We start from the raw sequence: 72,089 nt of genomic DNA, 5'->3' as shown, positions 1-72,089 counted from the left end.
CGAATTGTACTAGGGGAGGGGGCGACCGCCCTCTTTCCTTCTCCCTCTCTCTCCCTTTCCCTTTCCCTCTCCGATGGAAGGAAGGAGGGGACCGAATCCTACTTGGACTAGGAGTACAAGTAGGACTCCCCCATGGCGCGCCCCCTTTGGCCGGCCACCTCCTCCTCCCCCCCCCCTTTATATACGGAGGCGGGGGCACCCCAAAGGCACAACATACAATCTCTTAGCCGTGTGCGGTGCCCCCTCCATAGTTTAACACCTCGGTCATATCGTCGTAGTGCTTAGGTGAAGCCCTACGCTGGTAACTTCATCATCACCGTCGCCTCACCGTCGTGCTAACGGAACTCTCCCTCGTCCTCAACTGGATCAAGAGATCGAGGGACATCATCGTGCTGAACGTGTGCTGAACACGGAGGTGCCGTACGTTCGGTACTTGGATCGGTTGGATCATGAAGACGTTCGAATACATCAACCGTGTCACTAAACGCTTCCGCTTTTGGTCTACGAGGGTACGTGGACACACTCTCCCCTCTCGTTGCTATGCATCTCCTAGTTAGATTTTGCATGATCGTAGTAATTTTTTTTGAATTACTACGTTCCCCAACAATATTACCAATCGTGTATGCTTTATATGTCATTTTATATCATTTTTGTGGACTAACCTATTAACTTAGTGCTTAGTGCGAGATCTTTTTTTTGTCTATTTCTTTGTTTCGCAGAAAAACCATAGCAAAGGAGGTCCAAACACGATGAAACTTTACGGTGATTTTTTATGGACAAGAAGAGACCCTAGAAGCTTTGAGGAGAGACTAGAAGACATATGAGGGAGCGACAAGCTCACCCCGTGTGCCCTAGGGGGTGCGCCACCTGCACTTGTGGGCCCCACATGGCTTTGTTTGACCTAATCCTTGACCCATAGATTCCCTAAAATCCAGAAACCCCCCAAAGTGAGACCCAAAATAATTATTCCATCGCCGCAAGCCTCTGTTCTTCCATGAACCCATTTGGAGGCCTTCGTCGGTACTCTGCCGGAGGGGGGAACCACTGGGGATGCTATTTACATCAACCTTGCTACCTCCATGATGATATATGAGTAGTTTTGATGCGGATCATCCTTCAGTCATCCCCATGGACACCACACCAACTCATCAAGCACCAAGTGGACCCATGACAAGAGTTTCACGCAAGTGCCATCGAAAATGAGGTGAACTCACTCCCCTTCGAGTTTGAAAGATCGGGAAGAGGGGTCTAGAGGGGGGTGATTAGACCATTAACAAGCAAAAGTGGTCATTTTTACAATTCTTCATGTTAAGATTGAGTTTAGCACATGTTAATAGGCACACAAGACATTTTACACAAGCATGGCATGATTATAGGCAGCGGAAAGAGTAAAACATCATTTTTTTGGGACTAACATATTGACATAGTGCCCAGTGCCAGTTGATATTTTTGCTTATTTTTACTTCGCAGAATATCAGTACCAAACAGAGTCCAAATGCAGCGAAACTTTTTGGAGATTTTTTTGGACCAGAAGACACCTTGGGGCCAAGAAAGCACCAGAGGGGATCCCCATGGGGACCACAAGACATCGGGGCGCGCCAGGAGGCCCAGGCGTGCCCAAGTGGGTTGTGGGCCCCATGGAGGTCTCCTACACTGCTTATTCGCCCTATAAATTCCTAAATATTCCAGAAACCCTAGGGGAGTCGACGAAACACAATTCCAGCTACCGCAAGTTCCAGAACCACGAGATTCAATCTAACACCATCACTGAGGGGTTCATCATCCTCATTGGTGCCTCACCGATGATGCATGAGTATTCCACCATTGACCTAAGGGTCCGTAGGTAGTAGCTAGATGTCTTCTCTCTTTTTGATTCTCAATACAATGGTCTCTTGGAGATCTATTTGATGTAACTCTTTTTGCGGTGTGTTTGTTGGGATCCGATGAACTTTGAGCTTATGATCAGATCTATATCCATGAATATTATTTGAGTCTTCTTTTATCTCTTATATCCATGATTATTTATAGCCTCATATTTCTTCTTCAAACCTTTGGTTTAGTTAGCCCAACTAGATCGATTTTTCTTGCCATGGGAAGAGGTGCTTTGTGATGGGTTTGATCTTGTGGTGTCCTCTCCCAGTGATAGAAGGGGCAGCGAGGCACGCATGTATCGTTGATATTAAGGATAAAAAGATGGGGTCTATTCCTACAAGAATAGATCTTGTCTACATCATGTCATCATTCTTATTGCATTGCTCTATTTCTCCATGAACTTAATACACTAGATGCATGCTGGATAGCGGTCGATGTGTGGAGTAATAGTAGTAGATGCAGGCATGAGTTGGTCTACTAATCTTGGACGTGATGCCCATATATTGATCATTGCCTTGGATATCGTCATAATTATTCGATCTTCTATCAATTACCCAACAGTAGTTTGTTTACCCATCATATACTATTTTCTTGAGAGAAGCCACTAGTGAAATCTATGGGCCCCGGGTCTATCTTTTATCATATTGCTCTTGGATCTATTTTTATTCACATTTGTTTTCAGATCTATTATTCCAAAAACCCAAAAATAGCTTCACTACTACAAGATGCTGCTAACGCGACACTACAATCATAGACCCTTCAATGAAACTGTGTGTGATGCATTAATCGCAAACGCTGATGTAAAAAACCCATAAAAAGATGCAAAACGTTTGTGATGGCGGATACATCAAACACGGTTCATATTCTAATTCCGTGTGTGATGCGTGACATACGGTTAATCCATAAGTGTTTCAAAGTCTTCTACACAATCATCATCAAAAACAAATGTAACATCCTTTTGTAAAAGATTTGTAAGAGGCCTAGAAATTTTAGAGAATTCTTTAATGAACCTCCTATAGAAACCAGCATGACCAAGAAAACTATGAATACCTTTGATATCTTTAGGACATGGCATTTTCTCAATTGCATCAACTTTAGCTTTATCCACCTCAATACCACGTTCAGAAATTTTATGCCCTAAAACAATACCTCCATTAACCATAAAGTGGCACTTCTCCCAATTCAAGACAAGATTAGTTTGCTCACATCTTTGCAAAACTCGATCAAGGTTTCTTAAGAAATCATCAAACGAAGTCCCGTAAACGAAAAAATCATCCATAAAAATCTCAACAATCTTTTCACAAAAATCAGAGAATATAGCAGTCATACATCTTTGAAAGGTAGAAGGTGCATTGAACAAACCAAAAGGCATATATTTATAAGCATAAGTTCCAAAAGGGAAAGTGAAGGTGGTTTTCTCTTGATCAGGTTGTGAAACAGGTATTTGAGAAAAAACAGAATATCGATCAAGGAAACAAAAGTGTGTGTGCTTATATAGTCTTTCTAGCATTTGATCAATAAAAGGCAGAGGGTAATGATCTTTTCTAGTTGCTTTATTCAATTTTCTAAACTCAATTACCATACTATAGTCAGTAACAATTCTTTGTGGAATGAGTTCATTTTTATCTTTAGGAACAACGGTAATACCTCCCTTCTTTGGGACACAATGAACGGGACTAACCCATCTACTAGCAGCTATGGGATAGATTATACCTGCTTCAAGAAGCTTTAATATTCAGTTCTTACCACTTCTTTCATCTTAGGATTCAAACATCGTTGGTGATCAACAACGGGTTTAGCATCAGGTTCCATATTAATCTTGTGCTGACATAGAGTTGGACTAATGACCTTAAGATCATCAAGAGTATATCCAATAGCAGCTCGGTGCTTCTTCAGAATTTTCAATAATATTTCTTCTTCATGTTCTGAAAGGTTAGCACTAGTAATAACAGGATATATCTTTTTCTCATCAAGATAAGCATATTTCAAAGTGTCTGGCAATTGTTTTAATTCGAACACAATATCACCCTTAGGTGGAGGAGGACCTCCAAGAGTTTCAATAGGCAAATTGTGTTTAAGCAGAGGTCGCTATTCAAAGAATATTTTATCTATTTCATTTCTTTCATGCATATGTATATCATTTTCGTGGTCTAGCAAATATTGTTCTAGTGGATCGGTAGGATGCACGACAATAGAAGCAAGACCAATTATTTCATCCTTACTAGGTAATTCTTTCTTATGATGTTTTCTACTAAACTTAGAAAAATTAAACTCATGAGACTCATCACCAAAACTAACACCGACAGATCGTTTCTCACAATCTGTTTTAGCATTAACGGTAATCGTGAAAGGTCTACCAAAGATAATGGGACAAAAGTCATCTTCTGAGGAACCCGGAACAAGAAAATCAGTAGGATATTTTATTTTCCCACACAAGACTTCAACATCTCTAACAATCCCAAGTGGTGTAATGGTGTCCCTATTAGCAAGTTTAATAGTAACATCTATGTCTTCTATTTCAGCGGGTTCTATGGCATCCATAATTTTTTGATATAAGGTAAAAGGAATAGCACCCACACTAGCACCTAAATCACATAAACCATGATAACAGTGATCTCCTATTTTGACTGAGACAACAGGTATGCCAACAACAAGTCTATGTTTATCTTTCTCATCGGGTTTGGCAATTCTAGCAACTTCATCACAGAAGTAAATAACATGCCCATCAATATTTTCTACCAAGAGATCTTTGACCATAGAAACACTAGGTTCTACTTTGATTTCTTCAGCAGGTTTAGGTGCTCTAATATTACTTTTATTGACCACGATTAAAACCTTAGCATGTTCCTTTATCCTAACATGGAAAGGTGGTTTTTAAAAATAAGTAGTAGGAACAGCTGGATCAATATTAAAAATAAGTAGTAGGAACTACCGGTTCTTTAATTTCTTATTTGATAGGTGGATGATATTTAATCCACTTCTCCTTAGGGATATCAATATGAGTTGCAAATGATTCACAGAAAGAGGCTACTATCACAGAGTTAAGTCCATATTTAATGCTAAACTTGTGAAAAGCATCGGTGTTCAGAAAAGATTTAACACAATCAAACTCAAGCTTAATACCTCACTCTTTACCTTCGTCAAGTTCCCAATCTTCAGAGTTGTGTTTAATTCTTTCTAAAATATCCCACCTGAATTCAATAGTCTTCTTCATAAAAGAACCAGTACAAGAAGTATCGAGCATGGATTGATCATCACGAGAAAGTCGAGCATAAAAAATCTGAATGATAATTTATCTCGAGAGCTCATGATTGGGGCGTGAATATAACATGGACTTAAGCCTCCCCCAAGCTAGAGTGATACTTTCTCCTTCACGAGGCCAAAAAATATATATTTAATTCCGATCACGATGAACTAGATGCATAGGATAAAAAATTTGGTGAAATTCCAATTTCAATCGATTCTAATTCCAATATCCAATATCATCACATAGCCTATACCACGCCAATGCTTTTCCCTTCAAAGATAAAGGGAAAACATTCTTCTTAGCTTCATCTCCAGGTAAACCTGCAAGCTTAAATAATCCACAAATTTCATCTACATATATCAAGTGCATATCAGGATGCTCGGTTCCATCTCCTTCATAAGGATTAGCTAGCAGTTGTTCTATCATACCGAAGGAATTTCATAACCAATATTTTTAGTAGGTGCAGTAGGTTGTGGGGCAACTAATTGTGGTTCTGTTCAAGGTGAAGATAGCCCGAAAACCCCCTCAAAGGATTGTTCTCCATAGTAGCAAGTGGCAATAAATTTCAGCATGTAGTAATTATTTTTCCATACCAATTTCCACTTACCAAGAGTGCTTCACTCCTCGGAAACGGAGCCAGAAAAGAGCGCTGAACTATAGTCCTTTCGATAAGTAAGAGTGTCAAACACAATGAGGAGCAGAAGGAAATGACAAGTGGTTTTCAGCAAGGTAATTTCTGCAAGCGCTGAACTTGTTGGTAATAGATAGTTTGATAGCAAGATAATTTGTAACGAGCAAGTAACGGTAATGGTAAATAAAGTTCAGCAAGGTATCCCAATCCTTTTGTGGCAAAGGATAGGCCAAACCGGTTTCTTATAATAGGCAAATCATTCTTGAGGGTACACGGGAATTTCATCTAGTCACTTTCATCATGTTGATTCGATTCATGTTCGCTACTTTGATAATTTGATATGTGGGTGGACCAGAGCTTAGGTGTTGTTCTTACTTGAACAAACCTCCTACTTATGATTAACCCCCTCGCAAGCATCTGCAACTACGAGAAAAATATTAAGATAAAATCTAACCATAGCATTAAACTTTTGGACCCAAATTGGTCTGTTACGAAATAGCGCATAAACTAGGGTTTAAGAGCATCTCCAGTCGTTCGGCCCCCCAGAGCGCCAAAAAAGAGCCGCCTGGGGGCGAGCAGGCGCTAGATTGGCCCCTGGGGCGACCTAGCTCCCAGTCATCGGCCCACAGGTCGCCCCGGGTTCGGCGACGTCCGTACAAAATATGTGAAAACTCGGCGTTTTTTGCACGAACTCGGCGAAACTATATTGAAATTTATAAAAAAAAACACAAAACACATGTAAACTATGCCTTAACAACGCCTAAACAATGCCCAGCCACCACCGCCATCGCCGTCGCCGCCATCTACATGTCGAGGAGCCTGTAGAAGCGGGTGTAGTTGTCGCTGTTGTCATCATTGCGTGGCTGGCTTGGACCGGTATGGTCCCTGCTGCAGCCCTGACCCGGTTCGCCGAGGCGCGATGGTGTGCTGGACGGCCTGGCCTTTCCCTCCTCGTCGTTGTCGAGGACAACGACGCCGCCTTCCTCGTGACCGCAGCAACAGACCTGGAGCTGCTCGTATGCCCGGCGCTGGCGGCGTACCTACTCCCGGACGTAGTCCACCTTCACCCACTTGAGGGCGGACTCGTCGTTGGGGGCCGCCATCTCGACGTGCTCTGACTTCACAGGGAGCAGCCCTGGCTCCGACTTTGGCCAGACCAGGTGGTAGGATCCGCACAAGTGGATCGGGCGGCCTCATTGATGACGAGGGCGCCGCTGCGGGTGCGCCACCGGAGCGGCGTCTCCTCTGGCTCGGGTTTGATGGGGCGGAGCGGGGCCGGCGAGCCGGAGCCCGATGACGAGGACGACCCCAGCTCCATCCGCTGCGGCGTCCAGGAGCTACCACGGCAGCAAGAGAAGGACGGCCGCTCCGGGTACTCGAGGCACGACACATTGTCGGTCTCGATGTGGTCGAGGACGGCCTCGAGGGTGCATCCTAGAACACCCCACCACTCGTGCCGCCCGTCGGCGTTGTGGCAGCCCCGCGGGATGACGCTGTTGGTGGAGGCGATCTGCTCCTCACGGTGGCGCTCGAAGTACATCATCCATAGGGTGTGGCTGTCATCGGCGTAGCATGGCTCGTTCCGCTTTTTCTCCGTCAGGGAGGAGCTAATGCGGGCGATCTCGCCACGCCGCGCCGCCCCTTCGGGCACCGGTGGCACCGGGACGCTGCCGGCGCTCAGCCTCCACGTCCCCGGCACCCGCATGTCCAGGGGTGCCGAGTACTCCGCCTCGTACAGCAACCGTGCCTCCACCTCTTGGAGGTGGCGGCGGCCGAAGCCATTCGCCGCCGCGCCGTCGCCTAGTTACCTCTCGGCAATCTTTCTCGTCGGCGGGAAGAGGGGAGAGAGTGCAGCTTTCTACACCGGAGAGAGGGGAAAATGAGAGTTGTGGCGTCCACCGGCGGGGAGGTCGCCTTTTATAGCCGTAGCTGGGCAGCGTCGGGCTGCATGTCAGGCGCCGCATGGCTGGACGCGCATCGCGGTGTGGTCACTGCGCCGCCCGTGACGCATCAATGGAGGCTGACCGGCGCGGCAGCCTTTGCATTGATTCCCGCAGGAACCGAGGCGATGAGGGTGACGAAGCGGCGTGTCGCTGACTCGGCGTGCCCATCCCCTTTCACGCCAAATCGTCTCGCCTTGGCGCCCCCGGGTGCCCCCAGCGCGTCGGGTTCTGCCTGGGTCCGTCGGCGCCAATTTCGGCCCAAGCCGGCGAAAAATGGGCTCCTGGGGGCGCGACTGGGCCGGTTTTTACGCACCGGCGCGGGAAAAACGCCTTGGGAGGGCCTGTTGGGGGTGTCGGTGTCAAAACCGGTGGATCTCAGGTAGGGGTCCCGAACTGTGCGTCTAAGATCGATGGTAACAAGAGACGGGGGACACAATGTTTACCCAGGTTCGGGCCCTCTCTATGGAGGTAATACCCTACTTCCTGCTTGATTGATCTTGATGAATATGAATATTACCAGAGTTTATCTACCATATATCGTAATGGCTAAACCCTAGAAGCCTAGCATGTATGACTATGGTAATGAGTATATCCTTTCCGGACTAACCCGTCCGGTTTATATAGATACCGGGGGGATCTAGGGTAACATAGAGTCGGTTACATAAGAAGGAATCTTCATAGTCGGTCGCCAAGCTTGCCTTCCACGCCAAGGAGAGTCCAATCCGGACACAGGTACAGTCTTCGGCCTTCATGTCTTCACAGCCCATTAGTCCGGCCCATGGATAACAGGTCGGACGCCCGAGGACCCCTTAATCCAGGACTCCCTCAGGGGGCGTGGCCGGAGATGCTCTAAGCTTCTGTCACTCTAGAAACACATCATCTATTAACTACTCCACAATGCATTCCCTTAGGCACAAATATTGGAGTGCCATGTAGTCGACGTTCACATGACACCACTAAGGGAATCACAACATACATACATCAAAATATCAAACGCATATCAAATTCACATGATTGCTTGCAACAAGATTTCTCCCGTGACCTCAAGAACAAAAGTAACTACTCACAAATGATAAGCATGCTCAAGATCATAGGGGTATTAAATAGCATAATGGGTCTGAACACATAATCTTCCACCAAATAAACCATATAGTAATCAATTACAAGATGTAATCAACACTACTAGTCACCCACATGCACCAATCTTAGGTTCTGGTACAAAGATTGAACACAAGAGATCAACTAGGGTTTGAGAGGAGATGGTGTTGTTGAAGATGTTGATGGAGATTGCCCTCCCCCATATGGGAGAGTTATTGATGATGATGATGACGATGATTTCCACCTCCGGGGGGAGAGGGAAGTTCCCCCAGCGGAATTGCTCCGTCGGAGGGCAAAAGTGCTCCTGCCTAAGTTCTGCCTCGAGACGGCGGCGCTTCGTCCCGAAAGTCCTCCCTTTATTTCTTTTCTAGGTTAAAATGACTTATATACCAGAAGAGGGACACCGGAGGTGGGCCGAGGAGGGCACAACCCACTAGGGCGGCCCTGGGGTGCTGGCGAGCCCAGGTGGGTTGTGCCCACCTAGTGGCCTCCTCCGTTAGTTATTTGCTCCAGTATTTTTCTTTTATTCCAAAATAATTCTACGTAAAGTTTCGGCTCATTTCGAGACGTGCAGAATAGGTAACTCTGACGTAGCTTTTCCAGGTCCAGAATTCCAGCTGTCGGTATTCTCCCTCTTTGTGTAAACCATGGATGTTATGAGAGAAAAGGCATTAGAATTACTCCAAAAAGCATTATTATGCATAAAAACATAGTAAATAACAGTAGGTAAACATGATGCAAAATTGACGTATTAGGCTTCACCAAGAGTTTGCACAATTCAATGCAAATGTCGGGTTGACCGACTTCCTCGCAGATGATTGTGACCAATACCACCTCCTGACAAATTTCTTTGTACAAATTTTTTATTTCATGCGTAGGCTCGATATTCACATGGTACGTTTTGATTTGTATGGTGAACATTATGAGATAACACTTGTGGAATTTTGCGAGATATGTTTTATTCTTTCTGATGGGGAACTGAGGCAGCCTCAGCCAGAGGAGTTCGAGGTTCCTCCGTACTTTAAATGTGGGAGAATATAGGTGTGTGTCGAGAGCCCGAGCCACTAGCTTGCATTTTCTAGATGTGCACTACTTTGCTTTATTCATAGGAAAATGTTTGACTACTAGGGAGGAAGGTGGTACGCTGATGACCCACAAGTATAGGGGATCAATTGTAGCTCTTTTCGATAAGTAAGAGTGTCGAACTCAACGAGGATAAGAAGGAAATGGCAAGTAGTTTTCAGTAAGGTAATGTCTGCAAGTGCTGAAATTGTAAGTAGTGGAATAGTTTGATAGCAAGATAATTTGTAACGAGCAAGTAACGATAGTAGTAACAAAAGTGCAGCAAGGTAGCCCAATCCTTTTGAGGCAAAGGACATGCCTAAATGGTCACTTATGATAAGCAAAGCGTTCTTGAGGGTACACGGGAATTTCATCTAGTCACTTTCATCATGTTGGTTTAATTCGTGTTCGGTACTTTGATAATTTGATATGTGGGTGGACCGGTGCTTAGGTGTTGTTCTTACTTGAACAAACCTCCTACTTATGATTAACCCTCCCGCAAGCATCCGCAACTACGAGAAAAGTATTGAGAATAAATTCTAACCATAGCATTAAACTTTTGGATCCAATCGGTCCCTTATGGAATAGCGCATAAACTGGGGTTTAAGCTTCTGTCACTCTCGCAACCCATCATCTAATTGCTACTCCACAATGCATTCCCTTAGGCCCAAATATGGTGGAGTGTCATGTAGTCGACGTTCACATGACACCACTAAGGGAATCACAACATACATACTATCAAAATATCAAACACATATCAAGCTCACATGATTACTTGCAACATGATTTCTCCCATGACCTCAAGAACAAAAGTAACTACTCACAAATGATAAACATGCTCATGATCAGAGGAGTATTAAATAGCATATTGGATCCGAACATATAATCTTCCACCAAATAAACCATATAGTAATCAACTACAAGATGTAATCAACACTACTAGTCACCCACAAGCACCAATCTATAGTTCCGGTAACAAGATTGAACACAAGAGATGAACTAGGGTTTGAGATGAGATGGTGTTGTCGAAGATGTTGATGGATCTTGCCCTCCCCAAGATGGGAGAGTTGTTGGCGATGATGAGGACGATGATTTCCCCCTCCGGGAGGGAAGTTCCCCCGGCGGAATCGCTCCACCGGAGGGCAATAGTTCTCCTACCCAAGTTCCGCTTCAAGGCAGCGGCGCTTCGTCCCGAAAGTCCTCTCTTTATTTTTTCTAGGTCAAAACTGCATATATACCAGAAGATGGGCACCGGAGGTGAGCCTGGGTGAGCACAACCCACCAGGGTGCGCTTGGGCTCCCTGGCGCGCCCAGGTGGGTTGTGCCCACCTGGTGGGGCCCTCTGGTAGCTATTTGCTCCAATAATTCTTAAATATTCCATAAAAAATCTCCGTGAAGTTTCAGCCTGTTTGGAGTTGTGCAGAATAGGTAGCCTGACGTAGCCTGACGTAGCTTTTCCAGGTCCAGATTTCCAGCTGCCGGAATTCTCCCTCTTGGTGTGTACCTTGCAAATTATAAGAGAAAAGGCATTAGCATTACTCAAAAAAGCATTATTATGGATAGAAACATCATAAATAACAGTAAGAAAACGTGATGGAAAATGGACGTATCAAGTCCCCTAAGCTTAGACCCCGCTTGTCCTCAAGTGAAAACCGAAATCAAAAAACATGTCCACATGCTTTGAGAGAGAGGTGTCGATAAAAACAAAATACGGACATAGAAGCATCATGTTGATTATTATAACAGCAACAAAATTAAACATAGTACTTCTATCATAGAACTTTCATCATATACTTCTCATGAATAGGTAATAGTTCATCACACAATTGAATTACAAAGCAAAAACTCTATTAGAAACCAACAAACTATGTTCTCAGTCAACTTTGCAACTACAATTCATCATATTTTTAGGAAGGGTCACGTGTCGGAGCCTTTAGGCAATTCCACATACTCAACCATCATATAGTCTTCTATGATTGCTAACACTCACCGCGTACACATGAGCAAAACGTTTCGACCGGACACATAGAAAGTTAGGGGCTTATGGTTTCGCCTCCCAACGTACTCACCTCAAGGGTGATGTCAACAATAATAACTCATGCCACCCATATTCAACTGGACATATGTGCCTAGATCTTTCCTCACCACATGATGCTTGCCAAAGGAGAAAAATAAAAGGAATAGATAGAAAAACTTAGACTCTTGCATAAAAGTAAAAGATAGGCCCTTCGCAAAGGGAAGCAGAGGTTGCCATGCGCTTATTTGTTTGTATGCTCAATCCCTTAGTGCAAAAGAACGTCATGTTGCATTGCCCCTTGTGATAGCGACCTTTATTATGCAGTAATTCACTTTTATTCTTCACCATCACAAGTTCGTGCAATGCTCAATTTTCCTTTACACTAAATGATCTCACACTTTTAGAAGCAATTTTTATTGCCCTTTTGCATCGATGACAACTTACTTGAGGGATCTTGCTCAATCCCTAGGTAGGTATGGTGGACACTTGAAAATAAGATTTGGGTTTAAGGGTTTTTGGATGCACAAGTAGTATCTCTACTTAGTGCAGAATTTTTGGCTAGCAAAGATAGGGGCAATCATCACATGTTAAAGGATCTATGACAATGACTTCTATGTGAATATAAACAAACATTAATCATTAAGTTTTCTTCCTTGTCCAATGTCAACAATTTTGGCATATAATATTTTGATGAGGGCTCACAATCACAAAAGATTTCTAGGATAGTATATTTATATGTGAATCTTATCTTCCCTTATTAATTCTTTCATGAGTTGCATCATTGACTAATGCTATGTTTGTCAATCTCTAATAAAATTTTCTACTTATACTTTTCCTTATGTGGTGCATATCACCTACCATAGGATTAGTATATGGTCTTATTAATTTATTTCCATTGTTTTTATTTATTTCCTTTCTCCTTTTCCTTCTTTATTTCTTTTCCTTTATTTGCAACATGAGAATAAATAAAGAAAAAACTCACACTAAACTTTATTATATAACTTGCACACGATTACAAGGATAGATCACTAAGCAAACTCTCAAAGAAGAAAGGATCGAACTAAACTTTTATTCATCTAAAGAAAAAGATCGAACTAAAATAAGTAAAAGCAAAAAAGATAGTGGGATGATACGATACCGGGGCACCACCCCCAAGCTTGGCGGAATCCAAGGGGAGTGCCCGTACCGGATTCTCAGTTCTCTTTTGGTGGTGAAGAATGTGATGTTGGTGAAGAAGAAGAGATCTTGTCCTCGGATTTCCATGGTAGTGGTCCACCATCATAAGAGGAGGAGTGAGTCTCACGAGTCCTACAACTAGCCGCCAAACTCATACCTTTAAACCTCGCCTCATATTCAAAGACTTGGTTTTGAAGATCTTAGATCTGGCTTTGGAGAAAGTTGATTTGCTCGTTGAGGGTGAAGATGATGTCCTTCATGGGCTTGCCATCCACCTTGAGATCACGGGAAAGGTCCGCGATCATGAGGTGATTGGCATTGAGCCCATGCTCCACCATCCCCTTGCACCGGAAGACTTCCTGCTCCATGGCTTCAAGCCTGGACTCCACGGTTCTTGTGCCCTTGGGACCTTGTTCATCGTAGATGTACATCACCCCCTCATGCATCTAGATGGTTTGAGGGTGTTGCACCACCTCCCGCAGATATGGGTTGATGACGTTCTTGAAGAACTTGTCCTTGGAGGTACTTGAAGAGGCCATGGTAGATGGGATCTGACAGAAAACAACAAGAAAAAAGAACAGAGGATTTCTCCGTGATAGGGTGATCAATAGGTTCGGGAAGTATATATATAGATTTTTTATCTTGGAGGACAAGCATATGGGAGGAAAACGGAGTACGGAAGGTGTCCCAGGTGTGGCATGCCCTGGTGTCTTGTGCCCACCAGGGGACGCTTCCTGGAAGTTTCTTTATTTCCAAAAAAATAAATATTCCAAAATTGATAAAGAATATTTTTGCGGATTTTTCAGAGTTCGTTTACTTACCGTATCACGTACCTCCTTATTTTCACGATTCTGGAGTGTTCCAGAAGGACTCTTTTATGTGTTTTTCCGGTGTCAAAGTTTGGATAATATTACTTTCAACATTAATGGGCGTACCTAAGATATAATGTTTTATTCATTGCCTGTTTACAGCCTTCGGGTTAGTACCTTCGGAGTTATTTATATTGATGGCTCCAGACCGATAGACCTCCTCGATGACATTGGGCCTTCCCATTTTGAGAGTAGTTTTCCTGCAAAGAATCTAAAACGAGAGTTGTACAAAAGAACATATTCTCTGACTTTAAACTCACCCTTTTGGATTCTTTTGTCATGCCATCTTTTAAATTTTTCTTTGAATAATTTTGCATTTTCATAAGCTTGGGTTCTCCATTCATCTAGAGAGCTAATATCAAATAACCTCTTTTCACCAGCAAGTTTGAAATCATAGTTGAGTTCTTGAACTGCCCAAAATGCTTTATGTTCTAACTCAAGAGGCAAATGACAAGCTTTTCCATAAACCATTTTATAAGGAGCACTATAGGAATCAGGAACTTTGTCGCCAGCCATGGCGGACGGTAAAGGCACACATGGCTGATGGCAAAGAGCTTTGTCGTCAGCCAGCTGACGGCAACACGTCCGACTGAACAGGCTACGACAAAGGCTTCTTTGCCGTCTGCTGGCGGATAGCAAAGATACAAAGGTCTTTGCCATTCGCCAGCTGACGGCAAAGAGCCTGGACGGCACACATGTCAGCTTAGGTCCGTTAAGGGGTTAACGATGTGCATTGCTGTCGACTGGCGGACGACAAAGACCTTTGTATCTTTGTCGTCAGCCAGCGGGCGGCAAATAGCATTGAATCATTGCCGTCGGCTAGCGGACGGCCAAGTGTGCCACGTGGCAGCACCTAGGGGGCGGGCCTATTTGGTAGCTTTGTCGTCAGCTGGCTGACGACAAATATTAAACGTTCTTTGTCGTCCACTGGCGGACGGCAAAGCAACAGAATAGGCAGCCTATTGCCCCAGGTTGCACAGGTAGCTGACACGTGGCATATTTTTCGTCCGCTAGCTGATGGCAAAGCTCTTTGCCGTCCGCCAGCAGACGGCAAAGAGTCCATATAGCCCCTGTTTTTTTTCTGTTTTTTCTTGAAATCATTCGATTTGACAGAATTTCACATATATATACACACATATGAAAATACTTTCGACAAGCATACCAACACATATACATACCAAATCATATCCCTGCCATATGGATATGATCATCCAACACATATACATAGCAAATGGTTTCATCCAACACATATACATAGCCAACATATCCAACAACAAGCATACAATGGTTTCATCCATACATACATATATAGGTACCAAGTTTGACATTGTTCATCGTAGAAAATCAAAACAAGAAGGAAGCATAAAAGAGAAGAGTAGACTCCATCAATGCAAGCTTCCTCATCTAAAGCAAATCTACAAATTGGGAAAGAAGCAAGTTAGAAGAAGAAGGCTATCTAGAAAAAGAAGAAGAAGAAGAAGAAGAAGAAGAAGAAGAAGAAGAAGAAGAAGATTTTTCTTCTCTTTAATTTTCTCCTCTCCTCTATTTTATCTTATTCTTCTAACTAAGGTAGGTAAAAATGACATTTTATTACTAAGCTAGGTACAAATGCTATGTGTAGGTCATTTTAGAGCTAAGCTAGGTAAATAGGTCATTTTGGAGCTTACTAAGGTTATTATGTCATTTTCGAGGAAACTAAGGTAAGTCTATATCATTTTGGAGGTAATAAAGATTATCACGACATTTTTGAGGAAAGAAAGCTAAGTATAGCTCATTTTTTGTCTAACTTAGGTAGTTATGCCATTTAGGAGGAAAGTAAGCTAAATATGCATTTGTTAAGCAAAACACTAGAGAAAACTTACCCTCATCACAACAAATGCGATGAAGATCGCAAATAAGGTAAAGATTGATCCAATGGCATAATGATACCAAGCCTCATTATCAATGGCATATTTTCTAATCTTCTTAAGCTTCAGGCGCATTGCATCCATCTTCAAGCGCATTGCATTCATCTTCATCTTGTGATCATCGATGACATCAGCAACATACAACTCCAATGTCATCTTCTCTTCTTCAATTATTTTAATTTTTTCTTTCAAATACTCATTTTGTTTTTCAACTAAATTTAACTTCTCGACAAGAGGGTCGATTTCAAATTCCAGTTCACATACCTCCTAGATTAAAATATCTCTATGTCAACTTGATGGCCACAATTGTCATAAATGAGAAATGCAACAAATAGTTATGAAAGAGAATTTACCACATCTAAATCATAATGCGGGCGAGGGCCGATGGGGATGGACATCAAGACCATGGCACTATGTATAAGAAACAATCATACAAAGTAAGAAAAATATACAAGTAACTATATAAATCAAGTACAACATAAAAAATTGAATACCTAGTCATAATCTGGTCCAATAAATGCTTCAGGATCAATAAATGCATCATCATCATCATTATCAGTAATGACGTGCTCATCATCATCATTAATAAATGCATGATCATCATGTGGAAGGCCACCTCTACGTAATCTGTCAAGCATTGACAGGTCATCCGCAGCAGTAACCTCTTCTAGTTCAGGCTCTTCTTGTTCCGGCTGAGGGGTGAAGTCGGGTTCACTGTCGCTGTCTACTTCAATGTTCTGGGGTGAAGTAGAGAGGTTCTTGAAACATTTTTTAGAAAGACACGTTTCTTGGAAGAATTCTCCTTCATATGTGTCTGGGTTAATGTGAGGTGCATAATCATCTTCATTGGGGGGAGGTGGTCTAACACGTGGCGGCACTTCATAAACGAGCCTTTGAGATTAGGATCACTTTGATAGGCCCATGGTAGATAGAAAACTTGGGTTTCATGTTGAGCCATAATATAGACATCGGGAACATCCAAATGGGTGCTTTGATTGATTTCCACTAGCCCTATATGTTCATGAGTCCTTCTAGTCTCCTTCGGTTGGAACCAATAACATTTGAAGACTACGACGTTTGGTGGGTTTGCACCATAGAATTGAAGTTCATAAATTGCTTCAACTCTTCCATAATACTCGGTATCTCCTTCGCCGATAGCAGAGACACAACAATTTGTAGACTTTCGGTCGGCCATAGATAGCTCTTTGCCATAGGTACGAAAGTGATACCCGTGGATGTCGTATTTGTCAAATGAACGGACCTAATAGTCAAAATCATTAGCAACTTGTCTCAATTCGACGTCCATAAGCTCTGAATTAGCCTACAAGTTTAATACGAAAGGGATTATTGCATTAGCCACAAATTAGATGAAGAAATGAAATTGTCTAATGGAAATTACCGTTTGTTTGAACCAAGAGATGAAACCGGGATAGCCGCGTCCATGCTTTGCGAGAAGCTCATACTCTTCGACGAAATCCTTTTGGATCATCGCTCCATGTGAGAATATGGCGACGTATGGACTGTATCAAATTGATCTGGGAATAAGAGTAGTTCAAAGGAATTAGAAGTTGCGAAACAATGTACCGAGAACTTACTCGATATACGGCCGCACTTTTGTTAGGTTAGTGAAGATATACAACGAAATGATCTTCTATTCTTTGAAATCCAATGTTAAGGAATTAGAAGCACCGGTTGGTGCGAAATCCCCTTTGAATAGGATGAGGTTGGATCCACCCTTTTTAGGTTCGTCAGCATTGTACCGAGGCTTCGGATTATGCAAATGACGATTTTTGGCTTCGTAGTGTGCTGTCACGAAGTTTGCCGCCTCCTCAGTAATGAATGCCTCAGCCATCGATGCTTCAATTCTATGTTTATTTTTACATTTTGCTCGTAGCATCTTCTGCATCCTCTCAGTGGTGTAGCACCAATGATTTTGCATAGCCCCCCCCCAATCTTGCCTCGGTTGGGAGATGCAAAATCAAGTGCTGCATTGGATTAAAGAAGACCGGCGGAAAGATCTTCTCTAACTTGCAGATCAACTCTGGCGCCAACTCTTCCATTTCTTGTAGCAGGCCAGGCGATAGTTCTTTCGCACAGAGAACACGGAAGAAATAGCTCAGCTCTACCGGTACTAGCCATTCACCTCAGGGATGAAGCCACACAACATCACCGGCATTACCCACTCAATCCATATGTGCCAATCATGACTCTTGAGACCAAATATCTTCAATTTATCAAGACTCGCTCCCCTCTTTAGATTCACTGCATACCCATCGGGGAACATCAACTGCTGTTGCACCCACAAGATAATTTCCCTCATAGCTGGCCTTCCAAGATTGAACCATGCCTTTGGTTTCGTCCAGTTCTGCTTTCCTTTCGGTTCTTTCATGTTTTGTAACGACCTATCACATAGCGCCTCCATATCGACTCTAGCCTTAGTATTATCCTTTGACTTCCCATCTATGCCGAACAATGTACCAAAAAGTGCCTCGGCGATATTCTTCTCAGTGTGCATCACGTCGATGTTGTGTGGGAAAAAGAGGTCTTTGAAGTAAGGCAGATCCCACAAGCATGTCTTGTGAGTCCAGGCGTGTTTCGAATTATACCCCTTGAAATACCTTGGACGCTCTGGATCTGGCTCGGGAGCGTTTAACTGATCTAGTGTCTCTTGGCCTCTCAACGCAGGTGGTGCAGAGTTTTTGACAACTCTACCTCTGATGAAGTTCTTCTTGTCTTTCCTGAACTTATGGCTAGGATCCAGGAACTGTCTATGCATGTCGAAGCAAGAAAACTTGCGACCGGCCTGAAGCCAACGAAACTCAAGAGCTCCCTTGCATGTGGGGCACGGGAACCTTCCATGCACACACCAGCCAACGAATAGCGCATACGCCGGCAAGTCATGCGTCGAGTACATGTACTAGACACGCATTATGAAGTTCCGTTTGCTAAAGGCGTCATATGTCTTGAACCCATTATCCCAGGCTTCTTGCAATTCGTTCTTCAGCGGCTGCATGTACACATTCATATTCTTCTCCGGATAGTTGGACCCTGGAATTATCAATGTCGGGAAAATGTTCTTTCTTTGCATAATCTGTCTGGGGGGATATTGAGTGGAAAGACAAATACGGGCCAACAACTGTATTGGACTGCCGTCAGACCAAACACACTGAACCCATCCGTGCTGATGCCGACTCGAGGATGCCTCGAATCTGCCGCTTTGTCATCATGTAATGCATCGAAGCTCTTCCATGCTTCACCGTCCGGTGTGTGCACCATCATCGGCTTCCCATCTGCATCTAGTTGGGTTCTTTTGCTCGTTTTGTGCCATGTCATCTGTCTTGCCGTCTCTTTGACCATAAAAGACGTTGAAGTCTTGGTACGATTGGCATATACCGAAGAATATTAACGGGTATTTTGGTCTGCGTCTTCTCACTCATACCATTGTCTACCACAACATACCTGGATGACTTGCAAATGGGACAATAGTTCAAGTCCGCATACTGAAGCCTAAATAAGACACATCCTTTCTCACAGGTATGTATCTTCTCATAGGGCATCTTAAGAGCATGGAGAATTTTGTCTGACTGGTACAGGTTTGCAGGTAGTACATGGCATTTGGGTAGAAAACGTCCAAATATTGTCATAATTGCGTCATAGCATTCTTTGCCCAAATTGAATTGAGCCTTTAGAGCCATTATTTGTGAGATGACATCCAGCTGACAAAGCACGATGTGCTCGTGGAAAGGACGTTTTGAAGACTCCAACATTTCATTGAAGGCCTTTGCAGATTCCTCCATCTCATCGTCCGAGTCCCGAGCATCATCAAAGTCTTGCACCATGTCTTGCATCCCGGTACCATGCTCGTTGGTGCAACGACGAAGCACCTCAGCTCTGGCACGTTGGGCAAACTCGCCATGAAATGTCCACACCGTATAATCTGGTGTAAAACCCCACTTCTGCAGGTGTTTGCCCATTTCATCATCTGTCCTCTTGTGCCAATTGTTGCACCTGGCGCAGGGACACCATGTTGTCCTCTGGCCATTTGCAAATGCGGCTTTCAGAAACCCCTTGGTTTTTGTTAACCACTCAGTGGTCATGTCTTTCTGACTTGTGTGACCGGTGTACATCCACGCACGACCAATCATCTTACCTAGCTAATGGACACATAATATATATATATATATATATATATATATATATATATATATATGATGGGTCTATTATGATAACATCTTTGAAACCTTATTCTGATAACACCTACTACCTGCACCGGTAGCTACAGACTAACTACGACAGAACTGCACTGAACAAAAATCCCTACACCCACCTAATCCTATCGCCCCTCCCCATTCCCCTCTTCTCTGCTCCTCAACCCACGGCCGCCGCCCCACCTCCCGCGAAACCTCTCTCTCTCCCCCTCGACCTCCTGGTTCCAGCGCCGCGCCGCCGCCCCACCTGCCTACCTCGCGCCACCGCCCCTTCCCCCGCGCCGCCGCCATCTGCCTACCCCGCGCCGCCCACTTCCCCCCGCGCGGCCGCCCCACCTGCCTATGTCGCGCCGCCGAGCCGCCTCGTTTCCCTGCGCCGCCGCCCACGAGCTTCCCCCAACCCCGCTACCTTCCTCCGGCGAAGCCCACCGGGCCACTACACCGCCACCACCTTCCTCCCTGGTTCTTTATTCCCCGCCGGATCGGCCCACCGCGGCTCCCCTCGCGGCTTCCCCCACCACTGGATCCGATGCACGCCGACAAGAAATCACCGGATCCCGTGCCGCGTCGTCTTCCCGACGACGGATGCGCCTAGCGGGGCCGGTGAGCTCGGGGGTCGCCCCACCACGCGTCGCCTGATCCCGCCCTACCACGCGCCGGCGCCGCCCCGCACCACCACGCACAACCGCCGCCCATGTACAGCGCCGCTACACGCCGGATCCAGAGGGATCCGTCGATCCCCGCCTTGAACGCCCACGTCGAGGGCCGCCCCACCTCCACCATCCCGTGCCACCAGCCGAGCACATCCGCATCAGGGAGGACGCGCGCGCGAGGTTCACCTTCCTCTCTTCGGCGGGTCGTCCTCCAGTAGGCGCCCATGTCGATGATTTGCGCGTTGCACAGCCCCTGTGGTCGCCGGATCCGGCCGCCTCCATCTTCCCCTGGTCACCTGCCTTGCCCCTTCCTCCCGCTCGTTGCCGGATACGGGTTTCCCCTAGCCCCATGCGCACCGATGGCCCCAGCGGGCAGATGCGAGGCTCTCGCCTCTGATCTGCATCTCCCCCCGAGCAGTACAGTCAGACAATGTCCGTCCGGATTGGTGTCACAATCGTCTTCAGTGCAGTGCCGCAGTGCACGGCAGTGCAGTTTAGGTTTCAGAGTCCCATCGAAGGCCTCGTGGTGCTATCCTCACTTAATATTTGGTGTGCATTGTTGTTCAATCATTTTTGTTGCTGGTGGATGCGCATCCTTGGCTGCTTGCAGTTGGCTAGGGCCATTGAGGAACTTATCTGGTGTCTTCAGGCAGCACATGTTTTCTTAAAATGGAGGCAACACATGTTTACTAGAGGTGCAGCCCCAAATCAGTTCTCTCAAATAAGCAGAGAGAAAAAAGTTTCACTTTTTTTAAGTTCCCTTTGTTTTTGAACCTGGCAGGAGGATAAGTTGATGCAGTTCGCCCGACCGAGGCTTGTGGTTCGCGAGTCCATTTTTAGTCAAACAAAGTCAACTTTTTGTGTGATTTTTTTTGCCGTTCACTTCTCGTATGGGAAAAAGTTCACTTTCACTTGATGTGGTCCCACAAGAGGTTCACTTCTTTTATTAATGCACTTTGTTTTGTTTGTAAGACGATTAGAAAAAAGGTGTCAAAGTTCACTAGCAAAAGGAGTTTACTTTGTAAAAAATTGTACAGAGGAGTTCACTTTTTATTACTTTTGGAGGAATTGTTTTTTTGTAAATTTGTAAGGACATTGTGTATAATTTGTTAAAAATTGTTGCAGCTCATTAAGGAAACCTTTGCGGTGCACTTTGCAAAACAATAAAAACAATGAAGTTCATGGTTGCTCTAATGCATTATACACCTGCGGTTCAGTTAACCATATTTTGCAGGAGAAGACAAACTCATGCGTTTCACTTTCGGTAGTGCTCGCGGTCTGTTTACGGTAGTCTTGAAGTTCACTTTTTGTACTATTGTAGTTCACCAACGCTTGACATGAAGTGCACTCCACCTCGTTTGGGAAACTTTACGTCCCACAAAAAAAGCATGCAGTGCACTTGTCCGTCTGATGAAGTGCGGGTTAATCTCGAGGTTCATTTTTCATAGTATTGTGGTTTATCAACGCTTGACATGAAATGCACTCCACCTTGTTTCGGAAAATTTACGTCTCACAAAAAAAATCATGCAGTGCACTTTTCGTGTGATGGCATGCGGTTTTTAGTCTAAAGCAGTGTGGTTTGTACCTCGTTTGGGAAAACTTACGTCCCACAATAAAAAAATCACGCAGTGCACTTGACCGTCTGATGTAGTGCGTTTTCAGTCTAAAAGCAGTGCGGTTTTCTTCCTCGTCTTCAAAAATTTACGCTCCACAAAAAAGAAATCATGCAGTCCGTTAGTTCGTCTGATGCAGTGCGGTTTTCAGTCTAAAAGTAGTGCGGTTTTCTGTCTGATGCGGTACATACGACGATTTGGTGTCGCGAAAAAATAGTCTCCGCATTTTGTTAAATCAAAATGGCTCTTAAATCGCAAAGAATTGGAGAGTGTTCTACATGAAAAAGTTGCATCTCATCGATATCTTTCCAATGGCATATAATTTGAATTATTTTGACAAGCGGTTTGTAAAAATTTCATGAAAAACGGCAACTGCCTCTCGTTGTCGGTCACACGATTTTTAAAATTAACTAAAAACCCTAAGGAATCTCAAAACCATTTCAACATATGAAAGTTGCGCCTCGTCTGTAGCTTTCCAATGGCGTATCACACATCTCGTTTCGACAAACAGTTCAAAAACTGGAGCGAAAACGGTATAAAAATTGCAAAAAAATTGAAAAAACAGAATTCCGTGATTTATTAAATTTAAAATTGCTCTTAAACCGTAACGAATTAGAGAAAATAATAGATATGAAAAAGATGCGCTTTGACGATATCTTTCCAACGGTGTATCATTTGCTTCATTCCGACAAGGGGTTTTGAAAAAATCACAAAAATACGCTCGCTGCCACTCGTCGTCCGCCGCACCGTTTTTAAAACTGCTCTTAAACCGTGAGGAATCTCGAAAAGTGTTCAACATGGCGAAGTTGCCTAATCCATAGCTTTCCAACGGTATATCATACGCGTCGTTCCGATAAACGGTTAAAAAACTAGAGCAAAAACAGTACAGAAAAAACACTGCGTACAGTTTTTTACGACACGAAGTTCACTAGTCTCTGTAATGTAGTGCTCTTACTGAAGAAAGTGCAGTGCCCTTGCGTTGAGCATGCAGTGCGGAAGTGCAGTGCCCTCGCGTTTACGACCGGCTGTATATATATATATATATATATATATATATATATATATATATATATATATATATATATATAGAGTAACACTATTCTAATCCCAGGATTAGAATAGTTATTCTGATCATGTTCGGGCCTATATAGGAGCTGCGGAGGTGTTCCCGAACTTCTCTGCACGCGGAGAAAAAGCCCACGACCGTCCACCCCCCACCTCCCCACGCCTACACTCTCCCCCGATCCCCATCTTCGTCGCCGTCAACTGCCCCAGGGCGCCGCCGCCTCCATCTACCCCAGGGCCCCGCCGCTGCTACCTGCCCCAGCGCCCCGCCACCCACCCCTGACCTGATGCACCTCCGTTGCCACCCACCCCGTCCCCGCCGCGCTTCCATCCGCCGTCCCCCGATCCCTGTCCGCGACGGCGCCTCCCTCCACTCGATCCACGGCTGTGCCGGCGGCCTCTCCAACTGGAACTACGGCTGCGGCGGCGGCTCCGTCCCCCTGGATCCACGACGGCTCCATCCCCTGGATCCATGGCGGCGGCGGCCTCCCGTCCCCTGGATACACGTCGGAGGCAACCTCCTCTGCTTCCAAACGTAGCGACGCCCTCCCTCCCACATCCTGCTGGCAAAGTACCGGCCGTCAACCTCACGCACGCCGGCGTCCAGCCATCATTGTTGCCGTCCCAGCTGCAGAGCGCCCACATCCCACTCTTCCCCTACTCGACGGGCCAAGCCGTCACCTGCCGGGATAGGAACCCCTGCCGCTGCTTCTCACCTTCCAGCGAAGGTGCCGCACCAGGCCATGTAGGCTACTGAAGGTGCAGCAACATCTGCATTCCTTCTCGCGGCTATTTTCTCTGACTTTTTGCTACTACGAACACCCACAGAGGAAGAGAAGTAACTCTAAATCTGAAGTTCTGCTTGAAACTGAACTTCTACCTCTTCGCTACGTCGGAGTCCTTCATCGCTTGCACTACTTGCTTCTAGCATCTTGTCCATGGAGTCAAAGCGCTGCCTGGAGTGCCATCTTGCTTTTGGATGGGGCTCCGTCGCGACCCAGCTTCTCCCTGTACTCTGCATCTTGTTCACCACCGCGGCTGCCCTGCGTCCTCACAACTTCTGCGGCTAGTCCACCAACGCGCTGCCAGTGCGCCCTGAGCAAAGCATGGGGTTTGTGCTAATGCATCTATTCGTGCATGGGTGTGTGCGTGCGTGCTAGCATTTGTGTGTGCGCTGGGTTTGTTGCTTGCATGCTGTGATGTATATGTATAGATTTTGTCTGAAGTTCATGTTGTGAACCCAACTAAGTTTGAACAAAAAAGATCACATCATTGCTGCTTCGAATTTGCTCCTGTACCAGAAATATCGCTTCCATGTTGTTATACTATGTCCACTTATGTATTGTTTCTAAATGGCTTTTTGTCTGAAGTTCAGTAGTACCTTTGGGTGCAAAAAAGTTGATTCGGTTTCATGGGTCCTTTAAAAAAGAATGGGAAAAGGAAGTTTCCTTCTCCAGAATTCATCACCGCTCTGAAGTGTTAATTCTTCTTGTGTGCTTCTAATGAGGCTTGTGTTTCATGGATAGAGAGATAGAGACATCAAGGAAATTGTTCATGTTTCCTTTCTGTCTATGTACTTCAGAAACATTTTGTGAGAGAAAAAAGGTGAGTGACGTACTCTTTTGAGAGATACAAAGTGCTTTGGGCTCCAATCTTTTTCTACACAAAATTATACGTTTGTGTCTCACCAATGTAGCCGGCAACAGATGCTTTGTACAAAACAACCTTGGTTTCATGTGAGAAGTTCGACTATAAAATAAACACATTCACATATAGTAAAATTAGTGCAAATAAAAAATTTAGTGAGCCATGTATTGTTGATATTTTTTAAAACAAAAATTAAAATAACAGAGATGTTTGATGTTGTAACAATATATTTTTCTAAATTCCTAAAAAAAACCAAGAAGGTCAAAATGAAATAACTGAGTCGTTCAACTTTTTTAATAAGAAAACAAAATTTCCTCATTTCTAAAAAACAATAAGTTCAACTTTTAGTAATAGAGCGCTTCAAACTTTCATAAAAAAGATTTAAGAAATAAAACCAGGAAGTCCATATTAAAAAGGTGAAGAAGTTCGATGATTATAGAAAACTCAGATTTTCATCGTAATTAAAGAATGGAAACAAGAAGTTCAAAAATAAAAAACAAGAAGTTCAACTTTTAAAAATATAATGCTTCAAAATTTCATTAAAAAGGATTAAGAAATAAACCACGAAGTCCATATTAAAAAGATGGAGAAGTTCGATGATTATAGAAAACTCAGATTTTCCTCGTAATTAAAGAATGGAAACAAGAAGTTCAAAAATAAAAAACTAGAAGTTCAACTTTTAAAAATATAATGCTTCAAATTTCATTAAAAATATTAAGAAATAAAACCAAGAAGTCCGAATTAAAAATATGGAGAAGTTCGATGATTATAGAAAACTCAGATTTTCCTCGTTATTAAAGAATGGAAACAAGAAGTTAAAAAATTAAATAACAAGAAGTTCAACTTTTAAAAATAGAGCGCCTCAAAATTTCATAAAAAAGAATAAGAAATTCAGATTAATATTCATAAAGAACTCAGATATTTTCACGTACCCGAGAGAAGTTCAGCTTGATATCTGCTAGAAGTTCACGTACTACATAGTGTGCATTTTGTATTAAAAAGAATAAAAAAAGCAAAGACTAAAAGTTTGTTGATATAAGTTGAAGTCCTCCGTCGGAGAAAGTTAAAAAAAATATTATGAGAGAAGTTTATACAAAAGAAATACCATTTGTGTAACACTTGACGAATGGATGAGGAAATTACAAATGAAAAAATACGTCATAGAAGTTCAACGTGAAAACAGCAAGAAGTTCACCTACTACACTGAATGAATATTAGATGAAAAACTTCTAAAATCGTCGCGAGTATGAAAAAATGATCAACACGGGAAAGTTGCGTGTCTACAACAGCTTTCCATCGGTATATCACTTGCTCAATTTCGGTGAGTGGATGAAGAGCTGCGAGCAGTGGATGGAGATCTACGAGCAAAAAAAGCACGTGAAAAACAGAGTGAAGTTCAGGTACACGCGCCGAGAAGTTCAGGTTCTTCACGCGGTGCATTTTCTAAGAATCTGTTTCGCGATAAAGGCAGAACGAATGATCTCGCCATTTTCGTAATTACTTGAAAACGGCTAGGAATCAGAGAAACCCATCCACATGAAAAAGTTTCGAATTTTCCGTAGCTTTTCAGCGGTATATTATTTGCCCCATTCCGATAAAGTTTGTATAAATTACGGCAAAAATACGTTTTTAGCCATTTTCAAAACTGACATAAAACCGTAATGAATTAGGAGAAACAATATATACAAAAAAGTTTCGCATTTCTTCAAGATTTCCAACGCCATATCATTTGCTGCATTTGGACGTACGGTTAAAAAATTAGCTCAAAAATACGAACTCGATGGAAGTTGTACCATTTTCTAAATTACTTTTAAACTGTTCAAAATTAGAAAAAACTTTTAACATGAAAAAGTAGCGCATTTTCATAAGCTTTCCAACGTTATATTATTTGCCTCAATTGGATTATCCGTTTAGAAATGGCATCGAAAAAACGAACTCGGCTGTTCGGTTTGCGAAATTCTACGATTTTCCGAATTACTCTTTAACCGTAGGGAATTAGAGAAAACTTTCAACATATGGACGGAGCGGTTTTGCCGCAGCTTTCCAACGCCATATTATTTGCCTCATTCCGATAAACGGTTTAAAAATGCGATCGAAAATACGATTCACGTTTTTTATACGAAGGAAAAACGGTTTTCAAAACTGCTCTTAAACCGCTTACATTTTGCCAAAAATTTAACTTGGGTCATGATACTGATGTCCATAGCTTTCCAACGGTATATCGCAAGCCCCATTTGAACACCTTTTAGCTGAAGTTCAACCTAGTACTCGGGGAAGGTCAGGTGCGTTACTCGGGAAGTTCATGTTATGATCAGAATATTATTCTGACCCCGTGATCAGAATAGTGTTTATATATATATAGGGAGGGTGGGTCTATTCTAATAACACCCTTAAGACCTTATTATGATAACACCCCGTCGTTATTCTGATAACACCCTAACCACAACCCACCCACCCGCCCGCCAGGCCACGACACTCCCCATCTCCTCGTGCCCACCCACCCGCCTTCGTCTCTCTCCCTCACCCACGACCGCACCACCTCTCTTCCCCCACGAACGCACCACCTCTCTCCCCGCGGCCTTCCTCTCCTCGTCGGCGAACCACCCCTCCCCCATCCACCTCCCAGCACAAGCCACCACGGGATCAAGGCCATGACGGCACCCCGCGACGTCGAGCCGCCGAATCCAGGCCGCGTTGCGCCCCCCTTTCCCCACCCCCTGGCGACTCCCAGCCGCCGGATCCAGGCGACGCCGGTCCTCCCGCGACGCCCTGCCGTTGATCCAGGTCGCGCCAGCCCTCATGCGCCGCCCTGCCGCCGGATTCAGGCCGTGTCGCGCCCCCCTTCCCCCACCCCTTGGCGATTCCCCACCGCCGGATCCAGGCGACGCCGGTCCTCCCGCGACTCCCAGCCGCTGATCCAGGCCGCGCCGGCCCTCCCGTGCCATCCTGCCACCGGATCCAGGCTGCGCCGGTCCTTCCGTGACGCCCCGCCGCCGGATCCAGGTCGGGCGGCCCCCTGCACCGCCCTACCGTCCCGCCGGAGTACCCACCGACCCGGCGAACGCAGTCCCCCCGCCTCAATCTCTACCCCTCCCCTCACTGGCGAGCCCCCCCTGCCCCAGCCACCTGCCACCACTTGCGGTAACAATTATGCAGTTCGGTGGGGGTGTCGTGCGGTTCGGTGGGTCATGCCGTGCAGTATGGTGTGGCTGCAGCTCTTGGGCGCGCGTGTAGTGCACTTTCGTCGGTGTGCAGTTCGCCAGTGAAATGAGTGCAACTCGGCCGAGCGGCATCAGCTGCGCGGGCATGCGCCTCGGCCAGTTACTTCGTGAAGTTTGTTTGATGCTTTTTTCCATGTTTTCTACCTATTCGGATTTGACTGCTCTGCTCTATGTCTCGCCGTTCAATTTCTTGTCGAGCGCCCCCTCCTCCTACACCCTCATCAATACAGGATCTCCGACAAGTTGCTCGCTTCCTGCGTGTGCACCGTCGCTGCAGTTTGGCAACGAGCCTCCAGAAGCAGCTCTCTCCTCAACTCGTTGCGGTTCCCGGGCGGCGGGAGAGAAGTGCGCAGCACTAGGGTGGCCGGCGTCATTTCTTTTTTTTTAAATCATTTCATCTTGTTGTATGTTCCAGTCTCGCCATGTTATGTCGCTCACTTGAGGTATCCTACTATTCGCATTGGCAGCGCATGTAGTTCTTTTAAAAAGAATGTAGAGATAAAAAATGCTGGTAAAAACATTGTACAAATTCATTTTGCTCATCCCTTGGACCCGTTACACTCCCCTGCAGTTCACTATACAACAAAAATGAAAAAAAAACTAAACCTATTGCATCTCGCTTTCTAAACTCATGCTCTCGAATGGTGCAGCTCGCTTTGTAATATTTTTATAAAAGAACAGTGTACAATGATGCAGTCCGGCTGGTACCGCCAAGTGGTTCAGTGTGATATCTTCTAAATTCGGTTTCATTGTTTTGTTGGAGTTTTATTATTGTTAAATAAATCCAGTTTAGTTCTCCCGTGTCTACATATCCGTCCCTGTAGTCCACTCACCACGTCTTTGCAGTACATACTCATTGATAAAAATAGTAGTTTTAGAAAATGAAAGAGTAACAAAGAATCGATGCAGCCCCCTCTGATGACATTGCAGTGCGGTTGCCCTCGCCTCTGCGGTTCATTTACGCCTCGAGATGAATCGTATTCCACTTCTTCGTGTGGGAAATATTACGTCTCACAAAAAAAGAAATCATGAAGTTCGCTTGACCATCTGATGCAGTGCGGTTTTCAGTCTCAAGAAGTGCAGTCGGCTGTATGATGTTGTTCATCTCGTAAGTGCAAAAAAATTGTTACGAGAGCGAAGAAAAGTAATGTGGTTCACTTCTTGATAGTGATGTGGTTCATTTACACCCGATGTGAATTGCACTCTACTTTCTCATCCTTGAAAAAATTACGTTTGAATAAAAGAAACCATGCAGTTCTCTTACCCGTCTGATGCAGTGTGGATTTTCGTCCGATGCAATGCGGTTTTCAGTCGGATGAAGTACCCACGTCGATTTGGGTGTTGCGAAAAACAGAGTGTCCGCATTTCAGTAAATTTAAAACTGCTCCTAAACCGTAAGGAATTAGAGAGAGTGTTCTACATGAAAAAGTTGCGTCTCATCGATATCTTTCCAACAGCTTATCATTTGAATCGTTTCGACAACCGGTTTGTAAAAATTTCGCAAAAAACGATCGCTGCCTCTCGTCGTCCGCTGCACGCTTTTCAAAATCAACTTAAAACTATAAGGAATATCAAAACCATTTCTACATATGAAAGTTGCGCCTTGTCCATAGCTTTCCAACGACGTATTACACGCCTCGTTTCGACAAACGGTTCAAAAACTAGAGCGAAAACAGTACCGAAAATTGCAAAAAATTTAAAAAACAGAATTCCGTGATTTAGTAAATTTGAAACTGCTATTAAACCGTAACGAACTAGAGAAAACAATAGTTATGAAAAAGATGTGCCTCGACGATATCTATCCAACGGTGTATTATTTGCCTCATTCCGATGAGCGGTTTAGAAAAAAAAAGCGAAAAAACGCTCGCTGTCACTCTTTGTGGGCCGCACCGTTTTTGAAACTGCTCTTAAACCGCGGGGAATCTCGAAAATTGTTCAACATGGGGAAGTTGTGCCTAATCCGTAGCTTCCCAACGGTATATTACATGCCTCGTTCCGATAAACAGTTAAAAAATTAGAGCAAAAATAGTACCAAAAAAACATTACGCGCAGTTTTTTCCGACGCGAAGTTCACTAGTCTCTGTAGTGCAGTGCTCTTGCTAAAGAAAGTGCAGTGCCCTCGCGTTGAGCATGCAGTGCGGAAGTGTTATCAGAATAACTATTCTGATAATATTATCAGAATAGACGGGCTATATATATAGTGTTACTATTCATCACCTAGGGTGCAGAATAAGTTATTCTTCACCCGAGGTAATCTTATGATCATTTCATAATTAAATTACGTTTGGAATTCAAATAGTTACATTCCTATTGATTCACTACGTAAAATTTGACATAAAAAAAAAAATATAGGCCATAAGACAAGAAAATTTACAGTTTATGTGTATTTTACATTATGTTTTTATGTTTGTAATTTTACTTAACCTAAAATATTTTTTACAACGATTATATATTTTCTTACGGTCTCTTTTTACGTCGGAAATAAGATAAAACTTACGGAACATAAAATTACGAGGCATTGATGTAAAATAGAGGGGGGTGAAGAATAACTATTCCTCACCCAGGGTGATGAATAGCATGACCCTATATATATATACATATATATATATATGTGTATATATATATCAGCATGTATATATTCATCAGTTAATGGAGTTTGTCACTTTTATTACGTCCATGCAATCTAGACGCTAATAGGTAAAGATAGGTCCTAATCCCACCCGAGTATGTGTAGATTAGGTTCGTTTTCCCATGCTCTGCTCCGGATCCGACGCAAAATTTTGGCAGCACCTCCCCGCTGTTCTCCTGATACACGTCTCGGCAATAAGCAAAGAGGATGTGTACCCGAAGAACAACAGGGAGGCACTGACGAAATTCTGCATCGGATCCGGAGCAGAGCATATGGGAAAACGAACCCAATCTACACATACTCGGGTTGTCCATGGATAACGTTGGACAATTCGAAAGAATCACAGTTATAAATATGCAAATGCATGCATATTTATAGATATAACCCTTTCGAACGGGAGACACATAGTGGTCACACATACTGATGATTGAAGACACCTATAGCTAGCAAGTTTTATTGGCACGAAGACCAGAACAGAGAAAATCAAGGGGGCAAGAGATGTCATTTGTGCTAACCCACGAACGCAGGGGCAGAGCTCATCGAACACTAGACCCTCGCAGCAATGAAAAAACTGCACATTTAAATCGAAAGATGAGTTTCATAACAATATTGTTTTTTCCGTCAACCTAACTAAATATTTACAACGGGACGAGCGGGTTAGGGGTTCCTCGGCGTCGATAGAACCCTAAATAGCAACTACCATCGGTGCAAGATAAATGAGGCGCTCGGCGTTGAACACTAGATCCACATCCCACAAGTGACACCGGTGGCCGGCGTCCCGCAACAATAGTTCTAGTGGCCAATGACGATCGAACACCTTGGCAAATTTGTCTGGCAGCCTCTACGATGAGGATTAAAGCCAAGTTTTGAAATTTCAAACAACCAAACCGACTTGAGTCAGTTTGGGTGTTTCAAGTTTCAACACTTAGCTTTCACTCGTCATCTCTGAGGCTGCCAGACAAATTCGCAATGGTGTTCGACCTCCATCGATGCTGAGAACTGTTGCCGCGGGACGCATGACCCCTGTGTCACTTGTGGGACGTGGATGTAGTATTTGACACCGACGGTCACACGTATCTTGCACTAACGATACTTGCTATTTAGGGTACCATCGACACCGAGGAACCCCCTAACCCGCTCGTCCCCGGGTAAACTAAATTAGCATGCATTCAATAAGCAAAACTACATCACCTCTTGCGTCCGTACATCGTCGAATATTATCACTAATACATCTTGAATAGTATCATACATATAGCATCGCTAATACAGCTAGAACCATAGCGAACGACGGGTATCGGCCCGGTCGGTGGACACCCAAAGAGAAGGAACCATCACAGGATCATAGCTCCAATGAGATCCCTGAAGAACCTGCCAGGTATTGTCCAACCTGCCCTCCAACGCAACCATGTAGCGACGGACGTGCTTGTCCTCCTTGCTGACACGGTGACGTACCACCTCCGCGGTGTCCGAAAGCCTCGGCACCGTCACAGGCCCATGCGACCGCCACCAAACAAGGTTCGGGTCAACGACGGGATGATCCTCACTAACCTGCGCCCCCCGTAAGGTAGAACCTCCAGGTACTAGCCCGGCGGAGTCCAGACTCGTACATGGCCTCTCTGATTAAGCAGGCCTCCTCCGCCGAGTCAACGACGAGGATGCGGGATAGGCATCGTCGACGTCGAAGCGGGAATAAATGCTTGAACTAAAAAAATAACAACAAATTTCACATGTTCAAAATAAACCAGAAACTTAACCTAAAGTAAACTAAACTAAACTAACTAAACTAAACTAACTAAAGTAAACTAACTAAAGTAAACTAGAAACTTGACCTAAACTAAACCTAAAGTAAACTAACTAAACTAAACAAAACCTAAAATAAATTATACTAAACCTAATTAAAGTAAATCTAAAAAACAGAAGAAAAAAAAAGAAAATGTCTCACCTTGGAGCGGCCGGGGCGGCGAGGCGCCGCGACGGGGCGGGCCGGCGCGGAGGGGCGGGGCGGCCGGGGCGGGGCCGGCGTGGCCTATCGAGGCGGCCGGGGCAGGGCGGAGCAGCGCCGCGGGGCGGGGTGGGGCCGCTGGGGCGGCAACGCGGCCGGGGCGGGGCAGCGGCGAGGGGGCGGCCGGGGTGGGGCGGCTGTCGGTGTCAAAACCAGCGGATCTCGGGTAGGGGGTCTCGAACTGTGTGTCTAAGGCGGATGGTAACAGGAGGCGGGGGACACAATGTTTACCCAGGTTCGGGCCCTCGCGATGGAGGTAATACCCTACTTCCTGCTTGATTGATCTCGATGAGATGAGTATTACAAGAGTTGATCTACCACGAGATCGGAGAGGCTAAACCCTAGAAGCTAGCTTATGGTATGATTGTTGTTGTCCTACGAACTAAAACCCTTCGGTTTATATAGACACCGGAGGGGCTAGGGTTACACAGAGTCGGTTACAAGGGAGGAGATCTACATATCCGAATCGCCAAGCTTGCCTTCCACGCAAAGGAGAGTCCCATCCGGACACGGGACGAAGTCTTCAATCTTGTATCTTCATAGTCCAACAGTCCGGCCAAAGTATATAGTCCGGCTGTCTGAGGACCCCCTAATCCGGGACTCCCTCAGCAGCGGCACGGGGTTGGGATGAGGGGAGAGGGAGAGAGAGAGGGGCAGGGCGCGAGGGAGTTTTGATACATATAGGGCTAGGCTCTTGGTCGTCCGCTAGCTGACGGCAAAGAGCCTAGCTAACGGACGTTAGAACGGCCATTTTCTTTGCCGTCTCCTAGCGGACGGCAAAGTTTCTGTGCTATCAGCTAACGGGCGGCAAAGAAAGTTGGCGTTGGCTTCCCCTCACTATCGGCCCACCCTGCCTCTTTTCCGTTTGCTAGCGGACGGCAAAGATGGAGCTGATGGCAAACACTTTCTTTGCCTTCAGCTGCTTCTTTGCCGTCAGGTTTTTTCAAGCTGATGGCAAAGATCCTCTTTGCCATCAGCTAGCTGACGGCAAAGAAACGGCTGACGGCAAAATTCCTGATTCCAGTAGTGGACACATACCCATAGGATTTTTATATGTTGTTCTATAAGCCCAAAGTGCATCATCTAGTTTCTTAGACCAATTCTTCCTGGACCTATTGACAGTCTTTTGCAAAATTAATTATATTTCTCTATTGCTAAGTTCAACTTGACCACTAGACTGAGGGTGATATGGTGATGCAATTCTATGGTTAACATCATACTTGGCAAGCATTTTACGGAAAGCACCATGAATAAAGTGTGAACCACCATCAGTCATTAAATATCTAGGGACTCCAAACCTTGGGAAAATAACTTCCTTAAGCATTTTAATAGAGGTGTTGTGATCAACACTACTGGTTGGAATAACTTATGCCCATTTAGTAACATAATCAACAGCAACCAAAATATGTGTATACCCATTAGAGGAAGGAAAAGGTCTCATGTAATCAAATCCCAAACATCAAATGGTTCAACAGCAAGTGAATAATTCATAGGCATTTCTTGACGCTTACCGATATTACCTATTCTTTAACATTCATCACAAGATAAGACGAACTTATGGGCGGCCTTGAAAAGAGTAGGCCAATAAAATCCAGACTACAATACCTTATGAGCAGTTCTATCTCCAGCATGATGCCCTCCATAAGCTTCGGAGTGACATTTCCGTAGGATCTGTCCCTATTCATGCTCAGGTACACAATGTCTAATAATACCATCTACTCCTTGTTTATAAAGATGTGGGTAATCCCAAAAGTAATGTATTAAATCACAGAAGAATTTTTTTCTTTTGTTGGTATGTAAAGCTAGGTGGTAAATATTTAGCAACAATGTAATTAGCATAGTCAGCATACCAAGGAGTACTATGAGAAACATTTATTGCAGCTAACTGCTCATCAGGAAAACTATCATCAATAGGTAGTGGGTCATCAAGCACATTTTCAAGCCTAGATAAATTATCAGCTACTGGGTTCTCAGCTTCTTTTCTAGCAATGATATACAAATCAAATTCTTTTAGCAAGAGAAACCATCAAATAAGTCTAGATTTAGTATCTTTTTTTCAATAAGATATTTAATAGCGGCATGATCTATGTGAACAGTTACTTTGGAATCAACAATTTAAGGTCTAAATTTATCACAAGCAAACGCCACTGCTAAGAATTCTTTTTCAGTGGTAGCATAGTTTCTTTGAGCACTGTCTAGAGTTTTACTAGCATAATGAATAACATTCAGTTTCTTATCAACTCTTTGTCCTAGAACAGCACCAACAGCATAATCACTAGCATCACACGTAATTTCAAAAGGCAAGTTCCAATCAAGTGGTTGAACAATAAGTGCAGATATTAAGGCTTTCTTGAGTGTTTCAAAGGCTTCTAAACAATCATCATCAAAAACAAAGGGAATACCCTTTTGCAAGAGACTAGTGAGAGGCCTAGTAATTTTAGAGAAGTCTTTGATAAATCTCCTATAAAAACCAGCATGACCTAGGAAACTATGAATACCTTTTATATCTTTAGGATATGGCATTTTCTCAATTGCATCAACCTTAGCTTGGTCCACTTTAATACTTCTTTCAGAAATTTTATGACCCAAGACAATGCTTTCATTAACCATAAAGTGGCACTTCTACCAATTCAAGACAAGATTTGTTTGTTCACACCTCTGCAAAACTCGATCAATATTGCTTAAACAATCATCAAAAGACTTCCCATAAATAGAAAAGTCATCCATGAAAACCTAATAATCTTTTCACAAAAGTCAGAGAATATAGCAGTCATACATCTTTGAAAGGTAGCAGGTGCATTACATAAATCAAAAGGCATACGTCTATAAGCATAGGTTCCAAAAGGACAAGTAAAAATGGCCTTTTCTTGATCAAGTTGAGAAACAGGTATTTGTGAAAATCCAAAATATCCATCAAGGAAGCAAAAGTGTGTGTGCTTAGATAGTCTTTCAAGTATTTGATCAATAAAAGGCAAAGGGTAATGATCTTTTCTAGTTGCTTTCTTTATTTTTTAAAAATCTATTACCATTCTATAGTCTGTAACAATTCTTTGTGGAATAAGTTCATTCTTATCATTAGGAACAACAGTTATACCTCCTTTCTTAGGAACACAATGAAATGACTTACCCATCTACTATCAGCTATAGGATAGATTATACCTGCTTCCATAAGTTTTAATATTTCCGTTCTTACCACTTTTTTCATCTTTGGATTTAACCGATGTTGGTGATCAACAACAGGTTTAGCATCAGGTTCCATATTAATTTTGTGCTGACATAAAGTGAGACTAATGCCCTTCAAATCATCAAGAGTATATCCAATAGCAGCTTGATGCTTCCTTAAAACTTTCAATAATCTTTCTTCTTCATGTTCTGAAAGGTTGGCACTAATAATAACAGGATATTCTACTTTTGTATTGGGGTTAGGAAAGATGCTAGATTTTTCAACACTCACCATCTGCCCCGAGGCGGCACAATAAGAGTCCAAGACTGATTTCAAGGCCTCCGCATTTCATGGTATTGGCTCGCATAAGAATCAAAGAATCATCAGCAAAGAGGATATTCAAAATCGATGGGGCATCTCTGCTAATCTTTACTCCAGACATATTTGCATTCTCCTCCACATGAGCTAAGAGAGCAGTCAGCCCCTCTATACATAACAAGAATAAGTAGGGAATAGAGGATCTCCTTGCCTCAAATCTCTAGTTGTTTGCGGACTTAAAAAAAGAGCGAACATTTGATGGATAAGATTTGATAGCCCGCTCCCATATCTGTGCACAGACCGATATTGAATTCAATTTAGGGGCGGATAGTGATTCCGATTTGGGGATGGCGTTGTAGATTCCCTTACCCAAAACTGATTCACGCACGATCGTTTAACCCGGTGTTTTTTTTAATCATCAAAATAACCAAACTACAGTGGAGTACGAACGGAGAAAAAGCAATAGTCGCGACATATTGGATTCTGACAAAATCTACAACATGTAAGGCCTCCTTTGGTTCATAGAATAGGAGTATTATAGAAATAAGAGCATCTTCAGCCGTTGGCCCCCCAGGGGGCGCGTAAAAGCGCCGCCTGGGGACGAACTAGCGCTAAAATCGACTTGGGGCTTACGGGTTCCTAGCCGCCGGACCCAGGGTCGCCCCCAAAAGGGTTTTTTTAAAGGAATTCAGCTAAAGTTCGGAAAACGGGACAAATATTCGGCTAAAATTCGGCGAACATGACATTACTTAGGCGACCTCATAGATTTTTACATAGCAAAGTGAAGTACTTTTAAAAAAAGGCCACAGCTACAACTATGGGCCGAAGAACGCGCTGAGCACGGCGAAGTCGCCGACGTCGCTGCCATCATCGTCGTCGTCCTTGTCGTCCTTCTCCTCCTTCACGCGGCCGCCCTTGCTGGACCCCTACCCGGCGTCACCCTGGCGGACCGGTGGCGGCGGCGCATCGTCGTCGAGGACGACGACGCCTCCCTCGTCGCGGTCGCGTTGCCGAGCGGCGAACTGCTCGTAGGCGCGACACTGGCGCTCCAGCTCCGTCTGTGCCCAGTCTTCGCGCGCCCACTTCAAGGCCACCGCGTCGTCAAGCTCCTCCTTCACGCCGCCGGCGAGCCCCGGCTCCGTCTTCGGCTTGACGCAGCGGGGAGGAGCCGAGGAGGAGGCGCGCACGCCGCCCTCGTTGATGACGATGCCGGCGCTGCGGGTGCATCGGCCGAGCGGCGTCTCCGCTGCGGGCTCGACCTTGACGCCGAACACCGCCGGCGAGCCGGAGGAGTGGGAAGAGGAGTGGGAGGAGGAGCGGCAGGAGGATGACGAGGAGGAGCCGAACCTCCTGGGCATCCATTGCCCCGCGCTCCGGCGGGGGACCGGGGCGGCGGCCGCGGCAGGGTATGTCAGCAGCGGGTCGTTGCTGCCCTCGAGGTGCCGGAGAACCTCGTGGAGCGTGCAGCCAAGGGCGCCTCACCACAGGCGGCGCCCCTCGCTGTTCTTGGTGCCCCCACCACCGGCGCCCCGTTGGTGGAGGCCAGCCGCTGCGCCTGCCGGTGCTGGAAGTACGCCGCCCACGCCTCGTGGTTGTCGGCGGCGTACTGCGGGAGGGCGCACTGCTCCTTCGTCAGCGACGCCCGCATGCGGTCGACCTCATCGGCGAAGTAGTCGGCGCGCGCGTTGACGTCGGGCAGCGGGGGAATGGGACGCCACTAGCGCTGAGCCTCCACCCGCCCGGCCCTGCGCGCATGTCAGGAGGCACCGGGATGTTGGCCTCGAAGAGCAAATACGCCTCCCACCCGTGTAGCGAGCGGCGGCCGAAGCCGTTGGCCGCTACCGCATCGTAGGGGAATCGCTCGCCCATCGTCGCGGCTGGGCTTGGGTGAGAGAGGGGAGGATCGTCGGCGGCGGCTGTGCACGGGAAGAGAGAGGCAGAGCACGTCGGGGTGTGGCCAGAGGTGAGGGGGAGGCGTTGATTTTATAGCCGCCCGGCGCCGTGTGTACGCGTGGCGGGAGGGAGGGCGTCGCCGCGCCGCCCATGAGGAAGCGCCGCCCATGAGGAATCAATGGAAGGTTGACTGGCGGCAGCCTTGGCATTGATTCCCCGTAGGAAACCGAGGCGTTATGAAGACGACGAGGCGAGTGTCGCTGACTCGGCAGGCCCACGGTTAGTTCGTGCCAAAATCGCTCGCCCAGCGCCCCCTAGCAGGCCGGGTTCGGCCTGGGTCTGTCGGTGCCAATTTCGGCCCAAACCGGCGAAAAACAGGTTCCTGGAGGCGCGACTGGGCCGATTTTTGAGCGCCGGCGCAAAAAAATCACCTGGAGGGGGAGGGAGGGGGCGAGGCTGGAGATGCTCTAAGAAACTTGTAGAAAATGAAAGGGGAGGGAGGGGGCGTGTTGGGGACGAGGCTGGAGATGCTCTAAGAAACTTGTAGAAAATGAGATTTCATGTATCTCAAATCCTATGAATAGAAATAGAAAAAGAGAAATCCTTTGGTTCATATCATAGGAATTTTTCCATCAAGTCTTAAATATTTGAAATATGAAGGGTAGGGAGAATTTCTCCGTAGAAATAGGAATTCATTCCTACAAACCAAAGGATTCCAAAGGAATTTTTTCTATAATATTCATCCAAACCAATGGAGGTCTGAGACGTCGTGAACACATCCTTGGTGAACTGGTTGAAATATTCAGGCCACTAGGCATGTTCAACGGTAGAGTACTCCACTCAAACATCTGCGTATGAACTCTCTCCAACTGATGAAATCATTTGCTCGCATTTTGGCATTTCTTCCGCTAAAGATTCGTCGTTTAATTGCTGTACACATCACAGCAGATAAACATATGGATGCTGCTCATCCAAGAAGCTTGATCGAATAAAGTTGACCCCACCATCTAGGTAAACAGAAAGATTCCTGCCCAGCTAAATAATTGGTAACCACTCTTTTTCTCGTTCAAACCAAACTGACATCAATTCCAACCTAAAAGCAAATAGGGGGAAAGGAGAGCTCAATTGTATATGCTATAGATTAACCACGCTGTAGACAAGTTTACTGAACAAGGCAACCTTAAAAGCGTATTTAAAGAGCATTTTTATACCCCATAAAAGCCAATTGACGTATAATATGATAATCTAATAACAAGGCTAAATTTGAAACAACTGAATATGTAATTAAGTAGTGATGTCATTTGATGTATTCTGCTTTGAGCTAAATCACTACACCATAATTCTTCTTGACAGTAAAACAAAATTACTGCTCGTCGGAATGTACAGAAAAACGAAGTTGCGAATGGCTAAAAATAGATTCTGGCACATAAATAATTTTCAAATTATATCTACTAGTGTCATGATGAACACTTACTGTCGTACAATGGTTGGCAGGACAGAACAATCTTCATGGTCATATGCACCTATCAGTTGATGAAGGATAAAGAGCATCTCATGTAACTTAGTTGATCTTGTTGCACCCTGAATCGCTGCCTAAGCTTGTCAACATGTGGCATTAACCTTTAACTGGTCGTGAACTTCCAAAAAAATTGGTATTCCACAGCTCCTGGATTGAAGCGAATTTGCAAGAGTTCTTTACCCCGCACTTTCCATCATTGTCGCTCCTCCTAAAGTATTCAGCCTCGGAAGACAATATGAAGTTAAGGTATTGCTCACTCAGATATGATCTAAAGCACAGCAGCAAATGCTCAGTTTGCATAGCAGCAAAATAACAAAAGCAAACCCAGCAGTTCTGTAGTAATGCTCAAACAGGCTGTCAAAATTCTAATATAGCCATGACCTTAGCACTATATATCAGACCCAAATATAAGTCTGGAACAGCCTCTCTCTAGGTCATGACTTCAAACAGCAATACTAACTTGGAATTTCAACTTTTCTTATACGTTCCAAAAAATCCCCAGTTAATTTCCTCAATTCCGTCCGAAAGAGCCTTGAACTATCAAGAAGGGTGCTTTCAGTCGGTGACACTCTGGCAACAAGAACAAAATTTTCACCATTACCAACATCTATTTCGTGTAACTCAGAGAAAACCTGGTGAAGAACATCAATCAGCCCTTTGTAGAAGGATGCATCAGCAGCAGGAGGGATTACATTCAGTACCAGCACTCCATGATGATGTAGAATTCTGCGTGCAGCAAGAAGGATGCTTCTATGGGTCATCTCCAATGGCGGCGCACTGACACCACACATAGCATCAGGGGAGTCAAGATCCACCATAATTGCACTGAATTTCGAATCAGGCTCATCTCCATGTGCAAAATCCTGAACCATTTGAATAGCATCGCCAACACGTACATGAAGGAACTCATCCTCCACCAGTCCAAAATAGTTCCTTGCGACGTCTAGGACAACACAATCAGCCTCAACGCCCAGTACATCGAAGCCAAGTCCCACTCTGATGGACATTGGAAGAGCTCCACCACCAACGCCAGCGCAAAGGCACCTCGGCCTTGCACCTGACCGAGCATTCTCCTCCACCGATGAATCAATGAGTGCAAGGCCAGCAACCATGGCCTGGAGGTAAGGCTGGACTAATGGTCCACCCACCTCAGGCTGTAACGAACTAGCAGGCCCCTCCTCCAATGCCTCCAACAACGAAGAAGAAGCAGCGGCAGCAGCAGCAGACATTGGCCGGGCAAGGCGCACCTGGGTCTGTATAAGGCACGGCATGCGCTTGAAACGCAGCCTCCGGCGCAACTCGGCCGGGCCAGGAGCGCAGTCCACGGCCACATCCTCGACAAGCATCTCGCCGACGACAGGACCGGCGACAACCTGGACAGGAACAAGCCGAAGGAGGTCATCGTGGAAGGAGAGCAGCGGGACGTCAGGGATGGCACCGTTGCCAAACGCAGCCCTGGGGCAGAGGGCCAGGAGGAGCGGGAGGAGCCGCGCGCGAGCAGGATCCGGGTCCGGGCGAGCGGCGGCGCAGCGAACGACCCGAGGAGAGGGAGCGGGGATCTCTGGGCCGACGAGTATAAGACGAGAGATTGTGCACTGGGATCGGGAGGAGAGGAGGAGGTGGAGCTGCCCGGCGCGGGTGGAGAAGATCCAGTCGCAGTGCCGGCCGGCCGGGACGAGCATCGCCGCCGTCCGCGGGGAGGGCGGGGATGGCGCCGCGGGGGCAGGGGAGTCGATGACGGCCACCCGGAGGAGCTCCGCGTGGTCGTCGGCGTTGCCGTAAGGGTTGGAGGCATCGTGGAGGAGAGGGTTGGGGAAGGAGAAGGAGATGAAGCGGGAGGGCTCGATGTGCTGCAGCTGGCTCAGCTCCGCGCACACCGCCATTGAGCCGCGAGGGCTTTCCGGCGGCGCGAGGTGAGGGAGACGGCGAGACGTCGAGCGCTCGCAAATGGTGGGGATTTTCCTCTCTCAATGCTCGCGGGACCAACAGCAACAGCCAACAGAGGACGAGACGTCAAGACGGTAAGAAGTGAAGGCTATACCTACAAATAATGCCCTATAATTTTTTATAGATTCTCTCTAATGTTCTGATTTCATTCTTGTGTTGTTTTAATCTGAATTTTTCTTCTTGTGTTGTGTTGATATGATTTTTTCTTTTCGTGTGTTGTTTCGATGACCTGCTTAGTTTTTTTTTTTGAATCCAAGGCAAAAGATTTGCCTCATATATTAATTAAGAGAGGATCAAAGAGTTATAGAGTTAGAATAAACCCCATATTACAAAAGGATTACTCTCCCGGCATGATCAAACGCAACTTCTTGACCCCTGCGGTAGACCAAAGCGCCGCTTCGCATTTAGTGTTGGCTAGAATTACGAAGGGTGGAACACTTTTGTGACGGAAGACATGTGCATTTCGCAGGTTCTAGATGGTCCAAGAGGTAAGCAATACAAGAGACGTCATCGCCTTCCTGTTGGGAATGAAAGAGTCCGAGAGGCCAATTCGGATTTGGTGCCGGACGGAGGTGTCGATGCTTACGAACTGAAGCCATTCCTTGATCATGCCTCAAAGCCGAAATGGTGAACCAACATTTGAATTAAAGGTGGTCAATCATTTCTTGCTCACGTTGCACAAGGGACATAGTCCACAATTTGCCCACTGACAGTGTGTACCCACACAATCTCGTCCTCAATATCCTGCTGCAGATGGAAGTCGTGAATGGTAGACCAAAGTTGCAGAAATTGGAGGAAATGAGCTAGTCAGAAGGAGTTGGTCAATTTGATTTTAGATATCCAAGAACCGTCCTTCAGAGCCTCCCGGATTTTACAATTCTTTCTTGCAGAAGCATCATAAATTAGAGCAATGTCCCTGGGTTTAGGTCTTGCACCCATGGCGCGTCCAAGAAAGGTGTGCGGGCACCATTCCCAACATTGATGGTCGTGAAGTCGTAGAAGAGATCGTAATCCTTGCCATCACAGGGGTTTCCCAGACCGACCCACATTTTTGACGGCTCCTTCCACTCAAACCAAGGCCATCTTAGCCCGAGAGCCCTCGCGGATTTGTCCGTGTTGAGCACTCAAAGCTAACTCATACCCCATGTTCTTAGCTCTTGTATTGAATTAATCAAACATTACCAGAATTTTTTGGAGAAAAAACGCAGATCAATCACAGACCACAGAGTTCATGAACAAGGGGAGAATACGATTTCTTCATTTAGAATCTGTAGCAAGTTACAGTAGTTGACATCTGAGTATGTGGCAAACTGTTACATCAGGCAACAATGACATATACTACATGGCAGCAGAAAATATGGGTTGGCTATGTAGATTGCAAGGCCAACAGAACATGAGGACTACAAGACTACAACAGAGACAAAAAGTATGAATTGTTCCTTATATTCATGTTCGCTCGACCTCGGAATTTCGGAGCCTAAATTATCGTCAACTGCCATCCTCAGCATCTGTATTCATAAGACTGACCGAGAGGAGAAAAATGTCGGTCCCACAGCACCAGAAACTACATTGGTCATTCATACATGTGATCTCAGTTACCAAGGTTGACCCCCATCTGAGCTGCTGCAGGCCTGGTTGGGTAGAAAGCCGTCTCCGAAGTCACCAACCAATCTCATTTGCATTTCTTCCTGTGGAGAAAGAATCCTGATGCACCGTACGCAGTTCAGAAAATCCCTACACACACAATGCTTTGTTTATCAGAGTGGCTCAATAGCCAGACTAAAGAGAGTAAATGAATGGCCATTAAAATTGAAGCCAAACTGCAGCAGAATGTGTTAAATTGATTTTAGGGTTTCTTTGCTTTTTCTTTTACAGGTACATATTCAGTTGAAGTTATAAACTGTCACAGGCCTTTCATTGTACTCGACAAGCTAATTTAGCAACCAGTGAATGAACCGTTAGTTGATAGCTACCCATTCCCCAAGGTCATGTCCACACAAATTGCCTAAAGCCACCCATCAGCTTTATCTTTTAGTAGTTTTGCACATTTCCAGAAAGTCATGCTAGTAAGTTTCGTATGCAAAAATTAGAAACAAGCTCATAGAGTTTTACTTACTCCCATGGGTCATCACCAACTAGTAGAACATCCTTCTCATGATCTTCATATACTAGTTTCCAGCCAACTCTACTTTGGTCACCAAGCTGCCCCTCGATACCAAACATCCGCGCAATGTCATGCTTCAGTTCATCATACCCTGAATAACGGTTCATGTCGATAGATCTCCCTACAGCACCACGTTTGTGCACCTGCATATAGTACTTTGGTCAGGAATGATCTTACTGCAAGAGTGAGACAGTGCACTCGTATGTAAATATAAACAATGCTAGAAAGTAGAAACACAGAAAGAAATATGATAAGAGCCTAAGGATAAACTCTTCTAACGTTAACGACTTTGAACATTGACTTTTTGAGCACAGTAAAGTGAGCATATAAAATCTCAGGTTATCATTTTGCAAGAAAATTAGTCAGGGAAAATTCTATATAGGTAGGAAGATCTAGAGATAAATACTCCCTCCGTTCCAAAATAGATGACCCAACTTTATACTAACTTTAGTACAAAGTTGGGTCATCTATTTTGGAACAGAGGGAGTATGTAATTAGTTACATTCTACAAGGTGAAATAGTTCGTTTCTTATCTATAACGAAGTATTCTTGTGGTGTGCAAGAGCCTATGACTACGGGCGCCATGAGGCTGGAGTTGATAGCCAGGGGATTTATGACCAATTTGGGTGGCTATTGTGTAACAGACTATGTGACTTTTTTAATCTCTTGTTTCTCTATGTGGCTTGCCATTCATCTGTTGGCTTCCATTATCTCGGAAAAATCCTGATGTGAACTGTAAAATGACACACTGGAGCAAAAATAACAAACCTTGGTGTAAGTTCGCATGCGTTGATGTGCAGGAGCCGGTGCCCTGGAATTTCTATTTAAGAATGGGGGATCATTGATTGCAGAATCTATAGAATTGAATCTCATGTCAGCAACTCCAAGTGAATGTGAAATCATTGAAGATGATAACTCTTGTTGAGAATCCTTAGATGAAATGTAGTTAGAAATGCCATTTCCAGCCATCTCATCCATGAATTTATCATTTTCAATGCTATTTGCAAGCAAGGCATCTGCATTAAGTGGTAAGCCCAGTTGACCATCAATGTTCACCCCAAATAGAAGGTTATTTGTTGGATCTGAAATCTCAAACTCACTATCTGGAGCTGTGTCCCTCAACAGCTGATGCTGATCGAAGGATGAAGATGGAAAGTTTTGTTGCAATGATCCATCAGCCTGAGAAAGGCAAACCGAAGTAGCTGAGGAGGACGTATCCAAGTAATCCATGTGGGGGTTGGTTATGTAGTCTCGTTCAGTAGCTGGCCCTTGTTCAATCATCTTGGGAATCATTATTGTTGGCTTCACACTCTGGTAAGACTTCATTTCCTGTTCAATTGTAGGGCCCAAGACAACAGATGATTGAGATGTTTTTGCTGCAGTTGGTAAACTCTGGTTCTTGGAGCTACTTGGGATGGACTGCAAAAGAACATGATTAGTGGTAGTGGATGGTGATGTTGACGAAGACCGAACATTATCTGTCCTCACTGACTGCATTCGGCCAGCCACATTCAAAGAGCTAGCACCCATGGAGGTAACAATATCTGATTTTGCAACAGGAATGGTACCCCTAGGCGAATCTTCAATCGGTTGGTGAGACTGGGCCTTTTGCTGCGCTGCATACTGGATGGTGTTGCTGTTGTGAAAGCCAACAGTTTGGGTAGCTCCTTGCACACATTGCTGAGGATCTGACTGAGAATTTACCACTTGTTGCTGCAAATCAAAAAGCATTTTCTGCTGCTCCATGGTCAGATGTTGCTGTGAATGTAGAGCCTTTAATAATTGAAGTTTCATTTGATGATCAGATAGTTGTGTATTCATGTTCGCATCACTGGACACGTGAACAGGTTGTATCTTCATTTGTTGCTGCTCCTGTACTGAGTGCTGAACCTGCTGATGATGTTGAGGTTGTTGCTGCAAATGTGGTTGCTGTTGCTGCAGGACCTGGATTTGCTGAAGGCCTCCCTGAAAGACGGTATGACTCTGGACCAGAGGTTGCTGTTGCTGGAGTTGAGCCTGGAGAATAACTCGAGGTTGCTGGAACTGAGCTTGGGCAACATGTTCAGGCTGTGTGATGTTCAAGTTTGCCTGGCTGCCTTGCACTGATTGAGTAACTGTATGCTGCTTCTGGCCAGAATTGCAATTTTGATCTACCTTCTGTAGTACCATAATACTTCCCAGTTCGTTTGGTGTAGCTATAGCTTTCGCTAACTGTTCAGCCTGTTGGTTTTGCTGAGGTAGTAACGAGGTGTTGAACTGGATGTTATTTTGTTGCAGGAATTGGGGCTGAAAGCTGATTTGCCTTGATATATCAGCTGCGGACAAATTTTGCACATGTTTGCCAGCTAATGAGTTTAGCAACTCTGGTTGCATAACTGTGCCAGCTAGTGACAAGTTCTGCTGCATATTCATCCACTGAAGTGACTGAGCTAAGTTTAGACCAGGCACTATGCTGTTCTGAGTATTCATATCTTTCTTGCATATCTCCTCACCAAGCCATGGCATGGTTCTCTTAAAAAGATTATCCATTCCAGAGCTATCATCATCTGTGGATATAGTTTTTTTTATCAAAAAACCTGAGTTGCGCATCAAAGGACTTATTATCTAGTTATTTGCTAGAAGGATACATGGTCGGGAGTTTTCAGTGATACAATGAAGATACATGCATTATTCATGAAGAAAGCAGAACTGTAGTTCCGTGGTTACCTATCATCCCAGGTTCCCTCGCACGCTTTGCAGTGAATAATGGTGTGGGATAGATGAAGAAAGGAGCGATGACAGGCTCAATGTCCCAAAGGGAAACCCTGGTGCGTCTTTCACTTGGTGCTGCTTCATCCCATGCAACCTGCTCATACATACTACTAATCTCAGCAAAAATAAAGGGGATGTCTTGTCAGTTTGGCAGGTTTAATTTGTATGGATTAGACCAAACCTGAATATTGCGCCACTGAGAGTTTTTCCACCTTACAGGATCCAGATCACTTATGCCAGTTATTGTACCCATGTACCTGCATGCAGATATCACAACTTAATAGTAGTTTTTACAAAAAATTATTTTTTGTATAAAACTTCAAACACATAAAAACATGAGCATGCACACAGCAAACTGACAGTAAATAGAACAAACTCCAAGGATATTTTAAAAGTGATCTCAAAGTAAGAAGGACGACTACTCAATCTACAAATTAGGTAATTTGGAATCTATACCTTCTTGTTCCAGATTCTTCGGTTTCAAACATCATTCTAAACCGCATGCCAAGAGATAATTGGTTGCCATAAACTGCCTTCTGGTACTTGGCAAAAGGAATCACAAATTCTGAAGGACTAGCCCTGAAGAAACAAAAGGCAGTCCAATTGAAACTCTAGTATATCCTATTCACCTGTGAAAACTCACAAAGGATGGTATTTACCTTGGGTTATAGAATATTGTAAATTGGCTGTTATTTGCTGCTGCATGAGCTGCAGCAGCAAGAACTCCGATATGCATGCTATCACTAGACAAGACGGATGATGAGAGGTTAGTAGGTTGCCTATTTGCTCGCCTGATCCCCAAGAGGAGTTGCTGTTTTGCATCCCTACAATCACAAGGGAAGAATTTTAGTGGCACTGATTACCTTTACAGATAAGTTTATTTGTTACATCAATTCTTGAGCAGTACAAAATCAGCAAAAGCTGACTGTCCAACAAATAAATAGAGACCTCGGCATCAACATTTTACCTAATAAATAAGACTGAGTCCCCAGCAAGAAGTCTCTTTCCACTAATAAATAGGCTCCAGCCAGTAGTCAGAAGATGCCTTTTAGGCTGGCCTGGTGAAGAGGAAGAGAAGCAATCATAAAATTAGTGCATTATTCCTTTCAAAGGAAAACACTAAAATGGATCAAATCATGAAGGAAAAGAACTGTAGGCCAAAACAGATACATGGTATTAAAATATGGGCTTGGCTAACTTCCACCAGCTTTCATTCATGCGTCGTGAGGAACTAAAAAACATTTGACTTGCCTCTAAATATATGACGGAATGTCCAAATGGTATCATGTAAATCCCTGGCCTGGAGTTCCTGAGCAGGAGGTTGCAATGAGAAGTCCTACATGTAGTACAGCTTGAACAAATCAGAACAAACCAGAAAACACTCAACACATCTTTTTACATCAGAAGTAAACTATCCTTACAAGACGAGGGAAAATCCTCTCTGCAGCACGCCGTGGCACGGAGAATCCTCCATGAGTGCTCGTATCACTCGCGGTCAATGTTTTGCAGAAGAATTCTGTTTGTGGCTTGTTTTGTTTCAGGGCAAGCTCTGATGCCAGCAATATCTCCTTGTCACACTGTGTAACCTAGCAGTTACAATTCCCAAACCATTTTTAGGCAGGAACTATAAAACCATGGCAGTACAAGTACGTCATGTGATAAAACGATTTCACTGAACTTTAGGAAGTGACACTTACATTGCTAACTGGCTGGAGAGTCATCCGAGCATAAACTTCATCCGTGTCAGGATCAGACTGTCAAGTTTTGTCGAGAGAAGCATCACGCTAAAAGGTTAGATCATCCTCATAGAAGAGCACAGAATGCGAATCTGGTGTCCACTTAGTGGTGTCTGTTCAAAGTGATAGTGGTTACCTCCATAGTGACGCTGTGGAGGATGCATATCAGCTTTGATGGAAGATTTGGATAGCTTGGAATCTGCGCGTCTGCATCCTTTCGCATAGATGCTGCGACCTGAAATTGGGTATCAAGGAATAAGGACTTCTTTTTGCCCTGGAACTCCAGGCCACTTGCATACAACTTGCAAATTTGCAAGTGGTTTTGGTAATAATGTGATTTTAGTGGACTCTCAACTGAACTTGTACACAAAAAACAGGAACTACTCCTATGAAACTTCGCGCTAAATCAGAAGCATCCATCTCTAATTCTTTCATCATAGTTCTGGTCCAACATGACAGTGACACAGTGACAACCGGGGTATCATGTGAGTGCCCATCAGAGATAGCATTAGCACGGATATGATCAAGTATGAACCAAGCCCAAAAAAGGTTGCATGTCCACAGAGTTGAGTTAGAACAGGTTAAGACCAAAGCTCTAGGTAGAAATCCAGCTCCCAAATTTCTCATCTTATATCAGAAAAAAAAATCCAAGATTATCTGACACTACTGACGAAAAGAAAAGGTCACTGGAAAAAGAATTAGATTTCCGTCTCAATCAATTAAGAACTGAAACTAAAGCAGTTGTCTGTCTGCAAGACGAAGCCGAGAGGCTCAAGAACCATGAGTTGACTATGGTTGTCTTGTCTGCTGCCGGCCGCCGGACACGGAGACGAAGCGACCATGAGGCCGCCTCGTGCTCGCGGAAGCGCTGATGATTCCTCCCTCCCCGCGATAGCCGCCAGCACGAAGCGGCCAGAAAGGGACAAGAGCAAGACGCCCAAAAAAAGGGAGCGTTTTTTCCTCGTCCAGAGAGGGGGAGGAAAGCAACAGCTTTGATCAGCAAGAGTCATCGGAAGCGCCGTACCTGCTCGCTGTGTCCCTGCGGGAAGTAGACGACGAGGCTCCCCGGCGGCGGCAGCGCCACCAGCGGCCCCGCGCACGCGTACCACAGCTCCTGGTTCACCCTGCTCCCCCTCGCCCCCTCCCCGCCGCCGGCGCCAGAGCCCTCCGGCGCCGCCATCGTCCGCGCCGCGCACCGCCGCGGCCCGGTCAGTCACTGGTGCCCCCGCCTCCGCCGCCGCCGCCCGGGGGGCATCGGCGGGTCGCCGGCGAGGGTGGGAGGGAGGGAGGGAGGAGGAACGGAGCAGCTCCCGAGGCGAGGAGAAAATACTCGGGCGGAGCGACGGAAAGAGCAATATAATACTCCGCGAGAGCGCCGTGCTGTGGGCTGTGGCCAGTGGGCAGTGGCGGAGCGCGCTGGCCGCCGTACTGCTTGGCTTTGTTAAATTGCCTGCAGGCTTCGATGATTAGTTCATTGATTGGTTGGCCTCGCACGGGCGCGGGATAATTGTTTCTCCGGGAATCAGGCGTGCGTACAAGCTTTCGAGGGGGGCAGGGCACACGGCGCAGGAATCAGGGGGGAATGTGTGAAACGAAATGAAAATCTGCGGAGCAATAGAAAATTTTGCAGGGACGGAACCTAGGGAAAATGATTCGATTCTGCAGTCCGAAAGCCGCGTTAACTTTTTCCCAGAAATACAGAGGGCGTGCCGCGGCGATGCAAGTTTCCAATCGTACGGTGGACCTGACCTGGGTGACTCACTAAGGCCAATTCCAAACGGACGTCCGTTTTGTCAGCATTCTGTCTATTTCGATAGGGCAATGGGATCGTGTCCGGACTTGTCCTGTCCTGGGATGCAGTGGCCGTGTGCCCAGCGCGGACGTATCTTTTGGCCCCATCCTATCCGCCACGATAAAAAAATGCCCATATATTCATATTTCAATGTTCAAAACAAGTTTGCATGTCCAAATATTAATTGTCTGAAAATAAAAATAGTTTTACAACTCAATCAAAATAGTCTCTAATAAAATAGTTTTACAACCAAATCGAAATTACCTTGAATTAACATAATGAATCAATACACCTATTGTTTGCCAATGTGAGTCCACACGTGCTCAACCAAGTCATTTTGAAGATCCAAATGAGTGTGTCAATCACGCATTTCATGATGAAATTGGGCAAACTGTTTAAATGTGGCCGGTTCTTAGTGTAGGGGTTCAACACAAGCGATCATCACCTTCCAAAAACTTCTCTTCATCCCATGTCAGTGCAGGGTTTCGAACGATACTCCATCTGGATTGAAGCACACCAAAAGCACGTTCTACATCCTTTCTATCTCTTGCATTTGGGCAAATCTCTTTCTCTTCTCACCTTGAAGGTTCAAGATTCTCTTCACAAAAGTTGACCACTGAGGATATATACCATCAGCTAGGTAGTATCCCTTGTTGTACTGGTGGCCATTGATCTCAAAGTTGACAGGTGGGGAGTGGCCTTCTGCAAGCCTTGCGAAGACTGGAGAACGATGCAGCACGTTGATATCATTGTGAGAACTTGTCATGCCGAAGAAAGAATGTCATATCCAAAGATCCTGCGAAGCCATCGCTTCTAATATGACAGTGCACGCTTTAACATGCCCTTGTATTGGCCCCGCCAAGCAAATGGACAGTTCTTCCACTCCCAGTGCATACAATCTATGCTGCTAAGCATGTCTGGAAAGCCTATAGCTGCGTTGGTCGCAAACAATCTCTCTGTATCAGCAGCATTTGGTTGCCTCAAGTACTCAGGGCCAAACACTGCCACCACGGCCTTGCAGAACTTGTACAGTGACAGCAGACATGTGGACTCACTCATACACACATACTCATCCACTAGATCGTCTGGAATTCCATATGCAAGCATGCGGATGGCTGCGGTGCATTTCTGGTAAGAGGAGAATCCAAGCTTGCCAAGGGCATCCATCTTGCACTCGAAGTATGGGTCATTAGCAACCACTCCCTCTCGGATACGATTGAACACATGCCTTGCCATACGAAAACGGCGACGGGATTTATCCGGCTTGAAGAGCAGGGTGTTAGCAAAGTAATCGGCATAGAGCAGGGCGTGGCCTCTCTCCCTGTTGCAGCTCAGGTTGGGAGCACGGCCAGGGAGTGACCCCTTGTACTAGGGAAGCTGCCGTTCAATTTGGTCGTGAACGACCAGTGCAGCCACCACAAGATCTTCATCATCCGAGGACGAATCGTCCGATGAATAAATGAAGTCGTGGAAGAAAATTTCATCTCCACTGTCCATACCTTTGTGAGTAAAGTGTCAAACACCTTGCGATCGTGGTGGCAACGAGGCCGCGATGATCACCTCGATGCAACAGGGGTGGTTGGCGGCCGGCTACTGGCCGCTCTGGAGCACTTGGCCGCTCTGGAGCACTCGACGGAAGCTGTCGTGGCTGCCATGGTCCATAAACGTCGCCGACGGTCGTATCCCCTCTGGCACCGGCTATGACGGCAATGGCTAAATCTCCTCCAAGCGACGGCCAAAACTCCTACGAAAGCGAGGGCGTGGTGCCGGCCATGTCAAAACGTGGTTTGGTATGGACGGCCAGGGGGGTGAGCGGTGAGGAGGCGGCCGGAGAATAGTGGCAGCGCCGGCGCCGGGGTAGGGCGAGGGAGAGCGGGTGGAGGCGTTGGAAGCGAATGGACTGCTAGTGTCCTCGACAGGCGGGCCATGGGGGGACAAGGGCGTGCGTTGAGCCCGTCCGCGCGATGTCCGTTTCACCCCAAACTCGGCGCAAGTTTGGGCCTAGAATGGGTTGAAAACGGATGAAATACGAACATTTGTCTATTTGGGGCCATGCGTTGGGCCCCGCTATTCGTCCATTCTACCCCAATCGGACGCAACCAGATAGGATGGAGTCACGCGCTGGAGTTGGCCTAAGAGCATGTGGCACTCGATGTGGAGCTCGGGCCGTCGCTCCGGCGATAGCAACGACCCCGAGCGGCAGCGGTGTGTCAGAGCCGATGACGTGAGGAAGCAAGCCGCGAGTATGCCCTCCGCCGCGGGCAGCTCCACCGGGGGGTCAAGCTCATGTATGTCGCTCCTCATGCCGGTGAAAAGGGAGCCGGAGGAACTCCCGCCGCTCCGCGCGGTGAAAAGGGAGGCAGAGCCGATGCGGCCGTGTGGTGGCGTCAACGGGCCAGAGGATTTCCTCCCCCGGCGGAGGCGGAGACCTTCGAGCGGGCCATCGTCGCGCTCAGTGCGCGGGAGGAGGAGGAACAGCACCATCGATCTCTAGCCGAGCTTGACGTCCTCCTCGGGCAGGGGCTCGCCAAGGCGCAGAACTTCGACGCCAACCTCGAGGTATGGCGCCGCAAAGCCAAGGCATAGGACGACATCTACGTCGACCTCGTCTCCTCCTCCGATGACGATTGAACTCCTCCGCCGCCGCAACGTTGCCGCCGCACCCGGATGGCTCCAGTGAGCCAAATTTTGGCAGTAGGGTTTACGATGGCCGCCGCTCCTCCGACCTACTTTGTACAAATATGCTATGTATGAAATCGGTATGATGATCAAGTACTATGAGCGCTGCTAGTTCTACTGAAGTAGTTCGATTTCTCCCGCGAAGTTCTGATTTTAAAATTTACAGGTTCATTTTACGTTTTTGTTCTGCCGTCGCTGTTTTCAGCCCGTATCCAAGGCATTCTGCAAACTGTGAACTTAGTTTACAGGTCCGCATTTTAAGGGGTCTGCTAGAGATGCTCTAAACCAAGGCAAGGTGCAATAATACACTATTTTCGAAGCTCAGCCACATGTTTGAATGTGGCCATCAGAATTTCTTTCTAAGTTTGCTTCCTAAATAAAAGTAGTTTCTTTGGCCTTTTCTATTTTCCTGGTCTTGCCATGTAACCGTGGTGTTTTCCTCTTAATGAATGAAAAGCAACATCATGGTTGTGTTTCTTCAAAAAAAATTGTAATGAATCTGTGATATGTTTTCCCATTTTTGTTGTTTGATGATTTTAGAAGCATGAAATAAACGATGTTGTGTCATTGTGCAAGGCATGTGTGTGTTTCTCCTTCTCTTTGAGATTATGTGTATGCCTTTTATTTGAGCACACGACCTATGTGAGGCATCGATCGCACCCGCCTCCACCCCACCCCACAAGCCGTCTGATCACATGCACACGTATGTTCAGGATCAACTCACCAACTCGTGGACTCGGTTGTCCCTTCTGTCCATCCTTCGCTACACACACGTCCGAGAGGGTCATTCGCCCACATTACTGTGCAATTTGATAATTTGCCATAGTTAGTACCTAGGTATGTACTGATGACCCACAAGTATAGGGGATCTATCGTAGTCCTTTCTGTAAGTAAGAGTGTCGAACCCAACGAGGAGCAGAAGGAAATGACAAATGGTTTTCAGTAAGGTATTCTCTGCAAGCATTGAAAAATTGTCGGTAACAGATAGTTTTGTGATAAGGTAATTCGTAATGGGTAACAAGTAACAAAAGTAAACAAGGTGCAACAAGGTGGCACAATCCTTTTTGTAGCAAAGGACAAGCCTGGACAAACTCTTATATAAAGGAAAGCGCTCCCGAGGACACATGGGAATTGTTGTCAAGCTAGTTTTCATCATGCTCATATGATTCGCGTTCGTTACTTTGATAATTTGATACGTGGGTGGACCGGTTCTTGGGTACTGCCCTTTCTTGGACAAGCATCCCACTTACGATTAACCCCTCTCGCAAGCATCTGCAACTATGAAAGAAGAATTAAGGTAAACCTAACCATAGCATGAAACATATGGATCCAAATCAGCCCCTTACGAAGCAACGCATAAACTAGGGTTTAAGCTTCTGTCACTCTAGAAACCCATCATCTACTTATTACTTCCCAATGCCTTCCCCTAGGCCCAAACAATGGTGAAGTGTCATGTAGTCGACGTTCACATAACACCACTAGAGGAAAGGCAACATACATCTCATCAAAATATCGAACGAATACCAAATTCACATGACTACTTATAGCAAGACTTCTCCCATGTCCTCAGGAACAAACGTAACTACTCAAAAAATCATATACATGTTCATAATCAGAGGGGTATTAATATGCATAAAGGATCTGAACATATAATCTTCCACCGAATAAACCAACTAGCATCAACTACAGGGAGTAATCAACACTACTAGCAACCCACATGTACCAATCTGAGGTTTTGAGACAAAGATTGGATACAAGAGATGAACTAGGGTTTGAGAGGAGATGGTGCTGGTGAAGATGTTGATGGAGATTGACCCCCTCCCGATGAGAGGATCGATGGTGACAATTTCCCCCTGCCGGAGGGATGTTTCCCTGGCAGAACAGCTCTGCCGGAGCCCTAGATTGGTTCCGCCAAGGTTCCACCTCGAGACAGCGGCGCTTCGTCCCGAAAACTTTCTTATGATTTTTTTCCAGGGCAAAAGACACTTTATACCAGAAGATGGGCATCGGGGGGCTTCCAGGTGGCCCACGAGGCAGGGAGGCGGGCCCAGGGGGTAGGGCGCGCCATCCACCCTCGTGGACGGTGGGTGGCCCCCCTCTGGTGCTTTCTTCACCCAATATTTTTAATATATTCCAAAACTGACTTTCGTGGAGTTTCAGGACTTTCGGAGTTATGCAGAATAGGTCTCTAATATTTGCTCCTTTTCCATCCCAGAATTCCCGTTGCCGGCATTCTCCCTCTTCATGTAAACCTTGTAAAATAAGAGAGATAAGGCATACGTATTGTGACATAATGTGTAATAACAACCCATAATGCAATAAATATCGATATAAAAGCATGATGCAAAATGGACGTATCAACTCCCCCAAGCTTAGACCTTGCTTGTCCTCAAGCGGAAGCCAATATCGAAAAATATGTCCACGTGTTTAGAGATAGAGGTGTCGATAAAATAAAATATGAACATGAGGGCATCATGATCATTCTTAGAATAGCAACATATATATAGTCATATGATTTCTTATGGTAAAGTAACAATCTTATTCACAATGTAAAGTATGAATCAAAAACTTCATTGAAAAACTAGTAAACTATAATCTCAGTCATTGAAGCAATTGCAATTTATCATAACATCGGAAATATTCAATATAAGAGATTTTCAACAAGTCCACATACTCAACTATCATTTAGTCTTTCACAATTGCTAAAACTCACGCAATACTTATGGGTATGAAGTTTTAATCGGACACAGAGAAATATAGGGGCTTATAGTTTTGCCTCCCAACCTTTTACCTCAAGGGTAATGTCAACAATAATAGTTTACGATAACCCACATCCAATTGGCTATATATATATATATAAACACTATTCTGATCACGGGATCAGAATAATATTCTGATCACAACATGAACGTCCCGAGTAACGCGCTTGACCTTCCCCGAGTACTAGGTTGAACTTTAGCTAAAAGGTGTCCAAATGAGGCTTGCAATATACCATTGGAAAGCTATGAACATCAATATCATGACTCAAGTTAAATTTTTGGCAAAATGTAAGCGGTTTAAGAGCAGTTTTGAAAACCGTTTTTTCTTCATACAAAAAACGTGAGTCGTATTTTCGATCGCATTTTTAAACCGTTTATCGGAATGAGGCAAATGATATGGCGTTGGAAAGCTGCTGAAAAACCGCTCCTTCCACATGTTGAAAGTTTTCTCTAATTCCCTACGGTTAAAGAGTAATTCGGAAAATCGTAGAATTTCGCAAACCGAATAGCCGAGTTTGTATTTTCGATGCCATTTCTAAACGGCTAATCCAATTGAGGCAAATGATATGGCGTTGGAAAGCTTATGAAAATGCGCTACTTTTTCATGTTAAAAGTATTTTTCTAATTTTGAATGGTTTAAAAGTAATTTAGAAAACGGTACAAGTTCCACCGAGTTCGTATTTTCGAGCTAATTTTTTAACCGTACGTCCAAATGCAGCAAATGATATGGCGTTGGAAAGCTTGAAGAAATGCGAAACTTTTTTGTATATGTTGTTTCTCCTAATTCATTACGATTTCTCTCGGCATGACAGCATCCATCATCATCTGGCTACACTACAAAAAAATACACTTCCGTGATGATACATGTTTGTCACAGTAGGTCACGTTTTCTGTCATGCATGTACATCCATGACAATTTTATGACAGAATCAAGATAGTCATACCTGTGCTGTCGTAGAAGTGTTCCATGACATTACCAAAATTATCATCACGGAAGTGTCCACTTCCATGATGATAAATGGCGCGTCATGAAAGTGCTTTTGTCAAGGGTGGCCGACACGTGGAATCCACCGTAACGGGTCACCGTTAAGCTATCGGGTCCGGTTTTGGATCCGATAACGCGCTAATAGCCCAGACCAATAAGGATTTTCCACGTGTAAAATTCTCATTTGCCAGAGGAAACACGTGTTGGCTCACCGTTGGGACAGATGTCATCCATTCATTAGACAGGAGGCGCCTATGATACGTCGACACGTGGCACGACCCAACAGAGGCCCATTTTGGTGAAAAGGTCGCCTCGTTTGACTTGGTCAAAAGGTAACGGGCCAGCCCACGGAAAGCCTGTTAACGGCCTGTTCGTATATAGCCCAATTACGGACCGCTAACTCACGGCCCGTTATCGCCTATCGGAATTAAGCCTAGTAGCTTCATCTGGGCCGTCCAATATGATTCCAGCCCGTTGTAACTTCTGGCCCATGTATGGCCCATGATGTCTTTCGGCCCATACGAGGCCATTTGTAACTCTTGGCCCATTAACGGCCCGTGGTGAATTTGGCCCGCAATGAACAGTGTACCACTTTATACCCATTAACGGCCCATTATTCCATTGGGCTGTTTCCAACCCATGTTATCTTTCGGCCTTCTCAGGGCCCATTTATTCTTGGTCTCATTTCCAGCATTTGGTTACTTACGGCCCGTTACTGGCCTTTTCTGCTTGTGGGCCAAATTCAGCCCGTGGTTACAATCGGCCCGCTTGCGGCCCGTTAGTCCGTTGGGCCATTTTCATAGCGTCATCAAATACAGACGATTAACGACGACCCGTTATTGTCGGCCCATGAATGGATGATTCCAAATCTAGCCCGTTTTACAGCCCATAATGTGGTCTGATTGGCCCATGTTTGGCCGGTCGATCATACAACCCGTAGAAGGCCCATTGATACTACGGCCGGTAGAAGGCCCATTGATGCTACAACCCGTAGAAGGCCTATTGATGCTATGGTCCGTAGAAGGCCCATTGTTTCTACGGCCCGTAGGAGGCCCATGGTAACTACAGTAAATATGTAACACATGGTTATTGTGGCCTAGTTTTAAAAAATAGGTTATTGCGGCTGATACGTCTCCAACATATCTATAATTTTTGATTGTTCCATGCTATTATATTATCTGTTTTGGATGTTTAATGAGCTTTATTATGCACTTTTATATTATTTTTGGGACTAACCTATTAACTGAAGGCCCAGTGCAAATTGCTGTTTTTTGCCTATTTCAGTGTTTCGCAGAAAAGGAATATCAAATGGAATCCAAACGGAATGAAACCTTTGCGAGGATCTTTTTTTTGGAACAAACGTAATCCAGGAGACTTGGAGTGGAGATCAAGGAAGCACCGAGGCGGCCACGAGGTAGGGCGGCGCGCCTAGGGGGGCAGGCGCGCCCCCACCCTCGTGGGCCCCTCACGGCTCCACCGACCTACTTCTTTCGCCTATATATACTCTTATACCATGAAAACATACAGGGGAGCCATGAAACCATTTTTCCACCGCCACAACCATATGTACCCGTGAGATCCCATCTGGGTACCTTTTCCGACGATCTGCCGGAGGGGGATTCGATCACGGAGGGCTTCTACATCAACATCATAGCCTCTCCAATGATGTGTGAGTAGTTTACCACAGACCTTCGGGTCCATAGTTATTAGCTAGATGTCTTCTTCTCTCTCTTTGGATCTCAATACAAAGTTCTCCTCGATGTTCTTGGAGATCTATTCGATGTAATTCTTTTTACGGTGTGTTTGCCGAGATCCGATGAATTGTGGGTTTATGATTAAGATTATCTATGAACAATATTTGTTTCTTATCTGAATTCTTATATGTATGATTTGATATCTTTGCAAGTCTCTTCGAATTATCAGTTTGATTTGGCCTACTAGACTGATCTTTCTTGCAATGGGAGAAGTGCTTAGCTTTGGGTTCAATCTTGCGGTGTCCTTTCCCACTGACAGTAGGGGCAACAAGGCATGTATTGTATTGTTGCCATTGAGGATAAAAAGATGGGGTTTATATCATATTTCTTGATTTTATCCCTCTACATCATCTCATCTTGCCTAATGCGTTACTCTGTTCTTATGAACTTAATACTCTAGATGCATGCTGGATAGCGGTCGATGTGTGGAGTAATAGTAGTAGATGCAGAATCGTTTCGGTCTACTTAACACGGACGTGATGCCTATGTTCATGATCATGCCTAGATATCATCATAACTATGCGCTTTTCTATCAATTGCTCGGCAGTAATTTGTTCACCCACCATAATATATGCTATCTTGAGAGAAGCCACTAGTGAAACCTATGGCCCCCAGATCTACTTTACATCATATAAGTTTCCGATCTACAATTCTAGTTTACTATTTATTTTGCAATCTTTACTATTCAATCTATACAACAAAAATACCAAAAATATTTATCTTATTATCTCTATCAGATCTCACTTTGGTAAGTGACCATGAAGGGATTGACAACCCTTTATCGCGTTGGTTGCGAGGTTCTTGTTTGTTTGTGCAGGTGCTAGGCGACTTGCGTGTAGTATCCTACTGGATTGATACCTTGGTTCTCAAAAACTGAGGGAAATACTTACACTAGTTTGCTGCATCACCCTTTCCTCTTCAAGGGAAAACCAACGCATGCTCAAGAGGTAGCAAGAAGGATTTCTGGCGCTGTTGCCGGGGATATTTGCACCAAGTCAAATCAAGATTTGATCTCCCATCAACTAGCCATTTCTAGCGCCGTTGCCGGGGAGATCTACACCAAGTCAAGACATACCAAGTACCCGTCACAAACTCTTATCCCTTGCATTACATTATTTGCCATTTGCCTCTCGTTTTCCTCTCCCCCACTTCACCCTTGCCGTTTTATTCGCCTCTTTTCCGTTCGCTTCTTTTTCGCTCGCCTCTTGTGTGATTGTGTGTTGGATTGATTGTTTGTCACGATAGCTCAAGATAATACCAAATTATGTGGATTTTCTAATACCAACAACAATGATTTTATTAGCACTCCGATTGCTCCTCTTACCAATGCTGAATCTTGTGAAATTAATACTGCTTTGCTGAATCTTGTCATGAAAGATAAATTTGCTGGCCTTCCTAGTGAAGATGCCGCTACCCATCTAAACAGCTTTGTTGATTTATGTGATATGCAAAAGAAGAAAGATGTGGACAATGATATTGTTAAATTGAAGCTATTTCCGTTTTCACTTAGAGTTCGTGCTAAAACTTGGTTCTCTTCTTTGCCTAAAAATAGTATTGATTCATGGAATAAGTGCAAAGATGCTTTTATCTCTAAGCATTTTCCTCCCACTAAGATCATCTCTCTTAGAAACGATATTATGGATTTTAAGCAACTTGTTAATGAGCATGTTTCACAAGCTTGGGAGAGGATGAAATTAATGATACGTAATTGCCCTACACATGGTTTGAATTTATGGATGATTATACAAAAAAAATTATGCCGATTGAATTTTGCTTCTAGAAATCTTTTAGATTCGGCCTCGGGAGGCACTTTTATGGAAATTGCTTTTGGGAGAAGCTACTAAACTCCTAGACAATATTATGGTTAATTATTCTCAATGGCACACCAAAAGATCTACTAGTAAAAAAGTTCATGTGATAGAAAAGATTAATGTTTTGGAGTGGAAAGATGGATGAACTTATGAAATTGTTTGCTAATAAGAGTGCTTCTTCTGATCCTAATGATATGCCTTTGTCCACTTTGATTGAGAATAATAATGAATCTATGGATGTAAATTTTGTTGGTAGGAACAATTTTGGTAACAACTGTTGGGTTTCGTAGTAATTTCAAAAAAAATCCTACGCACACGCAAGATCATGGTGATGCATAGCAACGAGAGGGGGAGAGTGTGACCTACATACCCTTGTAGATCGACAACGGAAGCGTTAACTTGGTTGATGTAGTCGTATGTCTTCACGGCCCGACCGATCAAGCACCGAAACTACGGCACCTCCGAGTTCTAGCACACGTTCAGCTCGATGACGATCCCCAGATTCCGATCCAGCAAAGTGTCGGGGAAGAGTTCCGTCAGCACGACGGCGTGGTGACGATCTTGATGTACTACTGTCGCGGGGCTTCGCCTAAGCACCGCTACAATATTATCGAGGACTATGGTGGAAGGGGGCACCGCACACGGCTAAGAATATGATCACCTGGATCAACTTGTGTGTCTAGGGGTGCCCCTTGCCTCCGTATATAAAGGATCCAAGGGGGGGGGGTGCGGCCGGCCCTAGCAGGAGGCGCGCAGGAGGAGTCCTACTCCTACCGGGAGTAGGACTCCCCTCCCTTTCCTTGTCCAAGTAGGAGAGGGGGAAGGAGAGAAGGAAAAGGGGGGGCGCCGCCCCTCCCTCCTTGTCCAATTCGGACTAGGGGAGAGGGGGCGCGTGGCCTGCCCTGGCAGCCCCTCCTCTTCTCCACTTTAGGCCCATGAGGCCCATTAACCCCCCGGGGGGTTCCGGTAACCCCCCGGTGCTCCGGTTTTATCCGAAACTTCCCCGGAACACTTCCGGTGTCCGAATATAGCCGTCCAATATATCAATCTTTATGTCTCGACCATTTCGAGACTCCTCGTCATGTCCGTGATCACATCCGGGACTCCGAACTAACTTTGGTACATCAAAACTCATAAACTCATAATATAACTGTCATCGAAACCTTAAGCGTGCGGACCCTAAGGGTTCGAGAACAATGTAGACATGACCGAGACACGTCTCCGGTCAATAACCAATAGCGGAACCTGGATGCTCATATTGGCTCCTACATATTCTACGAAGATCTTTTATCGGTCAGACCGCATAACAACATACGTTGTTCCCTTTGTCATCGGTATGTTACTTGCCCGAGATTCGATCGTCGGTATCCCATACCTAGTTCAATCTCGTTACCGGCAAGTCTCTTTACTCGTTCCGTAATACATCATCTCACAACTAACTCATTAGTTGCAATGCTTGCAAGGCTTATGTGATGTGTATTACCGAGAGGGCCCAGAGATACCTCTCCGACAACGGAGTGACAAATCCTAATCTCGAAATACGCCAACTCAACATGTACCTTTGGAGACACCTGTAGAGCACCTTTATAATCACCCATTTACGTTGTGACATTTGGTAGCACACAAAGTGTTCCTCCGACAAACGGGAGTTGCATAATCTCATAGTCATAGGAACATGTATAAGTCATGAAGAAAGCAATGGCAACATACTAAACGATCGGGTGCTAAGCTAATGGAATGTGTCATGTCAATCGGATCATTCACCTAATGATGTGATCCGTTAATCAAATAACAACTCTTTGTTTATGGTTAGGAAACATAACCATCTTTGATTAACGAGCTAGTCAAGTAGAGGCATACTAGTGACACTCTGTTTGTCTATGTATTCACACATGTATTATGTTTCCGGTTAATACAATTCTAGCATGAATAATAAACATTTATCATGATATAAGGAAATAAATAATAACTTTATTATTGCCTCTAGGGAATATTTCCTTCAGTCTCCCACTTGCACTAGAGTCAATAATCTAGATTACACAGTAATGATTCTAACACCCATGGAGCCTTGGTGCTGATCATGTTTTGCTCGTGGAAGAGGCTTAGTCAACGGGTCTGCAACATTCAGATCTGTATGTATCTTGCAAATCTCTATGTCTCCCACTTGGACTAGATCCCGGATGGAATTGAAGCGTCTTTTGATGTGCTTGTTTCTCTTCTGAAATCTGGATTCCTTTGCCAAGGCAATTGCACCAGTATTGTCACAAAAGATTTTCATTGGACCCGATGCACTAGGTATGACACCTAGATCGGATATGAACTCCTTCATCCAGACTCCTTCATTTGCTGCTTCTGAAGCAGCTATGTACTCCACTTCACATGTAGATCCCGCTACAACGCTTTGTTTAGAACTGCACCAACTGACAGCTCCACCGTTTAATGTAAACACGTATCCGGTTTGCGATTTAGAATCGTCCGGATCAGTGTCAAAGCTTGCATCAACGTAACCTTTTACGATGAGCTCTTTGTCACCTCCATATATGAGAAACATATCCTTAGTCCTTTTCAGGTATTTCAGGATGTTCTTGACTGCTGTCCAGTGATCCACTCCTGGATCACTTTGGTACCTCCCTGCTAGACTTATAGCAAGGCACACATCAGGTCTGGTACACAGCATTGCATACATGATAGAGCCTATGGCTGAAGCATAGGGAACATCTTTCATTTTCTCTCTATCTTCTGCAGTGGTCGGGCATTGAGTCTTACTCAACTTCACACCTTGTAACACAGGCAAGAACCCTTTATTTGCTTGATCCATTTTGAACTTCTTCAAAACTTTGTCAAGGTATGTGCTTTGTGAAAGTCCAATTAAGCGTCTTGATCTATCTCTATAGATCTTAATGCCTAATATGTAAGCAGCTTCACCGAGGTCTTTCATTGAAAAACTCTTATTCAAGTATCCCTTTATGCTATCCAGAAATTCTATATCATTTCCAATTAGTAATATGTCATCCACATATAATATCAGAAATGCTACAGAGCTCCCACTCACTTTCTTGTAATTACAGGCTTCTCCAAAAGTCTGTATAAAACCAAATGCTTTGATCACACTATCAAAGCGTTTATTCCAACTCCGAGAGGCTTGCACCAGTCCATAAATGGATTGTTGGAGCTTGCACACTTTGTTAGCTCCCTTTGGATCGACAAAACCTTCTGGTTGCATCATATACAACTCTTCTTCCAGAAATCCATTCAGGAATGCAGTTTTGACATCCATCTGCCAAATTTCATAATCATAAAATGCGGCAATTGCTAACATGATTCGGACAGACTTAAGCATCGCTACGGGTAAGAAGGTCTCATCGTAGTCAATCCCTTGAACTTGCCGAAAACCTTTTGCAACAAGTCGAGCTTTGTAGACAGTAATATTACTGTCAGCGTCAGTCTTCTTCTTGAAGATCCATTTATTCTCAATTGCTTGCCGATCATCGGGCAAGTCAACCAAAGTCCATAATTTGTTCTCATACATGGATCCCATCTCAGATTTCATGGCTTCAAGCCATTTTTGCGGAATCTAGGCTCACCATCGCTTCTTCATAGTTCGTAGGTTCATCATGATCTAGTAGCATGACTTCCAGAACAGGATTACCGTACCACTCTGGCGCGGATCTCACTCTGGCTGACCTACGAGGTTCAGTAACAACTTGATCTGAAGTTTCATGATCATCATCATTAACTTCCTCACTAATTGGTGTAGGTGTCGCAGAAACCGGTTTCTGCGATGAACTACTTTCCAATAGGGGAGCATGTATAGTTACCTCATCAAGTTCTACTTTCCTCCCACTCACTTCTTTCGAGAGAAACTCCTTCTCCAGAAAGTTTCCGAATTTAGCAACAAAAGTCTTGCCTTCGGATCTGTGATAGAAGGTGTATCCAATAGTTTCCTTTGGATATCCTATGAAGACACATTTCTCCGATTTGGGTTCGAGCTTATCAGGTTGAAGCTTTTTCACATAAGCATCGCAGCCCCAAACTTTCAGAAACGACAACTTTGGTTTCTTGCCAAACCACAGTTCATAAGGCGTCGTCTCAACGGATTTTGATGGTGCCCTATTTAACGTGAATGCGGCCGTCTCTAGAGCGTATCCCCAAAACGATAGCGGTAAATCAGTAAGAGACATCATAGATCGCACCATATCTAGTAAAGTACGATTACGACGTTCGGACACACCATTACGCTGTGGTGTTCCGGGTGGCGTGAGTTGCGAAAATATTCCACAATTTTTCAAATGTACACCAAACTCGTAACTCAAATATTCTCCTCCACGATCAGATCGTAGGAATTTTATTTTCTTGTTACGATGATTTTCTACTTCACTCTGAAATTCTTTGAACTTTTCAAATGTTTCAGACTTGTGTTTCATTAAGTAGATATACCCATATCTGCTTAAGTCATCTGTGAAGGTGAGAAAATAACGATATCCGCCACGAGCCTCAATATTCATCGGACCACATACATTTGTATGTATGATTTCCAACAAATCTGTTGCTCTCTCCATAGTACCGGAGAACGGTGTTTTGGTCATCTTGCCCATGAGGCACGGTTCGCAAGTACCAAGTGATTCATAATCAAGTGGTTCCAAAAGTCCATCAGTATGGAGTTTCTTCATGCGCTTTACACCGATATGACCTAAACGGTAGTGCCACAAATAAGTTGCACTATCATTATCAATCTCTGCATCTTTTGGCTTCAACACTATGAATATGTGTGTCACTACTATCGAGATTCAATAAAAATAGACCACTCTTTAAGGGTGCATGACCATAAAAGATATTACTCATATAAATAGAACAACCATTATTCTTAGATTTAAATGAATAACCGTCTCGCATCAAACAAGATCCAGATATAATGTTCATGCTTAACGCTGGCACCAAATAACAATTATTTAGGTCTAATATTAATCCCGAAGGTAGATGTAGAGGTAGCGTGCCGACTGCGATCACATCGACTTTGGAACCGTTTCCCACGCGCATCGTCACCTCGTCCTTAGCCAATCTTCGCTTAATCCGTAGTCCCTGTTTCGAGTTGCAAATATTAGCAACAGAACCAGTATCAAATACCCAGGTGCTACTGCGAGCATTAGTAAGGTACACATCAATAACATGTATATCACATATACCTTTGTTCACCTTGCCATCCTTCTTATCCGCCAAATACTTGGGGCAGTTCCGCTTCCAGTGACCAGTCTTCTTGCAGTAGAAGCACTCAGTTTCAGGCTTAGGTCCAGGTTTGGGTTTCTTCTCTTGAGTAGCAACTTGCTTGCTGTTCTTTTTGAAGTTCCCCTTCTTCTTCCCTTTGCCCCTTTTCTTGAAACTAGTGGTCTTGTTGACCATCAACACTTGATGCTCCTTCTTGATTTCTACCTCTGCAGCTTTCAGCATTGCGAAGAGCTCAGGAATAGTCTTATTCATCCCTTGCATATTATAGTTCATCACGAAGCTCTTGTAGCTTGGTGGCAGTGATTGGAGAATTCTGTCAATGACGCAATCATCTGGAAGATTAACTCCCAATTGAATCAAGTGATTATTATACCCAGACATTTTGAGTATATGCTCACTGACAGAACTGTTCTCCTCCATCTTGCAGCTATAGAACTTATTGGAGACTTCATATCTCTCAATCCGGGCATTTGCTTGAAATATTAACTTCAACTCCTGGAACATCTCATATGCTCCATGACGTTCAAAACGTCGTTGAAGTCCCGATTCTAAGACGTAAAGCATGGCACACTGAACTATCGAGTAGTCATCAGCTTTGCTCTGCCAGACGTTCATAACATTTGGTGTTGCTCCAGCAGCAGGCCTGGCACCCAGCGGTGCTTCCAGGACGTAATTCTTCTGTGCAGCAATGAGGATAATCCTCAAGTTACGGACCCAGTCCGTGTAATTGCTACCATCATCTTTCAACTTTGCTTTCTCAAGGAATGCATTAAAATTCAATGGAACAACAGCACGAGCCATCTATCTACAATCAAGCAAAAACAGGCAAGATACTATCAGGTACTAAGTTTCATGATAAATTTAGGTTCAATTAATTTACTTAAAGAACTCCCACTTAGATAGACATCCCTCTAATCCTCTAAGTGATTACGTGATCCAAATCAACTAAACCATGTCCGATCATCACGTGAGATGGAGTAGTTTCATTGGTGAACATCACTATGTTGATCATATCTACTATATGATTCACGCTCGACCTTTCGGTCTCCTTGTTCCGAGGCCATATCTGTATATGCTTGGCTCGTCAAGTATAACCTGAGTATTCCGCGTGTGCAACTGTTTTGCACCCGTTGTATTTGAACGTAGAGCCTATCACACCCGATCATCACGTGGTGTCTCATCACGAAGAACTTTCGCAACGGTGCATACTCAGGGAGAACACTTCTTGATAATTAGTGAGAGATCATCTTATAATGCTACCATCAATCAAAGCAAGATAAGATGCATAAAAGATAAACATCACATGCAATCAATATAAGTGATATGATATGGCCATCATCATCTTGTGCTTGTGATCTCCATCTTCGAAGCACCGTCGTGATCACCATCGTCACCGGCACGACACCTTGATCTCCATCGTAGCATCGTTGTCGTCTCGCCAATCTTATGCTTCCACGACTATTGCTACCGCTTAGTGATAAAGTAAAGCATTACAGCGCGATCGCATTGCATACAATAAAGCGACAACCATATGGCTCTTGCCAGTTGCCAATAACTCGGTTACAAAACATGATCATCTCATACAATAAAATTTAGCATCATGTCTTGACCATATCACATCACAACATGCCCTGCAAAAACAAGTTAGACGTCCTCTACTTTGTTGTTGCAAGTTTTACGTGGCTGCTATGGGCTTAAGCAAGAACTAATCTTACCTACGCATCAAAACCACAACGATAGTTTGTCAAGTTGGTGCTATTTTAACCTTCGCAAGGACCGGGCGTAGCCACACTCAGTTCAACTAAAGTTGGAGAAACTGTCACCCGCAAGCCACCTATGTGCAAAGAACGTCGGGAGAACCGGTCTCGCGTAAGCGTACGCGTAATGTCGGTCCCGGCCGCTTCGTCCAACAATACCGCCGAACCAAAGTATGACATGCTGGTAAGCAGTATGACTTATATCGCCCACAACTCACTTGTGTTCTACTCGTGCATATAACATCAACATATATAACCTAGGCTCGGATGCCACTGTTGGGTTTCGTAGTAATTTCAAAAAAATTCCTACGCACACGCAAGATCATGGTGATGCATAGCAACGAGAGGGGGAGAGTGTGATCTACGTACCCTTGTAGATCGACAACGGAAGCGTTAACTTGGTTGATGTAGTCGTACGTCTTCACGGCCCGACCGATCAAGCACCGAAACTACGACACCTCCGAGTTCTAGCACACGTTCAGCTCGATGACGATCCCCGGACTCCGATCCAGCAAAGTGTCGGGGAAGAGTTCCGTCAGCACAATGGCATGGTGACGATCTTGATGTACTACTGTCGCAGGGCTTCGCCTAAGCACCGCTACAATATTATCGAGGACTATGGTGGAAGGGGGCACCGCACACGGCTAAGAATATGATCACCTGGATCAACTTGTGTGTCTAGGGGTGCCCCTTGCCTCCGTATATAAAGGATCCAAGGGGGGGGGGTGCGGCCGGCCCTAGCAGGAGGCGCGCAGGAGGAGTCCTACTCCTACCGGGAGTAGGACTCCCCTCCCTTTCCTTGTCCAAGTAGGAGAGGGGGAAGGAGAGAAGGAAAAGGGGGGCGCCGCCCCTTCCTCCTTGTCCAATTCGGACTAGGGGGAGAGGGGGCGCGCGGCCTGCCCTGGCAGCCCCTCCTCTTCTCCACTTTAGGCCCATGAGGCCCATTAACCCCCCAGGGGGTTCCGGTAACCCCCCGGTGCTCCGGTTTTATCCGAAACTTCCCCGAAACACTTCCGGTGTCCGAATATAGCCGTCCAATATATCAATCTTCATGTCTCGACCATTTCAAGACTCCTCGTCATGTCCGTGATCACATCCGGGACTCCGAACTAACTTCGGTACATCAAAACTCATAAACTCATAATATAACTGTCATCGAAACCTTAAGCGTGCGGACCCTACGGGTTCGAGAACAATGTAGACATGACCGAGACACGTCTCCGGTCAATAACCAATAGCGGAACCTGGATGCTCATATTGGCTCCTACATATTCTACGAAGATCTTTTATCGGTCAGACCGCATAACAACATACGTTGTTCCCTTTGTCATCGGTATGTTACTTGCCCGAGATTCGATCGTCGGTATCCCATACCTAGTTCAATCTCGTTACCGGCAAGTCTCTTTACTCGTTCCGTAATACATCATCTCACAACTAACTCATTAGTTGCAATGCTTGCAAGGCTTATGTGATGTGTATTACCGAGAGGGCCCAGAGATACCTCTCCGATAATCGGAGTGACAAATCCTAATCTCGAAATACGCCAACCCAACATGTACCTTTGGAGACACCTATAGAGCACCTTTATAATCACCCATTTACGTTGTGAAGTTTGGTAGCACACAAAGTGTTCCTCCGACAAACGGGAGTTGCATAATCTCATAGTCATAGGAACTTGTATAAGTCATGAAGAAAGCAATAGCAACATACTAAACGATCGGGTGCTAAGCTAATGGAATGGGTCATGTCAATCAGATCATTCACCTAATGATGTGATGCCGTTAATCAAATAACAACTCTTTGTTTATGGTTAGGAAACATAACCATCTTTGATTAACGAGCTAGTCAAGTAGAGGCATACTAGTGACACTCTGTTTGTCTATGTATTCACACATGTATTATGTTTCCGGTTAATACAATTCTAGCATGAATAATAAACATTTATCATGATATAAGGAAATAAATAATAACTTTATTATTGCCTCTAGGGCATATTTCCTTCAACAACGCGTATAGAGGGAATTTTAATTATAGGCCGCTTCCTAGTAATTCCTCTAATAATTATGGTAATTCCTACAACAACTCTTATGGAATTTTTAATAAGATGCCCTCTGATTCTGAGACTAGTGTTAAAGAATTTATGAGTTCACAAAAAAATTCAATGCTTTGCCTGAAGAAAAATTGCTTAAGATTGATGAGTTGGCTAGGAACGTGGATAGAATTTCTCTTGATGTTGATTCTTTGAAACTTAGATCTATTCCGCCTAAGCATGATATCAATGAGTCTCTCAAAACCATGAGAATTTCCATTGATGAGTGTAAAGAAAGAACCGCTAGGATGCATGCTAAAAAAGATTGCTTTGTGAAGGCGTGTTCTTCTAGTTTTCATGATAATAATGATGAAGATCTAAAAGTGATTGGTGTGTCTCCTATTAAGTCTTTGTTCGCCAATATGAATCTTGATAAAGATGGGACTGGAGATGAGTCAACTTTAGTTAGAAGGCGTCCCAACGATTCAGAGTTTTTAGATCTTGATGCAAAAATTGGTAAAAGTGGGATTGAAGAGGTCAAAACTTTACATAGCAATGAACCCACTATTTTGGATTTCAAGGAATTTAATTATGATAATTGCTCTTTGATAGATTGTATTTCCTTGTTGCAATCCGTGCTAAATTCTCCTCATGTTTATGATCAAAACAAAGCTTTTATAAACATATCGTTGATGCTTTAATGCAATTCCATAAAGAAAAGCTTGAACTAGAAGTTTCTATTCCTAGAAAACTTTATGATGAGTGGGAACCTACTATTAAAATTAAGATTAAAGATTATGAATGCTATGCTTTATGTGATTTGGGTGCTAGTGTTTCCACGATTCCAAAAACTTTGTGTGATGTGTTAGGTTTCCGTGAATTTGATGATTGTTCTTTAAATTTGCTGTTGGAGATATGCCCTAGAGGCAATCATGTATGATGATATTTCCTATGTGTTTATGAATAAAGATAGTCCTTGGACATTATCAATGATGTGTATAAGCACGTACGTGACTTGTTTATGGGACTATGCATTGTATGATGACTGTCCTAAAAGGTCCCTAGTCGAAAGGGCTGTGTGGACACGCAACCAACTAGACTAGCATATGACACGGTTGATGGCTTGGTCTCACTAGCCATGGAGCATTGGATGTTAACCGGATAATATGGACTTGGAAGGATCTGGTCGGATTAGACGTAGTCGGATCCGAGTCGAGATAAGGTCCGAGTCAGAGAGACCCAACTATGAGACGCAGCGATATGTCATTTGTGAGTCTCAAGTACAACATATGTTCTGTGTCCTAAGACCTGAGCTAACGCATATACTCGCGATGGTGACAAACTTGCTTTGGGCCGACCAAACGCTACTCCGTAACTGGGTAGTTATAAAGGTAGGTTTTGGGTTTGTCCAGAACCATGCTGCAAGACGTGGTCGAGCAAAATGGGGTTTGCCCCTCCGATCAGGAGAGATATACTCTGGGCCCCTTGTGTGATTTGACCAGGATAAGCATGGCCATGCGACAAGGATTATGAGATAATCCGATTTTTGGTCGGCATCACTGAAACGAGAAAGAGGTCGGGCTAGCACAAGGATGACAGACTCGCCTTGAGCCCGACAACATATATCGTGTGGCAAAAGGAATGGAAGTATGATTTACAGGTTCGCCTAACCAGCTTCATAGTCTGTTTGGTGTTCGGCATGCCTTGCTAGAGGCCGCTACCAACTGTGCAGTTCGGAGGTGATCCGAACTGCGACCAAGCCGGCTTGAACCTAAGGGGTCACGCGCTTAAGGGAAGGAACCTACGAGGTCGGATCCGAGGACACTGGTCGGATGTGATCCGAGCTGTATTCGGATTGTGGCCAAGTAGACTTATGGGCTTTTATGTTCCGTGCAAGGCCCAAGTGTTGTGCCCGCGACGGACGCCTATATAAAGTGGAGGTGTCGCACACTCACGCGGTTGATCGCTTCAGCGCTGTCACTAGGGTTTGCATGTGTTGCGAATAGACACCTCCACTCGCAGCCGGTTGTGTGATCGAACCTAGCTGTCCGCCGCACGATGTTCCTCCTGCACGTGCGGAAACTATTAGAGGCGGTGCACTTGCGCCGCTCCGGAGAACCTGTACGTGGGAACCGACTACCGGCTGTACGAGGGAGATCAGACAAGGAGGAGACGATCCACGCAGACACGCTGCCCCAACTCTTCTTCCGCTGCACGACACTGTGCGTCTAGTGGTAACGAACTGTGATCCATCTCCCGTAGCACGTTCTTGGTTGTTCTGTACGTAGGGAAATTTTAATTTGCAGTCGACGCACCCTACCATAGAACCCAACATTTGCATCTTGCGGATTCCACCATCAAGAAACCTATGGGAAGGATTGATGATGTTCTTATTATTGCAAATAGGAATTATGCGCCCATAGATTTCATTGTTCTTGATATAGATTGCAATCCTACATGTCCTATTATTCTTGGTAGACCTTTCCTTAGAACGATTGGTGCAATTATTGACATGAAAGAAGGAAATATTAGATTCCAATTTCCGTTAAGGAAAGGCATGGAACACTTTCCTAGAAATTAAATTAAATTACATTATGAATCTATTATGAGAGCCATATATGGATTGCATACCAAATATGACAATACCTAGATCTATTCTTGTTTTTATGCCTAGCTAGGGGCGTTAAACGATAGCGCTTGTTGGGAGGCAACCCAATTTTATTTTTGTTCTTTGCTTTTTGTTCCTATTTAGTAATAAATAAATCATCTATCCTCTGTTATGATTGTGTTTTTTATGTTTTAATTAGTGTTTGTGCCAAGTAAAGCCTTTAGGATCTTCTTGGATGATTGTTATTTGATCTTGCTGAAAAAACAGAAAGTATGCGCTCACAAGAATAATTTTCATTTTTAATCAGAGAGCGATAAAATACTGATTCCAACTGCAACTGA

The 72,089-nt window shown here is 44.8% G+C and overlaps 3 protein-coding genes across 5 annotated transcripts; all 3 read right to left on the bottom strand.

Annotated features, from left to right (window-relative positions):
- Positions 1 to 37,677: 37,677 nt before the first annotated feature.
- On the bottom strand, positions 37,678 to 41,776 carry LOC125518481 (S-adenosyl-L-methionine-dependent methyltransferases superfamily protein). Of its 2 annotated transcripts, XR_015610040.1 has the most exons (2): positions 39,709 to 41,776; positions 37,678 to 39,327 (listed from the first exon to the last, which is right to left on the bottom strand). XR_015610040.1 is itself a non-coding variant. In XM_048683312.2 (1 exon), exon 1 carries the CDS (start codon positions 41,634 to 41,636, stop codon positions 40,209 to 40,211), a length of 1,428 nt encoding a protein of 475 aa, XP_048539269.1. In that variant the 5' UTR covers positions 41,637 to 41,776; the 3' UTR covers positions 39,514 to 40,208. The 2 variants fall into 2 exon arrangements, 1 of the variants encoding a protein (XP_048539269.1); XM_048683312.2 differs by lacking the exon at positions 37,678 to 39,327 and having other exon boundaries at positions 39,514 to 41,776.
- A 1,156-nt stretch (positions 41,777 to 42,932) lies between these two features.
- Positions 42,933 to 49,911, bottom strand: LOC125518480 (auxin response factor 21). 2 transcript variants are annotated; one of them, XM_048683311.2, is made up of 13 exons: positions 49,376 to 49,911; positions 48,488 to 48,586; positions 48,313 to 48,369; positions 48,037 to 48,192; positions 47,867 to 47,951; positions 47,583 to 47,673; positions 47,275 to 47,439; positions 47,072 to 47,194; positions 46,797 to 46,872; positions 46,571 to 46,709; positions 44,633 to 46,410; positions 43,817 to 44,007; positions 42,933 to 43,434 (listed from the first exon to the last, which is right to left on the bottom strand). In XM_048683311.2, the coding sequence occupies exons 1-13, from the start codon at positions 49,529 to 49,531 to the stop codon at positions 43,296 to 43,298; spliced, it is 3,255 nt and encodes a 1,084-aa protein (XP_048539268.2). In that variant the 5' UTR covers positions 49,532 to 49,911; the 3' UTR covers positions 42,933 to 43,295. The 2 variants fall into 2 exon arrangements, with proteins under 2 accessions (XP_048539268.2, XP_048539267.2); XM_048683310.2 differs by having other exon boundaries at positions 48,037 to 48,201; positions 49,376 to 49,909.
- Positions 49,912 to 50,672: 761 nt separating this feature from the next.
- On the bottom strand, positions 50,673 to 51,310 carry LOC147959225 (uncharacterized). The gene is made up of 2 exons (XM_087532562.1): positions 51,040 to 51,310; positions 50,673 to 50,863 (listed from the first exon to the last, which is right to left on the bottom strand). Exons 1-2 carry the CDS (start codon positions 51,308 to 51,310, stop codon positions 50,673 to 50,675), a joined length of 462 nt encoding a protein of 153 aa, XP_087388688.1.
- Positions 51,311 to 72,089: the final 20,779 nt, after the last annotated feature.

The sequence above is a fragment of the Triticum urartu genome, chromosome 7A (genome assembly GCF_056163025.1).
Source record: "Triticum urartu cultivar PI428250 chromosome 7A, HENAU_Tu73, whole genome shotgun sequence".
Classification (NCBI taxonomy): domain Eukaryota; kingdom Viridiplantae; phylum Streptophyta; class Magnoliopsida; order Poales; family Poaceae; genus Triticum; species Triticum urartu.
Note: the sequence above shows the minus strand (reverse complement) of the source record. Positions and strands in the feature narration are given on the sequence as shown.

Excerpts from the sequence above, each read along its gene's own strand:
- LOC125518480 (XM_048683310.2), bottom strand. The coding sequence starts at position 49,531 with ATGGCGGCGCCGGAGGGCTCTGGCGCCGGCGGCGGGGAGGGGGCGAGG. Across the intron at positions 48,202-48,312 it reads CTCTCCAGCCAGTTAGCAAT|GTTACACAGTGTGACAAGGA; the intron begins GTAAGTGTCACT and ends TGTAACTGCTAG. Across the intron at positions 43,435-43,816 it reads GTTGGTGATGACCCATGGGA|GGATTTTCTGAACTGCGTAC; the intron begins GTAAGTAAAACT and ends TTGTGTGTGTAG.
- LOC147959225 (XM_087532562.1), bottom strand. The coding sequence starts at position 51,310 with ATGGATGCCCTTGGCAAGCTTGGATTCTCCTCTTACCAGAAATGCACC. Across the intron at positions 50,864-51,039 it reads CATGCTTAGCAGCATAGATT|TCTTCGCAAGGCTTGCAGAA; the intron begins GTATGCACTGGG and ends ATCGTTCTCCAG.
- LOC125518481 (XM_048683312.2), bottom strand. The coding sequence starts at position 41,636 with ATGGCGGTGTGCGCGGAGCTGAGCCAGCTGCAGCACATCGAGCCCTCC.